Source organism: Eubalaena glacialis, chromosome 7 (genome assembly GCF_028564815.1).
Source record: "Eubalaena glacialis isolate mEubGla1 chromosome 7, mEubGla1.1.hap2.+ XY, whole genome shotgun sequence".
Classification (NCBI taxonomy): domain Eukaryota; kingdom Metazoa; phylum Chordata; class Mammalia; order Artiodactyla; family Balaenidae; genus Eubalaena; species Eubalaena glacialis.
Window position 1 is genome coordinate 39,298,632 of NC_083722.1, and position 72,089 is coordinate 39,370,720.

Sequence of the window (72,089 nt, forward strand, 5' to 3'; positions counted from 1 at the left end):
TTTCCATCAACTGGCTACTTACGTGTTTGAATAGCAATGACTGACAAAAGTGGACATAAAAGGAACCCTCAGTGCTTCCTTTCAGATTTTTCTCTCCTACTTGTCTGACATTTCTTTGGGAGATAAGGGAACTATACAGACAAGGCACAATAATTTTGACCCTGCTATTTATATAATTCATCTCAACATAATCTACATGTGTGACCTTAATGATACATTGCAAGAAAGGGGACATCACTGAATGTAACTCCCAAGAAGACCTTTGACAGCACCTGTTGGAGCTAACTGCTACCTACAGATGGGATGACTGGAGCATAGTCCATAAAGCGGGGATTCCCTGAGGACCCTGGAGAATCAAGGATGAGGAGGACCCAGAAGGGTGAAGTGGCCAGCCCACGGTCATCCAGGTCACCTGATACCCTTCTATAATTTCAAAATAGTTCTTTTTCTAGTCTAAAGCATGATTCTTTTGGCAAATGGCATAAGATGTTGATAGCTCCTTAAAATCCCCAAGCATTTGGTGGAACTGAAATGGCGACAGAGCCATAGGCCTCATAGTCTACTTTGGAGTAAATGCAGGGAATTTACCAGTATGTAAAGGGTAGGGATGTTTTGCTTTTTAAAGCATGCTCTGGGTTGAGTTAAGGAATTTCATTGTTTAGAGGAAATAAAAAACAAACCAGGTATTAGATCCTCACCACCCACCACCTTGGAATCTGATTGGAGCAAGAAAAGGCGAAAGGTTTTCCTCTGCAGCCTGCTCATTTTCAGCAAACACTTCAGTACCCATGTTTGGAGGGACCAGACCTTTTTAACATAATCAATGGCAAGTAGTGAAATCTTCAGTAATCTGCCGGGCATTGACAGGGGTAGGGTAGGTACCAGTTGCTAAGAACAGTGCATAGAAAAAGCTGTCCTGCAGCCACAGGCTTAAACTGGTCATTACTATTTGAATTCTTACTATGTGCCAGACACTTAAACCCTCTTTACACTGAATTTCCAGATATAAAAAGAATGTGGCTGCTACACTGTTTCTACCTTTGGAATCTCACAAAAGATCATGTGGTCCTTACCAACCTAAAACTATGCAAGGAAGGAATTCTGGGAGATGTATTTCAAACCTGGCTTAGTTGACACATTATAAATACCCCAAGTGTCCAAGCCTCTCTTGAGGCATTAAATACATCCCTGGCCTGGGTCTACTTTGGATAATACGCTTTCATAAAATAACTTTAAAGCCAAATCATAATGCCTACAGCAAGAAATTATCTCCTTAAAAGCTTCTGACTGAGGAGATAAGGTGGGCAGACCAAGTAGCTAATGACTAGTATTGGGGGAGGCAATGGCTAATTCTAGTTACTCTAACGGATTTGATGTCTGCTTACAACCACATTTCCACACTGAGAACTTCTGATCTTTTCAGTGTAAAAACGTGAACCCACATATATACCCTTGCCCTTTACAGATACCAAAGTCTTCCTAAAGGTGACACCAGCCAAAACATAATAAACTCATATAACCCCCCCACTGAGGGATCAAGGAACTCATGCATTCCTTTACTCATCACCATCTCAGCATTTAGTACACTATGCCCAAACTAGTACTTAGTAGATGCTCAATAAATTGGCTTCCTCCCTTTCTCATAAGGCAGCCTCACATCTCTATTTCAGTGGCCCTTCATTCCTGTTACTTGCCTTGAGATGCGGAGGCCAGAACCACATGGTTTTCTAGCAGTGCTGGCAACCTGATTTTGGTCCTTGATGTACTGGGAACCAGCAACAACTTGACTTGGGGCAGGGGACATAACTGCAAAATGGATCTGTGGTCTTCAGGCCACAATGATCTTAAATCTATTTCCACTATTAACTCAGAGTTCATCAGCCCAACAGATCATATGTGAAGTGGAGGAGGATTCTGGGGAGATGGAAGGGTAGGAAGCACCAGGAATCTCTCTCCCACCTGGACAACAATTACACTGGCAGAATCTGTCTGATGTAACTATTTTGGAATTCTGGAGTCTGTTGAAACCTTGCAACTTCCAGGCATGGATGGTATATTGTAGGCAATTTTAGTCAATTTCAGCTAGTACAATAGCAGCTACCCATCCACCACCACCAGCCACATGGCAGGCAGCTCTGCAAGTTTTCTGGCACAGCTTGTGGGAGCTAGGGTGGGCAAAAAGGACTCTGTCCCCTGAATATTAAGCATCTGTCCTCTGAGTAGGATTGCTGCTTGATTACTGAAGTGCAAAGAGGCAGGAAGCCACTATTTCATCTCCCCCACTCCCCCATCATTGTAAGCCCCTCCATCTCTGGCTCAAGTGACTTCCAGGGGAATTTAAAGGACCAGTGGCCTTTTGCCCTCCCCCCGCCTTCACTTTTTGCATTTTCCTCTTTCAGGAGCCAGACATTAAAGACTAGGACATTCAAAAACAACTTCCTATATGGAGAAAATTAGAAAGTGACAATATATGTCCAGGGAAAGGCTCAGAAAAGACCTGAGAAGATGTTAACTTTACACCTCAGACCAATATTCAGCACAGAGACAGCCTACAACAATCAAAAAACAAAAAAAACAAACAAAAAAAAACCCCAGAAAACCCTGGGGATGAGGGAGAATCTGATTTCCAGAGTTAATACCACATTATTAGATTCACATGGCCAGTGTTCAACAAAAAAATCACAAGACATACAAAGAAACAGGAAAGTGTGGCCCATTCATAGGAAAAAATAATTCAACAGAGTCTTTCCCTGAAAAAGACCTCATGACAGATATACTACCAAAAATTTTAAACAACTGTCTTAAAGATACTCAAAGAACTAAAGGTAGATATGAAGAAAGTCAAGTAAACAATGTGTAAACAAAATGGAATGATCAGAGATTTAAAAAACCTAAAGAGAAACCAAAAAGATTCTGGAGCTGAAAAGCACAATAACTGCAATGAAAAATTCACTAGGCATATTCAAAGGCAGATATGAGCAGGCAAAAGAAAAAACTAATGAACATTAGGATATGACAGTGAAATTATTGAGACTGAAGAACAAAAAGAAAAAAAATTGAAAAAAGTGAACAGAGCCTAACGGACCTGTGGGACACCATCAAGTGGACATCATGAGACTCCAGAAGAAGAAGAGAGAGAAAGGGGCAGAGAAAATATTAGAAGACATAATGGCTGAAAAGTTCCTAAGTTTAGTGAAACACACAAATGTAAACATCCAAGAAGCTCAACAAATTCCAAGTAAGATTAATTCAAAGAGACCCAAACCAAGACACATTATAATCATACTTTCAAAAAGACAAAGATGGGGTTTCCCTGGTGGTTCAGTGGTTAAGAATCCGCCTGCCAATGCAGGGGACACGAGTTCAAGCCCTGGTCCAGGAAGATCCCACATGCCGCGGAGCAACTAAGCCTGTGTGCCACAACTACTGAGCCTGTGCTCTAGAGTCCACGTGCCACAACTACTGAAGCCCGCGCACCTAGAGCCTGTGCTCTGCAACAAGAGAAGCCACCACAATTGGAAGCCTGTGCACAGCAACAAAGAGTAGCCCCCGCTCGCCGCAACTAGAGAAAGCCCGCGTGCAGCAACAAAGACCCAACGCAGCCAAAAATAAATAAATTAAAAAGAAACAAAGATTGAATCTTGAAAGCAGCAAGAGAGAAGCAAGTCGTCACATACAAGGGAGTGTCAACAAGATCATCATCAGATAATTTGGAGGCCCACCAGTGCACAGGCTCCAGCCCTGGGGCCCACAGCCAGCCAGGCCAGGACCTGGCCACACCCCGCAGCAGCCTTTGCACAAGGCAGGGCCTGACAGCCAACCGGGCCAGGGACCAGCCCCATCTACCAGCCCACCCACAGTAGTCAGCCCCACCACAACAGAAGGGCCAATGGAGCACATATAAAGGACACCCCTAGATCATACAGGTTTGCATCCAGAGCATAGTGTACTACCAGACCCCCGTAAGGACGTCTCCTACAAATGGCCACTTCTCCAAGATTGGGAAGTGTAACCAACCTACCTAATACATACAAATGACCACAGAGAATTAGGCAAAATGAGACAACAAAGGAATATATTTCAAATGAAGAAACAAGACAAAACCCCAGAAGTACAACTAAGTAAAGTGGAGATAAGCAATCTACCCAATAAAGAGTTCAAAATAATGATCATAAAGATGCTCGGTGAACCTGGGAGAAGAAAGGATGAACAGAGTGAGAAGTTCAACAAAGAGAAAATATAAAGAAGAACCAAAGAGTTGAAGAATACAATAACAAATAAAAAATACACTAGAAGGAATCAAGAGTAGATTGCCTGATGCAGAGGAATGGATCAGTGAACAGGAAAACAGTAGTGGAAATCTAAGCTGAAAAGAAAAAAGTTTTAAAACATGAGTACAAAAAAAAAAAACAAAAAAAACACGTGAGTACAGTTTAGGGACTTCCCTGGTGGTCCTCCTTACAATGCAGGCGATGCAGGTTCTTTCCCTGGTCGGGGAACTAAGATCCCACATGCTGCGGGGCAACTAAGCCCTCACGCCACAACTATTGAGCTTGCGTGCCTCAACAAGAGAGCCTGCATGCCACAACTATAGAGCCCATGTGCTCTGGAGCCCACGCACCACAACTAGAGAGAGAAAACCCACACACCACAACTAGAGAGAAGCCCACGAGCTGCAACTAGAGAGAAGCCCAAGCACCACAACGAAGAGACCACATGCCTTAACGAAAGACCCCACATGCCTCAACGAAGATCCTGTGTGCCGCAACTAAGACCCGATGCAGCCAAAAAATAAGGAAAATAAATAAAATAAATATTTAAAAAATGAGTACAGTTTAAGAGACCTCTGGGACAATATCAAGCATACTAACATTTGCATTACAAGGGTCCCAGAAGGAGAAAAGAGGGTCAGAAAACTTATTTGAAGCAATAATAGCTGAAAAAAATTCCCTAACCTGGGGACAGAAACAGACATTCAGGTTCAGGAAGCAGAGAGAGTCCCAAATGATATCAACCCAAGAAGTTCATACCAACACATATTGTAATTAAAATGGCAAAAATTAAAGATAAAGAGAGAATGTTAAAAGAAGCAAGGGAAAAGCAAATAGTTAAATACAATGGAACTCCCATAAAACTGTCAGCTGACTTTTCAGCAGAAACTTTGCAGGCCAGAAGGAGTGGCATAATACGTTCAAAGTGATGAAAGAAAAAAAACCTACAGCCAAGAATACTCTACCCAGCAAGGCTATCATTCAGATTTGAAGGAGAGATAAAGAGTTTTACAGACAAATGAAAGCTAAAAGAGTTCAGCACCACAAATCTGGCTTTACAAGAAATGTTAAAGGGACTTCTCTAAACGGAAAAGAAAAGACCACAACTAGAAAAATGAAAATTATAAGAGGAAAAAAAAATCTCATTGGTAAAAGCAAATGTAAAGGTAGTAGATCAAACACTTACAAAGCTAGTAGGAAACTTAAAAGACAAAAGTAGTAAAATCATTTATATCCACAATAAGTAGTTAAGGGATACACAAAATTAAAAGATGTAAAATATGATGTCAAAAACATTAAGGTGAGGGGAACAGTAAAAATGCAGGGTTGTTAGAATGTGTTTGACCTATAATAGATACACAAACCCCCCAAAAAAGAGGAATCTAAGCAGAACACTAAAGACAGTCATCAAATCATAAGGGAAGAGAGCAAAAAAAGAAGAAAGGAACCAAAAGGAACTACAAAAACAACCCAAATACAATTAATAAAATGGCAATAAGTACATGCCTATCAATAATTACTTTATGTAAATGGACTAAATGCTCCAATCAAAAGATATAGAATGGGTGAATGGATTTAAAAAAAAAAAAACAAGACCCATATACATGATGCCTACAAGAGACTTACTTCAGGTCTAAAGACACACACAGACTGAAAGTGAGAGGATGGAAAAAGGTATTCCATGCAAATGGAAATGAAAAGAGAGCTGGAGTAACAATACTTATAACAGACAAGATAGACTTTAAAACAAAGACTGTAACAGGAGACAGAGAAGGACATTACATAACAATAAAAAGATTAATCCAACAAGAAGATATAACAATTGTAAATATATATGCACCCAGCATAGGAGCACCTAAATACATAAATATCAACAAACGTACAGAAAGAAATTGACAGTAACACAGTAATAGTAGGGGACTCTAACACTCCACTTACATCAAAGGACAGATCATCCAGACAGAAAATCAATAGAAAACACTGGCCTTCATATATACAATGGAATACTACTCAGCCATAAAAAGAAATGAAATTGAGTTATTTGCAATGAGGTGGATGGACCTAGAGTCTGTCATACAGAGTGAAGTAAGTCAGAAAGAGAAAAACAAATACCATATGCTAACACATATATATGGAATCTAAGAAAAAAAAAATGGTCATGAAGAACCTAGGGGCAAGACGGGAATAAAGACACAGACCTACTAGAGAATGGACTTGAGGATATGGGGAGGGGGAAGGGTAAGCTGTGACAAAGTGAGAGAGTGGCATGGACATATATACACTACCAAACGTAAAATAGATAGCTAGTGGGAAGCAGCCGCATAGCACAGGGAGATCAGCTCGGTGCTTTGTGACCACCTAGAGGGGTGGGATAGGGAGGGAGGGTGGGTGGGAGGAAGGGAGACGCAAGAGGGAAGAGATATGGGAACATATGTATATGTATAACTGATTCACTTTGTTATAAAGCAGAAACTAACACACCAGTGTAAAGCAATCATACACCAATAAAGATGTTAAAAAAAAAGAAAACACTGGCCTTAACACATTAGATCAGATGAAATTTACACATATATGTAAAGTATATATATATATGTGTGTGTGTGTGTGTGTGTGTATATATATATATATATATATATAAAACATTCCATCCAAAAGCAGCAGAATACACATTCTTTTCAAGTGCACATGGAACACTGTCTAGGATAATCACATGCTAGGCCAATAAAACAAGTCTCAATACATTTACAAAGACTAGAATCATATCAAGCATCTTTTCTGACCACAATGCTGAGACTATAAGTCAACTACAAGAAAAAACTGCAAAAGAACACAAACATGTGGAGGCTAAACAATATGCCACTAAACAACCAATTGGTCATTGGGATAATCAAAGAGAAAATCAAAATATATCTGAAGACAAACATAAGATGGAAACACAATGATCCAAAATCTATGGGATACAGCAAAAGCAGTGCTAAAAGGGAAGTTTATAACGATACAAGCCCAGCTCAGGAAACAAGAAAAATCTCAAATAAACAACCTAACTTTTTTACACCTAAAGGAACTAGAAAAAGAAAACGAAAAAAATCCCAATGTTAGTAGAAGGAAAGTAACCATAAAGATCAGAGCAGAAATGAATGAAATAGAGACAAAAAGAAAGAAAGAAAGGGAAAGAAAGAGAGAAAGAAAGAAGAGATCAATGAAACTTAGAGCTGGTTGTTTGAAAAGATAAACAAAATTGATAAACTTTTAGCCAGACTCATGAAGAAAAAAAGAAAGAAGGTCCAAAGAAATAAAATCAGCAATGAAAAAGAAGTTAAAACTGACACCACAGAAATATAAAGGATCATAAGCAATTACTACTAACTATACACCAGTGAGATGGAAAACGTAGAAGAAGTGGATAAATTCCTAGAAACGTACAATCTCCCAAGACTGAATGACAAAGAAATACAAAGTATGAACAGATCAATTACCAGTAAAAACCTGCATCAGTAAAAAAAATTCCCAACGAACAAAAGTCCAGGACCAGACAACTTCAGAGGTCAAGTCTACCAAACATCTGAAGAAGAATTAATACCTATCTTTCTTTCTTTGATTTATTTATTTGTTTTATTTATATATATATTTTAACATCTTTATTGGAGTATAATTGCTTTACAATGTTGTGTTAGTTTCTGCTGTATAACAAAGTGAATCAGCTATACATATACATACATCACCATATCTCCTCCCTCTTGCATCTCCCTCCCACCCTCCCTATCCCACCCCTCTAGGTGGACACAAAGCACCGAGCTGATCTCCCGGTGCTATGCGGCTGCTTCCCACTAGCTATCTATTTTACATGTGGTAGTGTATATGTCCATTCCACTCTCTCACTTCGTCCCAGCTTACCCTTCCCCCTCCCTGTGTCCTCAAGTCCATTCTCTATGCCTGCGTCTTTATTCCTGTCCTGCCCCTAAGTTCTGAAGAAACTTTTTTTTTTTTTTAGATTCCGTATATATGTGTTAGCATACAAATACCTATCTTTCTTAAGCTATTCCAAAAGTGGCAGAGAAAGGAATGTTTCTGAACTCATTCTATGAGGCCAACATTACCCTGATGCCCAAACCAAATAAAACACCACAAGGAAAGAAAATTACAGGCCAATATCCCTGATGAACATAGATGCAATAATCCTCAATAAAATATTAGCAAACCAGGGCTTCCCTGGTGGCACAGTGGTTAAGAATCCGCCTGCCAATGCGGGGGACGTGGGTTCGAGCCCTGATCCAGGAAGATCCCACATGCCGTGGAGCAACTAAGCCCATGTGCCGCAACTACTAAGCCTGTGCTCTAGGGCCCGTGTGCCACATCTACTGAGCCCACGTGCCACAGCTACTGAAGCCCGTGTGCCTAGAGCCCATGCTCCGCAACAAGAGAAGCCACTGCAATGAGAAGCTCGCACACTGCAACGAACAGTAGCTCCCGCTCACCACAACTAGAGAAAGCCCACGTGCAGCAATGAAGACTCAACGCAGCCTAAATAAATAAATAAATAAATAAAATAAATTTATAAAAAATATATATATTAGCAAACCAAATTCAACAATTCATTTAAAGGATCATACACCATGATCAAGTGGGATTTATCCCAGGGATGCAAGGATTTTCCAATATCCGCAAATCAGTGTGATACACCACATCAACAAATTGAAGAATAAAAACCATATGATCATCTCAATAGATGCAGAAAAAGCTTTTGACAAAATTCAACACTCGTTTATGATAAAAACTCTCCAGAAAGTGGGCATAAAGGGAACCTACCTCAACATAATAAAGGCCATATATGACAAACCGATAGCTAACATCATACTCAATGGTGAAAAGCTGAAAGCATTTCTCCTAAGATCAGGAACAAGACAAGGATGTCCACTCTCGCCACTTTTATTCAACATAGTTTTGGAAGTCCTAGCCACGGCAATCAGAGAAGAAAAAGAAATAAAAGGAATTCAAACTGGAAAAGAAGAAGTTAAACTTTTTGCAGATGACATGATACTACACATAGGAAATCCTGAAGACACTACCAGAAAACTACTAGAGCTCATCAATGAATTTGGTAAAGTTGCAGGTTACAAAATTAATACGCAGAAATCTGTTGCATTTCTATACACTAACAATGAAAGATCAGAAAGAGAAATTCAAGAAACAATCCCATTTACCATCGCATTAAAAATAATAAAATACCAAGGAATAAACCTACCTAAGGAGACAAAAGACCTATACGCTGAAAAGTATAAGACGCTGATGAAAGAAATTGAAGACAACACAAACAGATGGAAAGATATACCATGTTCTTGGATTGAAAGAATCAATATTGTGAAAATGACTATACTACCCCATGGCAATCTACAGATTCAATGCAATCCCTATCAAATTACCAATGGCATTTTTCACAGAATTAGAACAAAAACATCTTAAAATTTGTATGGAGACACAAAAGACCCTGAATAGCCAAAGCAATCTTGAGAACGAAAAACAAAGCTGGAGGAATCAGGCTCCCTAGCTTCAGACTATACTACAGAACTATAGTCATCAAAACAGTATGGTACTGACACAAAAACAAAAATGTAGATCAACAGAACAGGATAGAAAGCCCAGAAATAAACCCATGCACCTATGATCAATTAATCTACAACAAAGGAGGCAAGACTATACAATGGTGGAAAGACAGTCTCTTCAATAAATGGTGCTGGGAAAACTGGACAGCTACATGTTAAAAAAATGAAATTAGAATATTCTTTAACACCATACACAAAAATAAGCTCAAAGTGGATTAAAAACCTAAATGTGAGACTGGATACTATAAAACTCTTAGAGAAAAACATAGGCAGAACACTCTCTGACATAAATTGCAGCAATATCTTTTTCGATCCATCTCCCAGAGTAATGGAAATAAAAACAAAAATAAACAAATAGGACCTAGTTAAATTTAAAAGCTTTTGCACAGCAAAGGAAACCATAAACAAAATGAAAAGACAACCCTCAGAATGGGAGAAAATATTTGCAAATGATGTGACCAACAAGGGATTAGTCTCCAAAATTTACAAACAGCTCATGCGGCTTAATATCATCAAAACAAACAACCCAATCAAAAAATGGGCAGAAGACCTATATAGACATTTCTTCAAAGAAGACATACAGATGGCCAAGAGACACATGAAAAGATGTTCAACATCACTAATTATTAGAGAAATGCAAATCAAAACTACAATGAGATATCCCCTCACACCAGTCAAAATGGCTATCATCAGGACTTCCCTGGTGGCACAGTGGTTAAGAATCCACCTGCCAATGCAGGGGACACAGGTATGAGCCCTGGTCTGGGAAGATCCCACATGCCATGGAGCAACTAGGCCCATGCACCACAACTACTGAGCCTGCACTCTAGAGCCCATGATCCACAACTACTGAGCCTGCATGCTTCAACTACTGAAGCCCGCGCACCTAGAGCCCATGCTCTGCAACAAGAGAAGCCACCGCAACGAAGAGTAGCCCCCACTCGCCGCAACTAGAGAAAAGCCCACGTGCGGCAACAAAGACCCAACACAGACAAAAATAAATAAATAAATACATAAATAAATAAATTTTTTTAAATGGCTATCAGCAAAAAATACATAAACCATAAATGCTGGAGAGGGTGTGGAGAGAAGGGAGCCCTCCTACACTGTTGGTGGGAATGTAAATTGGTACAGCCACTATGGAGAACAGTATGGAGGTTCCTTAAAAAACTAAAAACAGAGCTACCATATGATCCTGCAATCCCACTCCTAGGCATATATCTGGAGAAAAACATGGTACAAAAGGATACATGCACCCCAATGTTCACTGCAGCACTGTTTACAATAGCCAAGACACGGAAGCAACCTAAATGTCCACTGACAGAGGAACAGATAAAGAAGATGTGGTACATATATACAATGGAATGTTACTCAACCATTAAAAGAATGAAATAATGCCATTTGCAGCAACATGGATGGACCTAGAGACTGTCATACTGAGTGAAGTAAGTCAGACAGAGAAAGACAAATACCACATGATATTACTTATATACAGAATCTAAAAAGAAATGATACAAAACAGAAACAGACTCACAAACTTAGAGAAGGAACTTATGGTTACTGGAGCGAAGAGTGGGGGGAAGGGATAGTTAGGGAGTTTGGGATTAACAAGTACACACTGCTTTATTTTAAATGGATAACCAACAAGTACCTACTGTATTGCACAGGGAACTCTGCTCAATATTATGTAACAACCTAAATGGGAAAAGAATTTGAAAAGGAATAGATACATGTATAACTGAAACACTTTGCTGTACACCTGAAACTACCACAACACTGTTAATCAACTATACTCCAATATAAAATTAAAAGTTAAAAAAAAATTTTTTAAATGAAAAGATATATTGTGCTCATGGATTGGAAGGATTAATATTGTTAAAGTGACGATACTCCTTAAGGCAATCTACAAATTCATTGCAATCCCTATCAAAATATCAATGGCATTTTCATAGAACTATAATAAATAATTCTAAAATTTGTATGGAAACACAAAAGATCCTGAGTGGCCAAAACAATCTTGAGAAAGAATAACAGAGCTGGAGGTATTATGCTCCCTGATTTTAAACTATACTACAAAGAGCTACTACAGTAATCAAAACAGTATTGTAAGGGCACAAAAAACATAGATCAATGGAACAGAATAGAGAGCCCAGATGAACCCACACTTACAAGGGCAATTAATCTATGACAAAGGAATCAAGAATATACAATGGGGAAGGGGCTTCCCTGGTGGTGCAGTGGTTGAGAATCTGCCTGCTAATGCAGGGGACACAGGTTCGAGCCCTGGTCTGGGAAGATCCCACATGCCGCAGAGCAACTAGGCCCGTGAGCCACAACTGCTGAGCCTGTGCATCTGGAGCCTGTGCTCCGCAACAAGAGAGGCCACAATAGTGAGAGGCCCGTGCACCGTGATGAAGAGTGGCCCCCGCTTGCCACAACTAGAGAAAGCCCTCACAAAGAAACGGAGACCCAACACAGCCAAAAATAAATAAATAAATAAATAAATAAATAAATAGAATACCATGGCCAAAAATTAGTAAAAATATTAAAAAAAAAAAAAAAGAACATACAATGGGGAAAAGAGAGCTTCTTCAATAAATGGTGTTGGGAAACTGGACAGCTACATGCAAAATAATCAGAATCAAACTGGAGGATGTGGAGATAAGGGAACCCTTGTGCACTGTTGGCGGGAATGTAAATTAGTGCAGCCACTGTGGAAAACAGTATGGAGGTTCCTCAAAAAATTAAAAATAGAACTAACATACAATCCAGCAATTACACTTCTGGGTATTTTTCCAAAGAAAATAAAAACAATAATTCAAAAAGATACATGTGCACCCCTATGTTCATTGCAGCATTATTTACAACTGCCAAGATATGGAGCAACCTAAGTGTCTATCAATGGATGACTGGATAAAGAAGATGTGGGGTCTGTGTGTGTGTATGGAATATCTTATCAGCCATAAAAAAGAATGAAATCTTGCCATCTACAACAATATGGATGGGCCTAGAGACATTATGCCAAGTGAAATAAGTCAGACAGAGAAAGGCAAATATTGTACGGTTTCATTTACATGTGGAATCTAGAAAACAAAACAGATGAACAAATATAATACAACAGAAACAGAATCATAGATACAGAAACAAAAAGGTGCTTGCCAGAGGGGAGAGGGTGGGGGATGAGTGAAATAGGCGAGAGAAATTAAGAGGTACAAACTTCCAGTTTCAAAATAAATGAGTCATGGGGATGAAATGTACAGTGTGGGGAATATAGTCAATAATAATATAGTGTCTTTGTATGGTGATAGATGGTAACTAGACTTATCATTTTGTAATTCACAGAAATATCAAATCACTGTGTTGTAGTGTTGTAGGTCAAGTATACTTCAAAAAACAAACTCATAGGGAAAAAAAAAAAAACTGGAGGCAAGAAGTCAGTAGGTCAGTATATTCAAAGTGCTCAAATTAAAAAGTCAACCAAAAGTCCTCTACCCAGCAAAACTGTCTTTCAAAAGTGAGGGAGAAATTAAGATATTCCTAGATATACAAAAGCTGAGGAAATTTGTGACCACTAAGTGCTGCTCAAGGGAGACCTCCAAGGTGAAATGAAAGGACCCTAGACAGTACCTCAAAGCCATATGGAGAAATGAATATTTCAATAATGGTAAATACATGGGTAATAATAAAAGCTAGTATTATTATAAAAATGATTTGTAACTGTACTTTTTGTTTTCTATGTGATTTAGGAGACTAATACATCTAAAGAAAAAAATTATTAATGTAAAAGTATATTACTGTAACTTTGGTTTGTAACTCCAAATCTTGGTTTTCTACATAATTTAGGAAACATACATTTAAAAGAATGATTACTTATGCATTGGGTACACAATGTATGAAGATGCAATTTTATGACATCAACAAGTGAAATGGTTGGGGATGGAGCTGTAAAGGACCAGTTTTTGTATGTTATGAACCTGCTATAAATTCAAATTAGAATACTATAACTTTATGTTCAATGTAATCTCTATGGTAACTGGAAAAAATAGCTATAGAATATACAAAGAAGAAATTTAAACATTTCACTAAAAAAAAAAAATCAACTAAACATGAAAGAAGACAGGAACGCAGCAAATGAAGGACAAAAAAGCTATACGACATATAGGAAACAAAAAACAAATATCACAATAACAGAAGTCTCTCCCTATTGGTAATTACTTTAAATGTAAGTGGATTCAACTCTCCATTCAAAAGACAGAGATGGGCAGAATGGATGAATACACATGATCCAAGTATATGCTGCCTACAAGAAACTCACTTGAGATCCAAAAACACAAACATGTTGAAAGTGAAAGAATAAAAAAAATATTCCATGCAAATTGTAACAAAAATAGGGCAGGAATGGATATACTAACATCAGACATAATAGACTTTAAATCAAAAAAGGTTACAAAACAAAAAAGGACATTATATATTAATAAAAGTTTCAATACAGCAAGAAACTTTAACAATTACAATGTTTAAGCACCTAATGACCAACCATTAAAATATAGGAAGCAAAAATGGACAGAATTGAAGGGAGAAAGAGACATTTCTACAATAACAGTTGGAGACATCAATACCCCACTTGCAAGAATGGATAGAACAACCAGACAGAAGATAATTAAGGAAATAGAGGACTAGACCTAACAGACATATACAGAACACCACCCAACAAAAACATCATATACATTCTTCTCAAGTACACCTGAGGCATTTTCCAAGATAGAGCGTATGTTAGGCAACAAATTAAGTCTCAATAGATTTTAAAAAGATAAATGTCTTACAAAGTATCTTCTCTGACCACAATAAGATGAAGTTAGAAATCAAGTACAAAGAAAACTGGAAAGTACACAAAATTGTGGAAATTAATACACTTTAAAAAACAGGAGTCAAAAAATAAATCACAAGGGATATTAGAAATACCTAAAGATAAATGAAAATAAAACACAGCATACCAAAACTTATGAGACACAGCAAAATTGGTACTAAGGGGAATTTTTTTTTTTTTTTGGTCATGCCACACAGCTTGTGGGATCTTAGTTCCCCAACCAGGGATTGAACCAGGCCCTCAGCAGTGAAAGCGCTGAGTCCTAACCACTGGACCACAAGGGAATTCCCTAAGGGGAAATTTTTTAGCTATAAACACTTACACTAAAAACCAAGAAAGATCTCAAATCAACAACCTAACTTTATAATTTAAGTAACTAGAAAAAAAACAAACTAAACCCAAAACTAGCAGAAGAAAGGAAATAATAAAGAGTAGATATAGATGCAATGGAGAATAGAAAAATAATACAGAAAATCAATGGAATGATAAGTTAGTTCTTTGAAAATATCAAGAAATTTGCAAAACTTTAGCTAGATAGACTAAAAAAGAGAGAAGACTCAAGTTAGTAAAATCAGAAATTAAAGTGGGGAGATTACTACCAATTCTATAGAAATAAGAGACCACAATGAACAATTATATGCCAGCAGGTTGGACAACCTAGAATAAATGGATAAATTTCTGGAAACATACAAGCTACCAAGACTGAATCAGGAAGAAATTGGAGCAGATCAATTACTAGCAAGGAGGATGAATCAGTAAGCAAAAATCTCCCAATGAAGAAAGGCCCAGGACCAGATGGCTTCACTGGTGAATTCTACCAAACATTTAAAGAAAAATTAACATCAATTTTTCTCATACTCTTCTAAAAAATCGAAGAGGTGGGAACATTCCCAAACTCATTGTCAAACAAGACAATGGTGCCCACCCTCAGCACTCCTACTCAACACAGTATTGAAAGTCCCATCCAGAGCAATTAGGCAAGAAAAATAAGTAAAAGACATCAGAATCAAAAAGGGGGACTTCCCTGGTGGTCCAGTGGCTAAGACTCCACACTTCCAATGCCGGGGGCCTGGGTTCGATCCCTGGTCAGGGAACTAGATCCCACATGCCGCAACTAAGAGTTTGCATTTCATAACTAAAAGATCCCACATGCCACAACTAAAAGATCCTGCATGTGCAACTAAAGATCCTGTGTGTGGCAATGAAGATCCCGCATGCTGCAACTAAGGCCCAGCACAGCAGAATGAACGAATAGAAAGGAAGGAAGGAAGGAAGGAAGGAAGGAAAGAAGGAAAGAAGGAAGGGAGGGGTTGGAAACTATTAAAAAAAAAGAGTCTCGGCTCCCGCTCTGCCCAACTGATGGATGATGGGGCCTCTGGGTGCCTGGCGTGGCCTGGAGTGGCTGCTGGGTCTCTACTTCCTCTCCTACATCCCCTTCACCCTGCTCGTGGACCTGCAGGCGGTGCTGCCGCGTGATCTCTGAGATCCCCGTGGAGCTGAGAAACCTGCGGCAGTGGTAGACTGAGGAGTTCAAAGACCCCCTGCTACAGAACCCCCCGGTGTGGTTTAAGTCCGTCCTGTTTTGGGAGCTCGTGTTTCAGCTGCCCTTCTTTCCCATTGCAACATATGCCTTCTTCAAAGAAGGCTGCAGGTGGATCCACACCCCTGCAATCATCTACTTGGTTCACACCATGACAACTCTGATTCTAATCCTCTCCACATTTCTACTCGAGGATTTCTCCAAAGCCAGTTGTTTCAGAGGACAAGGACCTAAGACTTTCCATGAATGACTATTCCTTATATCTGTCTACACCTCCTACTTTCTCATCCCTCTCATACTTCTGCTTTTCATGTTGTGGAACCCCTACTACAAGTCTGAGGAGAAAAGAAAGAAAAAATGAGGAAGAATAACCCCGGGTCCAGTGGAGAGGTGACCACGGGGCAGTTTCCTGTTGGACCCAGTACCAGGAAAATGCTCAGAACCCATATTTTCAGTAGTATTTGAAACACACCAGCAGCAACACACACGACCAAGACACTTGCAGGAGGCCCATCAAACCCTCACCTTCCAAGGGTACTGGCACAAACAGACCAATCACCTGAGGATGAGCAGAGGGGTGTGGGCTAGGTTATAGGGAAATGGTGCCAAAGGCCTCACTGTGTGCCCAAGTGCCATTGCAGGATTACTAAAGGCAGGACCAGACCAGAAACTAGATAAACTTCCAAGCAACACGGCCTACTTGGCATGTTCATGAGTCATGTGACCCACAGTATACATGTGACTAACCCTTTGACTCATGATTCGCTACAGCATATCACTGGGATGTCTCAGGCCATTTTTAAGTTTGAAGTTATGCCTCTGTAATATTCATTAAAAACTGTTGTCTTGTCCCCACCCCTAGGTGGGGGTGAGCTATTCTGTAAGAGGTTTAAACTTAGTTTTCCTTAAGGTTCAACCTTGGCATGACTTTCAGTCAGAAATGGGTCAAATTGGAAGGTGTATTGTTTCTGTCTTAAACAGGTCATCCAGGAGAAGAGATTTTTTAAAGCCTCCTTGTTTATCCTCTTTCCAAGCCTTAGTCTTCTATTACTTTTTACAGACCACCTAACATAAGTTCCTTTACTCTGAGATCTGGTGTCTCAAACCTGAGCTGGAGGTGTGCCTCCTGCTGGATAACTTCATCCTACCTAATAGTTTAATAATTCCTTCCTGTCTTGTTCAGTCAAAGGTAGCAGGTGAGGGGAGCTGGGCATGACAGGTCCAGTGTGTGCATATAGGGTCTCTTCACGTTACTATTTGATATTCTGCTAGCATTCTCTAAATTCATACTCAAGGCCAACTCAAAAAAAAAAAAGACTTGTGAACACATGGAAAATGGTAGACGCTGGTCCTGGTTAGTTCCCCATTTTTGCCTGTTTTGCTTACAAGCCCTAATGGTCTGATTGTTGGGAGTATCGTCTGACTCGTGTGTCTGGTCAAAATAAAGATAGGTGCTGACCAAAAAAAAGGGGGGGTGCTTCCCTGGTGGCGCAGTGGTTAAGGATCTGCCTGCCAATGCAGGGGACATGGGTTCGAGCCCTGCTCCGGGAAGATCCCACATGCCGCAGAGCAACTAAGCCTGTGTGCCACAACTACTGAGCCTGTGCTCTAGAGCCCGCAAGCTGCAACTACTAAAGCCCGCACGCCTAGAGCCTGTGCTCCGCAACAAGAGAAGCCACCACAATGAGAAGCCTGCGCATCACAATGAAGAGTAGCCCCCACTCACCGCAACTAGAGAAAGCCCACGCACAGCAGCAAAGACCCAACACAGCCAAAAATAAATAAAATTAAAAAAAATTTTTTTTAAAGCTTTAAAAAATACGCCCAATTTATTTAAAAAAGAAAAGGAAGAAATAAAATTGTCTCTATTTGTAGATGACATGATTTTATATACAGAAAACCCTGAAGACTCCACCAGAAAACTGTTAGAACTAAGAAATAATGCCAGTAAAGTTGCAGGACACAAGATTAACATTAAGAAGTCAGCGGTGGGGACTTCCCTGGTGACGCAGGGGTTAAGAATCCACCTGCCAGTGCGGGGGACAGGGGTTCGATCTGATCCGGGAAGATCCCACATGCCTCAACTAAGCCCGTGCGCTACAACTACTGAGACTGCGCCCTAGAGCCTGCGAGCCACAACTACTGAGCCCACGTGCCACAACTACTGAAGCCCACACTCCTAGAGTCCATGTTCCGCAATAAGAGAAGCCACCGCAGTGAGAAACCTGCACACCACAGCAAAGAGTAGCCCCTGCTCGCTGCAACTAGAGAAAGCCCACTCACAGCAACAAAGACCCAATGCAGCCAAAAAATAAATAAATAAAAATCAGTGGTGTTTCAGTACACTAACAACGAATTATCTGAAAAAGAAATCAAGAAAATAATCCCATTTACAATAGCATCAAAAACAATAAATACTCGGGAATAAATTTATGCAAGGAAATGAAAAATCTCTATGCTGAAAACTATAAGACGTTGATAAAAGAAACTAAAGAAGACACAAATAAATGGAAAGGCATGCCATGCCTCTGGATTGGAAGAATTAATACTGTTAAAACATCCATACTACCCAAGCCAACTATTCAGTGCAATCTCTATCAAGATTCCAATGGCATTTTTTAACAGAAGTAGAAATAATAATTCTAAATTTTATATGGAACCACAAAAGACCCCAAAGAGCCAAAACAATCCTGACCAAGAAGAACAAAGCAGGAGGCATCATTCCTGATTTCAAGCTATATTATAAAGCTATAGTCATCAAAACAGTTTGGTGCTGGCATAAAAACAGACACATATACCAATGGAATAGAATTGAGAGCCTATTTATTAGAAAATAAACCCATTCATACACAGTCAACTAGTATTTATTAAGGGAGCCAAGAATACTCAGCTGAGAAGACAGTCTCTTCAATACAACGATGGTGGGAAAATTGAACATTCACACGTAAAAGAATAAAACTAGACCCCTATCTCATACCACTCACAAAAATTAACTCAAAATGGATTAAAGACTTAAAATTTTAAGACCAAATGACAAATGCTGGAAAGGTTGTGGAGAAAAGGGAACCCTCCTACACCGTTGGTGGGAATGTAAGTTGGTGCAGCCATTATGGAGAACAGTATGGAGGTTCCTCAAAAAAAACTAAAAATGGAGTTGCCATATGATCCAGCAATCCCACTCCTGGGCATATATCTGGACAAAACTATCATTCAAAAAGATACATACACCCCTATGTTCACAGCAGCACTATTCACGATAGCCAGGACATGGAAATAACCTAAATGTCCACTGACAGAGGGATGGATAAAGAAGATGAGGTACCTATGAACAATGGAATACTACTCAGCCATAAAAAAAGAATGAAATAATGCCATTTGCAGCAACATGAATGTAACTAGAGATTATCATACTAAGTGAAGTAAGTCAGAAAGAGAAAGGCAAATACCATATAATATCACTTATATGCGGAATCTAAAATATGACACAAATGAACCTATCTAGGAAACAGAAACAGACTCACAGACATAGAGAACAGACCTGTACTTGCCAAGGGGAAAGGGGGTAAGGGAGGGATGGAGTGGGAGTTTGGGGTTAGCAGATGCAAACTATTATATATAGAATGGATAAACAACAAGGTCCTACTGTATAGCACAGGGGACTATATTTAATATCCCATGATAAATCATAATGGAAAAGAATATTAAAAAGAATATAGGGACTTCCCCTGTGGTCCAGTGGTAAAGAATTCACCTTCCAATGCAGGGGACGTGTGTTCGATCCCTGGCTGGGAAACTAAGATCCCACATGCTATGGGGCAACTAAGCCCACGCATCACAACTAGAGAGAAAACCCACATGCTACAACTAGAAAGAAGCCCGAGCAGTGCAATGAAGAGCCCACGCACCACAATGAAAAAGATCCCACATGCCTCAACAAAGATCCCACGTGCCGCAACTAAGACCTGACGCAGCCAAAAAAGTTAATTAAATAAATAAATTAAATAAATATTTTTTTAAATTAATTTTTAAAAAAAATAAAAAGAATGTATATATATGTGTAACTGAATCACTTCGCTGTACAGCAGAAATTAACAGCATATTGTAAATCAACTATACTTCAATTAAAAAAAGAAAAGGAATTTAAAACTTAAAAAAAAGACTTATTAAATTGTAAGACTGAAAACCATAAAACTCTTAGAAGAAAATGGGAAAAAAGCTCCTTGACATGGGTCTTGGCAATGATTGTTTGGATGTGACACCTAAAGCAAGTGAAATACATCAAAACAAACAAGTGAAACTACAAACTGAAAAGCTTCTGCACAACAAAAGAAATGATCAACAAAATAAAATGACGCTACGGAGTCGGAAAAAAATATCTGCAATTCATATATCTCATAAGGGACTAAATCTGAAATATACAAATAACTCACACAACTCAATAGCAAAACCGAAATAAAACAAATACAGTTGACCCTTGAGCAACATGGGCATTAGGGGCATCAACTCTCCGAGCAGTCAAAAATCCGAGTTTAACTTTATAGTTGGCCCTCCTTCTCAGTTCCACATCCAAGGATTCAACCAACCACAGATTATACAGCACTGTATTTACCATTGACAAAAACCCACGCATAAGTGGACCTTTACAGTTCAAACCCGTGTTGTTCAAGGGTCATTATAATCCAATTAAAAAATGGGCAAAGAACATGAATTAACATTTTTCCAAAGAAGATATAAAAATGGCCAACAAGTATGGGAAAAGGTACTCAACATCACTAAACATCAGGGAAATGCAAATCAAAACAACAAGATGTCACTTTATACCTGGTAGAATGGCTATCATCAAAAAGACAAAGATAACAAATGCTGGCAAGGATGTGGAGAAAAGGGAACCCTTGTGCACTGCCGGTGGCATGGTAAATTGGTACAGCCATTATGGAAAAAAATAAGGAGGTTGCCCAAAAAAGTAAAAATAGAAATACTATATGATTCAGCTATACAATTTCTGGGAATATATCCAAAGGAAGTGAAATACTATGTCACAGAGATATCTGCACCCCCATGTTCACTGCAGCATTATTTACAATAGCCAAGACATGTATACAACCTAAGTGTCCATCAACAGATGAATGGATAAAGAAGTAGTGGTATAAACACAGTGGAATATTATTCAGCCATAAAAAGGAAGGAAATCTCGAGATTTGCAACAACATGGATGGACCTTGAGGGCATTATGCTAAGTGAAATAAGTCAGTCAGAGAAAGACAAATACTGTATAATCTCACTTATATGTGGAATCTTTAAAAAAAAAAACTCATAGAGAAAAAGATCAGATTTGTGGTTACCAGAGGTTGGGTGTGGGGGAATTGGATGAAAGTGGTCAAAAGGTACAAACTCCCAGTTATAAGATAAATCAGTACTGGGGATGTAATGTACAACTTGATGACTACAGTTAACACTGCTTTATAGTATGTGTGGAAATTTTTAAAAGAGTAGATCATCATAAGGAAAAACCATTTTTTCCTTTTCTTTAAATCTGTATGGATGATGGACATTAAACTTATTATGCTAATCATTTCACAAGATGTGAGAGTCAGTGCTGTACACTTTAAACTTACATAGTGCTGTATGTCGATTATATTTCAATAAAACTGTATGTCGATTACATTTCAATAAAACTGTCAATTATATTTTCAATAAAAAGTATTCACTTCAATAAAAGAAATAAATAACTTTATTTATTTCTTGAAATAAAATTTCAAGAAAAATTGAGAAAAAGACACTATCCACAGAGTAAAAAGGCAACCCACAGAATGGGAGAAAGTATTTGTAAATCATATATCTGATAAGGAATTAATATCCAGAATATATGGAGAACTCCTAAACTCAACAACAAGAAAAAAATTGATTCAAAAATGGACAAAGGACTTGAATAAACATTTCTACATAGATGATACACAAATGGCCAAGAAACACATGAAAAGATGCTCAACATTGCTAATCAGAATTAAATGTAAATCAAAACTACAATGAGATATCACCTTACATCCACTGTGATGGCTACTATCAAATAAACAGAAAACAAGTGTCAGAAAGTACATGGAGAAATTGGAAACCTTGTGCACTATTGGTGGGAATGCAAAAGCTACAGCCACTGTGGAAAACAGTGTGGCAGTTCCTCAAAAAATTAAAAGTAGGATTACCATATGATCTAGCAATCCCACTACTGCGTATATACCCAAAAGAACTAAAAGCAGGTTTTTAAGAGATATTTTTACACCCATGTTCACAGCAGCATTACTCACAATAGCTAAAACATGGAAGTAACCCAAGTGTCCATCACTAAATGAATGGATAGGCAAAACGCAGTATATGCATATAAAGGAATTTTTTTTTTTTTTTTGGCTGTGTTGCGTGGCTGGCGGGATCTTAGTTCCCTAACCAGGGATTGAACCGGGGCCCCCAGCAGTGCAAGTGCAGAGTCCTAACCACTGGACCACCAGAGAATTCCCCATATAATAGAATATTATTCAGCCTTAAAAAGGAAAGAAATTCTGACACATATGACTACGTGGTTGAACCTTGAGGACATTTATGCTAAATGAACTAAGCCAGTCACAAAAAGACAAATACTGTTTGATTCCACTTATGTGACATATCTAGAGTAGTCAAAATCATAAAGACACAAATTGTATGGTGGTTACCAGGGGTTGGGACGAGCAGAGAATGGGCAGATGTTGGTTAATGGGCATAAAGTTTCAGATTCACAAGATGAAAAGATTTATGGGGATGGATGGTAGTGATGGCTGCACAACAACGTGAATGTATTTAAGACCATTAAACTTTACATGTTAAAATGGGTAAGATGCCTATAGGCTACCATTTTCAATTATTTTTAGTAATTTTCTCTCTGTTTGCCTCCATGCCTGATTAATGTGTTCATAATCCTATTTCTTGATCTGACAATTTTCTGCTTCATCTGTTGACTAGCTGTTATGGTAAATAAGGATTTATTTAGTTCTTTGTACCTTTTCTCCTGCCCTCATCCTTCCAGTAGAGTTATATCTCAGTTTTTTGCTAAATCAAGCAGTCTGTGTTTACATTATTAATACCACAAAAATATCGTTTCCTGCAAAGCTAAGTTTATACCTTTCTTACATACTTACTGTTTTTTCTAAAATCAATAATTGCCTGGTTTGTTTATTGGTTTGTTCTCAATGTATCTATTCTTAATTTTTTACACACTCCACTATATCTTTTACGTACCTACTAATATAATTTTCAAATATCGAACTCTGAGATATTCCAAATGTTCAACCCATCTGGAAACCGATGCCCTTCACGTCTCCATCCTCCTGCTGTGATCTGGACTGGTTATTCTCTGAGGTCTGCTATACAGCTGATATTCTAGAACATGGCATCATCCTTGACTACTTTCTTTCACACTACATCCAGTCCGCAGACAAATCTACTGCCTCTACCTTCAAAATGTATCCAGAATCTGATCCCCTCTCTCAACCTCCTCTGCTACCATCCTGCCCAAGCCACCATCAGCTCTCACCCAAACGACAGAAAGTATCTCCTTAATCCTCCCACCCAACCCCCCTTTGGCCTGCACTCCACACTGTAGCCTTTAACAACATAGCTCAAATCATGTCTCATGTATTTATAGTGAAGTGTAAATAAAGAAAGGAGCTATGTGCTGTTTGGAAAAAAAAAATGGGTAAGATGGTAAATTTTACGAGTATTCTAACACAATAAAAGAAATGTGGGACTTCCCTGGTGGCACAGTGGTTAAGAATCCTCCTGCCAATTCAGGGGACACGGGTTCGATCCCTGGTCCACGAAGATCCCGCGTGCCGTGGAGCAACTAAGCCCATGCGCCACAACTACTGAGCCCGTGCGCCACAACTACTGAAGCCCGCATACCCTAGAGCCTGCATGCCGCAACTACTGAACCCAAGTGCCACAACTATTGAAGCCCGTGCACTCTAGGGCCTGCATGCCACAGCTACTGAGCCCATGTGCTGCTACTACTGAAGCCCGCACGCCTGGAGCCCATGCTCCAAAACAAGAGAAGCCACTACAATGAGAAGCCCATGCACCACAACGAAGAGTAGACCGTGCTCGCCGCAACTAGAGAAAGCCGGCGTGCAGCAACAAAGACCCAACACAGCCAAAAAAAAAAAAAAAAATTAAAAAAACGAAATGTGAAGTGGAGTGTTTTCCTTAGAAGTACTTCTAGGACCACCCTCCTAGTCAGCAACCAGCAAGCCCCCAAACATTTATGGCTCATCTGGGTACCACTGTTCTATATGCAGGGGATCCTGAGAGAAGGACAGGGCCCTTGTGCTCGAGCAGCTCACAGACAAGCAGGAAAGGAGGCACGGAGATGGTTGGACCACTGCAGAGCATCTGTCGTCTGCTATTCAGACGTACAAAACCTGGAGAACAGAGCAGGAAACTTAATTCTGCCTCCTCAGTGTCCTGCTCGTACAGTGTCCCAGCCAGGGCCTACCCCACAGCCAACGTCCAGACCCACTACATACAAATGGCCCTTCTGCAACAGCATCTGACGTAGGTACCTGCCCTGATGTAGACCCTGCCCCGGGCCCAGTCTGGGTAAGTTTCTCCTGGTGGCAGAATCTTAATTTCCTCCTTGGAGCAGTACCTCCCTCTTTAAAGGAGCTCCAGGCAGAAGTCTGGGGAGTCGGGGGGCTGCTTTTCAGTGATTCACCCACTAGGCTGCAGCTACAAAATCCCCAGAAGTTTCCTTTAGTTAACAAAGCAACTGGACGGATACACCATGCCTAACCTTGTTTACTGCATATCTACTAGAAAGTATTGAGTTTCAAAGAAACAAGTCTGATGCTTAATTAGAACTACCCTCTGCCCTTATGAATGTGCATTGGTACAGCCACTATGGAGAACAGTATGGAGGTTCCTTAAGAAACTAAAAATAGAGCTACCATATGATCCAGCAATCCCACGCCTGAGCATATATCCAGAGAAAAACATGGTTCGAAAGGATACATGCACCCCAATGTTCATTGCAACGCTGTTTACAATAGTCAAGACATGGAAGCAACCTAAATGTCCATTTACAGAGGAATGGATAAAGATGATGTGGTACACATATACAATGGAATACTACTCAGCCATTAAAAAGAATGAAATAGGGCTTCCCTGGTGGCGCAGTGATTGAGAATCTGCCTGCCAATGCAGGGGACACGGGTTCGAGCCCTGGTCTGGGAAGATCCCACATGCCGCGGAGCAACTAGGCCCGTGAGCCAAAATTACTGAGCCTGCGCGTCTGGAGCCTGTGCTCCGCAACGAGAGAGGCTGCGATAATGAGAGGCCCGCGCACCGCGATGAGGAGTGGTCCCCACTTGCCACAACTGGAGAGGGCCCTCGCACAGAAACGAAGACCCAACACAGCCATAAATAAAATAAATAAATTAAAAAAAAAAAAGAATGAAATAATGCCATTTGCAGCAACATGGGTGGACTTGGAGATTATCATACTAAGTGAAGTAAGTCAGAGAAAGACAAATATCATATGATATCACTTATATGCAGAATCTTAAAAAGTGATATAAATGAACTTATTTACAAAGCAGAAACAGAGTCACAGACTTAGAGAATGAACTTACAGTTACAAGGGGGGAAGGGTGGGGGAGAGGGATAGATTGGGAGTTTGGGATTGAGATGTACACACTGCTATATTTAAAATACATAACTAATAAGGACCTACTGTATAGCACAAGGAACTCTGCTCAATATTCTGTAAAAACCTAAATGGGGAAAGAATTTGGAAAAGAATAGACACATGTACGTGTATAACTGAATCACTTTGCTGTACACCTGAAACTAACACAACACTGTTAATCAACTACATTCCAATATAAAATAAAAATTTTTTAAAAAGAACATAAAAGGGGGGAAAAAAGAACTGCCCCTCTTAGAGGGGCGTCAGCTCCCAATATTGAGGGGAGACCCACCCCCTTGCTGCAGACCTGGCCTCCCTGCAGACAGCGCTGCTCTGTTGGGGGGGGCTGTTGAATCCCTCTCTCTTCTCTCCTCCGCACAGTTTCTGGAAGGGTCTCTAAGCTTCCTCTGAGCCCAGCTGTGGCTTATTAACAGGGGCAGATGGTAATAAGACTTTACAGTGAAGCATGCACTCTTCAGTTGTTATCAAACATGACAGCAAATAAACCAAGTGCCACCTTCAGGCTGTGAATCTGGGCCTCAAGAACCAAGTTTTGTGGGACGACCCAAGTTGGCTGTATGATGGCCGGGACCAGATTTCCTGTGGACAGTGCTACACACCTCTGTGCTGCGATTTCACCAGCCCGACTCCAAAATGACGCTGCCCCGGAAGGTCCTCGTCAGGGCTTCGAAATCTGAGGAACCCCGAGGCCGAGTGGCAAGAGCATGGGATCAGGTCCAGCTCCGTGTTGAAAGGAAGTGATTTTGCTCAAGTCACCTCTTCCCTCTTGAGACTTCAGTTTCCTCACTTGTAAAACAGCTAATATTTATTTAACTTTTCACATTTTAATTGTGGTTTAAAAAAAACCATAAAATTTATCATCTTAATCATTTTTAAATGTATAGTTCAACAGTGTTAAGCATTTTTCCACTGTTGTGCAACCAATCTCCAGAACTTTTTCATTGTGCAAAACTGTAACTCTATACCCACTAACCCAATTCCCCATTCTCCCCTCCTCCCCAGCCCCTGGCAACCACCATTCTACTTTCTATTTCTATAAATTTGACTACTGTAGATTCCCTCATATAAGTAGGATCATACAGTATTTGTCTCTTTGTGATTGGTTTATTTCACTTAGAAAAATGTCCTCAAGGTTCAGCCATGTTGTAGCATATGTCAGAATTTCCTTCCTTTTTAAGGCTGAATAATATTCCTTTGTATGTATATACCATATTTTGTTTATCCATTCAACCACTGATGGACACTTGGATTGCTTCCACCTTTTGGCTATTGTGAGTAATGCTGCTGTGAACGCAAGGGTACAAATATCTCTTTGAGATCCTTCTTTCAGTTCCTTTGGACATAGACCCAGAAGTGAGGTTGCTGGATCATAGGATGATTCTAAGTTTTGAAGAACCACCACAGTGTTTTCCATGGAGGCTGCACGATTTTACCTCCCCACCAACAGTGAACAAGGGTTCCAATTTCTCTACATCAGGGGTCCCCAACCCTCAGGCCACAGACCGGTACTGGTCCATGGCCTGTTAGGAGCCAGACCGCAGAGTAGGAGGTGAGTGGCGGGCAAGCGAGCGAAGCTTCATCTGTATTGACAGCCACTCCCCATCATTCACATTACTACCTGAGCTCCGCCTCCTGTCAGATCAGCAGTGGCATTAGATTCTCATAAGACCGTGAACCCTACCGTGAACTGCGCATGAGAGGGATCTAGGTTGCGCGCTCCTTATGAGAATCTAATGCCTGATGATCTGAGGTGGAGCTGAGGCCGTGATGCTAGTGCTGGGGAGTGGCTGCAAATACAGACTATCATTAGCAGAGAGGTTTGACTGCACAGAGACCATAATAAATCAGTTGCTTGCAGACTCATATCAAAACCCTATCAGTGAGTGGCAAGTGACAATTAAGATGCATCTGGTGGCAGGCTTTATAGTAGAAAGTGAGTTGATGTACTTCAGTTGTACAGCTGCATCTGGTGGCAGGCTTTAAGTCAGAATCCGACACTTATTTTAGTCTGCGTGTGGCCCACCCATTATTTTATTTACCACTTCTGTCCGCGCCTTTTTCCCGCACTGCACACTTGTCTCAGTCACTGTTTTGGTAAGCCCACAAGCTAACCCTAGCCAAAATGAGTAAAAAAAAAATGTCGCTGGAGAGCATCTTTGAAACGGGGGAAAGACCCAGTGATGAGACAGCAGAAGACTCTAAGACTGCCAACAAAAAGAAAGCTTCATTTAAAAGAAAATACCAAGAGTCCTACTTAAATTACGGGTTCACTGCAACAGGTGATTCACATTCTCCAAGCCTGCTTTGTACAATATGTGGTGACCGGCTATCCAACGAAGCCATGAAACCTTCAAAACTGCTTTGCCACATGGAGACTAAGCACCCTGAATTAAAAGACAAGCCTTTGGAGTTTTTCAAAAGAAAAAAAAAACGTGAACACAAAGAACAGAAGCAATTATTGAAGGCCACCACTTCATCAAATGTGTCTGCACTGAGAGCATCATTCTTAGTGGCTAACTGCATCGCTAAAGCTAAGAAGCCCTTTACTATTGGTGAAGAGTTGATCCCGCCTGCAGCTATGGACATTTGTTGTGAACTTTTAGGAGAGGCTACAGTTCGAAAGGTGGCATGTGTTCCTCTTTCGGCTAGCACCATAACTAGACAAATTGATGAAATAGCAGAGGATATTGAGGCACAATTGTTAGAGAGGATTAATGGGTCACTGTGGTACGTGATTCAGGTTGACGAGTCTACCGATGTTGACAACAAGGCAACAATGCTTGTTTCTGTGCGATGTATTTTTCAGGAGGACGTGCATGAGGATATGTTATGTGTACTTTTGTTGCCAACCAACACCACAGCTGCAGAATTATTCAAGTATTTGAATGATTACATATCAGGAAAACTGAATTGGTCATTTTGTGTCGGTATATGCACAGACGGAGCGACTGCCATGACTGGATGGCTTTCTGGTTTCACCACTCCAGTCAAAGAGGTCGCTTCTGAATGTGAGTCTATGCACTGCGTCATCCATAGAGAAATGCTGGCTAGCCAAAAAATGTCACCTGAACTTAACAACGTTTTACAGGATGTGATTAAAATTATCAACCACATTAAAGTACATGCCCTTAACTCACATCTGTTCACACAGCTCTGTGAGGAGATGGATGCAGAGCACACACGTCTTCTCTTATACACAGAAGTGAGATGGCTTTCTAAAGGTAGATCACTGGCCAGAGTTTTTGAGTTACGAGAGCCACTCCAGAGATTTCTTTTATTTTTTTTAAAGATCTTATATATTTAGACTGCGCTGGGTCTTAGTTGTGGCATGCGGGCTTCTTAGTTGTGGCATGCATGCGGGATCTAGTTCCCCACCCAGGGATCAAACTCAGACCCCCTGTACTGGGAGAGTGGAGTCTCACCCACTGGACCACCAGGGAATTCCCATCCAGAGATTTCTTTTAGAAAAATAGTCACCACTGGCAGCACATTTCAGTGACACAGAATGGGTTGCAAAACTTGCTTACTTGTGTGACATATTCAACCTGCTCAATGAACTCAATCTGTCACTTCAGGGGAGAATGACAACTGTGTTCAAGTCGGCAGATAATGTGGTGCCTTCAAAACCAAACTGGAATTATGGGGGCGATGAGTGAACACTGGGATTTTTGACATGTTTCAAACATTAGCAGAGATTTTGAAAGAGACTGAGCCAGGGCCTTCTTTCTCCCAGCTGGTGTACAATCACCTATCTCAGCTTTCAAAAGAGCTTGAGCATTACTTCCCAACCACGAAAGACTCCCAAATTGGGAAGGAATGGATCCGCGACCCATTTGTGAATAAGCCAGGTGAATCGACTTTTTCCGTGCTAGAAGACGATCAACTGCTTGAGATCTCAAATGACGGTGGCCTTAAAGGTATGTTTGAGACAACTTCAAATCTCCATATGTTCTGGATTAAAGTCAAGGCGGACTATCCTGAGATTGCCACAAAAGCACTGAAAAGCCTGCTTCCATTTCCAACATCCTATCTTTGTGAAGCAGGGTTTTCTGCAGTGACAGTGACCAAAACGAGATTACGGAGTAGACTGGACATAAGCAACACACTTCGGGTGTCACTGTCCCCCATCACCCCCAGATGGGACCATCCAGTTGCAGGAAAACAAGCTCAGGGCTCCTACTGATTCTGCATTATGGTGAGTTGTATAATTATTTCATTATATATTACAATGTAATAATAATAGAAATAAAGTGCACAGTAAACGCAATGAGCTTGAATCATCCCGAAACCACCCCCCTCCCCCATCCATGGAAAAATTGTCTTCCACAAAACCGGTCCCTGGTGCCAAAAAGGTTGGGGACCACTGCTCTACAGCCTCACCAACACTTGCTATTCTCTGGGTTTTTTGATTAGCAGCCATCCTTATGGTTATGAGGTGATATTTCATTGTGGTTTTGACTTGCATTTCCCTAATGTTTAGTGATGTTGAGCATCTTTTCATATGCTCATTGGCCTTTTGCACATCATCACTGGAGAAATGTCTATTCAAGTCCTTTCCCTGTTTTTTATTCTGGTTATTTGGTTTTTTTGCTGTTGAGTAATAATAGCTTACATTTATTTAGTTCACATTATAGTGTAGAAACTATGCTCAGGACCAAACTAAGACAGGCAGTACCCTGGCAGGCTAACACTCTGGTGTCATTTCAAACTCATAGTCTTTTTTTTTTTTTTTTGAAGTATAGTTGATTTACAACATTGTGTTACTTTCAAGTATACAGCAAAGTGATTCAAGTTATATTTTCTTTTTATCTTCCATTACAGGTTATTATAAGATATTGAATATTATTCCTTATGTTATACAGTAAATCCTTGTTGCTTATCTATTTAATATATAGTGGTTTGTTAATCCCATACTCCTAATTTATCCCTCCCCCTCTTTTCCCCTTTGGTAACCATAAGTTTGTTTTCTATGTCTGTGAGTCTGTTTCTGTTTTGTAAATAGATTCATTTATATTATTTTTTAGATTCCACATATAAGTGATATCATATTTGTCTTTCTCTGATTTACTTCACTTAGTATATTTTCTAGGTCCATCCATATTGCTGCAAATGGCAATATTTCATGCTTTCTTATGGCTGAGTAATATTCCATTGTGTGTATATACCACATCTTCTTTATCCATCCATTTATGGACACTTAGGTTGCTTCCATGTCTTGTCTATAGTAAACAGTGCTGCTATGAACACTGGGGTGCATATACCTTTTCCAATTAGAGTTCAAATCCATAGTCTTTAAATATTTGCTAAACATTTACTTGGAGGGAAGAGGAACAAGGAGAAACTGATTTCCTGTTATTAAAACTTATATATATGGATGCAGCATTATTCACAATAGTCAAGACATGGAAACAACCTAAGTGTCCATTGATGAATGCATAAAGAAGATGTGGTGTATATATACAATGGAATATTATTCAGCCATGAGAAAGAAAGATATCCTGCCATTTATGACATGGATGGACCTTGAGGGCATTATACTAAGTGAGATAAATCAGACAGAGGAAAACAAATATTCTATGATACAACTCATACATGGAATCTAAAAAAGGCAAACACATAGAAACATAGTGGCAATTACCAGGGGCTGTGAGGTGGGGGAAATGGGGAGATGTTGTTAAAGGATACAGACTTGCAACTAGAAGAGAAGTAAGTTTTGGAAATCTAATGCACAGCATAGTGATTACAGTCAACAACACTGTATTATAAACTTCAAGGTTGCTAAGAGGCTAGATCTTAAATGTGCTCACTACAAAAAATAATTATGTGCCAATAGAGGTGTTAGCCAGTGCTAACTGTGGTAATTCTATTGCAATATGTAAATGTTTCAAATCAACATGTTGTACACCTTAAACTTACACAATGTTATAAATCAACTATATCTCAATTTTTTTTTTTAAATATGTAGAAACAGATCCACTAATTCACCCCTACTGGCCACAGTCTGAACAAAAAGATTTTGGTTTGGTTCTTTTTGTTTGTTTTATAAAATCGTTCCAACTTTTCTGAAATTCTTGTTCTCCCTTCAGTTTTTGTCTCTGATCTTCCAAACCAGATAAATTCTTGGGAGGCATATTAAAGGGCTTAGGATTTTGATAATGAAATGAATCACTCCTTCCCAATAAACAGCATCAAGCCAAGCATTACTCAGTCTTGCAGTTTCAGCTGAGTGCCCTGCCAACTTTCAGCTGATGGAGACAGAGACTCCGTACAAGTGCTGGAAAACTCTCACAAGATAGGTGGGTGCTAGCAAGCAAAGCTTTCCATCTCCTCTTGTGGGTGCTGGATCAATTTGCATTTCAAGTTATATAAGGAGACATCTGCAGAGACCTGAGTGGCCTGACAGATACTGCTGATTTACCGAAGTGATTTTTTAATCAGGAAATATTTGTAAGATACACATAAGTGTAGAAAGTAATGATACCCATGTACCCATCACTAAGCATAAACAGGTGGTGACATTTTTCATTTTGAAGAAATAAAATGTTTCAGGGGAATTCCCTGGCTGTCCAGTAGTTAGGACTCCTTGCTTCCACAGCAAGGGGCACAGGTTCCATCCCTGGTCAGGGAACTAAGATCCCGCAAGCTGAACAGTGAAGGAAGGAAGGGAGGGAAATGTTTCAGATACAACTGAAGTTCCACATCTTTTCCCTGACCGTCCCTCCTCAGAGATGCCTATTATCTTGGAGTTAGTGCATGTCATTCCGGTGAATGATTTTGTTTTCACTGTGTACTTATCTACAAACAATCTAGGCTATTGCTTTGGGTGTTTGTAAGTTTCACATAAATGATAGCTATGTGGCTATCTGTCACTATTTTGGCTGCTCAGTGTCTGAGGCCCCTTCCCAGGAGGAGGAAGAGTCCCTTCACCATGAGAGCTAAAAGCCCAGCGGGCTGCCCTCCCAGGTTGGGACAGGCCTGTGACCACACGAGGGTCTGCAATCAGACCACAGCCCCTGACAGCAATGGCAGTGCTGACCAAAGGGCCTGGGGCTCGGCTGTAGCCACACAATTTGGTCCTGGATCTCAGTCCTTCAGCTCTCCTGCTGATTCTGTGAATTACCATTATCCTCCCAATGAATCCTTTTTCTGCTTAAGTTAGAAGCATTTTCTTTACTTACCGTTAAGAACCTGATTGAAAATGATACTTTTACAACTCACTTTTTTCATTCAACTTTTTTTTCAGACTCAAATTAATATAATTGAAGGGCAGCAGAATATGCCACTCCAGAACATGCCACTTTGGCATATTGATATTTTGAATTAAAGGTACTTGAGAAACAGGAGGACAGGCTGACCCTCCTTTGTCTCCCTGAACTGTACTATAGATCTCTGAGGCTTTGTTCATTTTGCTTCATTCTTTCCTCTTTCTGTTCCTTATACTGATAATCTCAGTTGAGCTCTCTCCAAATTTTCTGGTTCTTTTGCCTGCTCAAATATTTTGTTGAGCCCCTCTAGTGAATTTTTTATCTCAATTATTGCACTTTTTAACTTCAGAGTTTCTATTTGGTTCTTTATTATAATTTGTATCTTTGTTGATATTCCCTATTTAGTGAGATATTGCTCTCATATTTTCACTTAGTTCTTTATTTCCAATTTTTTTAAGTTTATGTCTTTTTTTAAATTGAGGCAAAATCAACATATAATATTATATTAGTTTCAGGTATACAACATGATTCAATATTTGTATATATTGCAAAACGATCACCACAATAAGTCTAGTTAACATCTGGCACCATACACAGTTACAATTAGTGCCATTGGTGTAGTGGTAGGTATCATGCAAGATTCCCATAGTTACAATTTTTCTTGTGATTAGAACTTTTAAGATCTACTCTTAGCAATTTTCAAATATGCAATACAGTATCAATTATAGTGACCATGCTGTACATTATATCCCCATGACTTGTTTATTTTATAACTGGATGTTTGTATCTTTTGATTCCCTTCACTCATTTCACCCACCCTTCACTTAATTTTTTAGAAATTATTTTCTTTAGTTCTTTAAACATACTTAAAATAGGTGATTTAAAGTATTTCCCCGGCGGTCCAGTGGTTAGGACTCCATGCTCTCACTGCCAAGGGCCTGGGTTCAATCCCTGGTTGGGCAACTAAAATCCCACAAGCCATGTGGGGCGGCCAAAAAAATAATAATAATAAAGTATTCTTCTAGCTGGTTCCACATCTAGACTTCGTTAGAAATGGTTTTTATTGATTACATTTTTCTGTGTATGGGCCACATTTTTGTGTTCCTTTTCATGTCTCAATTTTTGGTTGAAAAATGAACATTTTAAATAATATAATATGGTAACTCTGCAAATCAGATTCTCTTCCTCCCCAGCAGCTTGTTATAATTGCTATTTTTTGTAGTTTGTCTGTTTAGTGACGTTTCCAAAGTAATTATGTAAAGTCTGTATTCTTTGTTGTATGTGGCCACTGAAGTCTCTTCTTAGTTAGCTTAGTTGTCAGCTAATGATTGCACAGAGATTTCCTTAACCGCCTGGAATCAATAAGACTCCAAGTCTTTGCCAAAGGGCTCTGTGCGCATGTTGGGGTATGCATTCAACAATCAGCCTGGAAGTTGACAGCTCTGCCTTAGCCTTAACTCCCTCCTTGCAAGGAGCCTCAAGGTCAAAGAGAGGTGAGAGCTTAGCATCTTCTCAGGCCTTTTCCTTAGCATGCATACAGCTCTGGGCATACTCACAACCCGACACATGCATGTGGCCTTCTAGATTCCCAGAAATATGTCAGTGCTTTTTTTTTTTTTTTTTTAAAGAATTTCACTTTTTTTTTTTTTTTTTTAATTTATTTTTGGCTGTGTTGGGTCTTCATTTCTGTGCGAGGGCTTCCTCTAGTTGCGGCGAGCGGGGGCCACTCTTCATCGCGGTGCGCGGGCCTCTCACTATCGCGGCCTCTCTTGTTGCGGAGCACAGGTTCCAGATGCGCAGGCTCAGTAGTTGTGGCACACGGGCTTAGTTGCTCCGTGGCATGTGGGATCTTCCTGGACCAGGGCTCGAACCCGTGTCCCCTGCATTGGCAGACAGACTCTCAACCACTGCGCCACCAGGGAAGCCCCTGTCAGCGCTTTTTAAGACCCCTATGGACATCTCATTTCCCACTTTTCCTTTTAAGATTTCTAGATTGTCTATCATGTGTTCCAAATGCTATCCACTGTCTCAACACAGCCACAAAGGCAAGCAATTGCCTATCACTGTTTTTAACAAACACCTCCACCCCAACCCATACCAGAAAAAGGCTTTATGCATTGAGTGAAAGAAGCCAGGTCAAACACAGTCAGCTTTACAGGTGGTGTCTTCCAGGGCACCACTTGACAGGTCAAATAATGATAATCCTCTGAGAATGAGGCTTTGAAGTTCTAGACCTCTTCTCCTTCAGTGGCTACTACGCTGCTAGTTTCCACTGCGAGTGAAGTCTATTAGTTTTCAAAGCTAACACAGAGTAGAAGAGAAGGGGATGGCACTAGGGGAAAGTTAAAACCCTAAAAAGCTCAGAGGACTCTGGGAATATGGAAAGTAGGAAACACCAGGAACAGGTCTCCCCACCTACACAACAACTGCACTCAGAGAATCTGATGTAACTATTTCCGAACTCTGGAGTCTGCTGAAGGCCAGCAACTTACAGGAGAAGACATTAATGGTGAATTGAGGTTAATTTTGGTCACTTTCAGCTCTTATCACAGTAGCAGATAGCCATCCGCCCCCCCCCCCACCCCAGCCATGTGGCAGGAAGCCGTGCAAGTTTTCCTGGAGCAGCTGTACACAGCCTGTGGGAGCTAGGGTGGGCAAAAAGGACTCCTACCTCCAAATATTGGGTATCTGTGCTCTGACTGCCAACTGCTGCTTCTGATCACAGAGATGCAGACAGATATGAGGGCAGTCATTGTCGTTTCACCTCCCCCTATTGTGGCAGCCCCTCCATCTCTGGCTCAAGTGACTTCCAGGGGGATTTAAAGGGCCAGTGCACTTCCCACCCCCCTTTGCTGTTCACTCCTTGTTCTCCTTTGGAGAGCCAGATATTAAATACTAGGATATTCAAAAACAACTGCATATACAGGAAAAATTAGAAAGCGACCACATATGCCCAGGGAAAAGCTCAGAAAAGACCCAAGAAGACATTAAGTTTACACCTCAGACCAACCCTCAGCACAGAGACAGTCTATAGCAATCAAAAAACTAAATAAATAAATAACAAAATACAGCAAAACCTGGGGAACGGGGAGAACCTGATTTCCAGAGTTAATATCACATTATTAGATTCAAATGGCTTGAGTGCAACAAAAACATCACAAGGCATACAAAGAAACAGGAAAGTATGGCCCATTCAAAGGAAAAAATAATTCAACAGAATCTTTCCCTGAAAAAGACCTCGTGGCAGATATACTACCAAAATTTTAAAACAGCTGTCTTAAAGATGCTCAGAGAACTAAAGGAAGATATGGAGAAAGTCAGGAATACGATGTGTGAACAAAATGGAACTATCAACAGAGATTTTAAAAACCTAAAGAGAAACCAAGAAGAATCGAGCTGAAAAGTATAATAACTGAAATGAAAAATTCACTAGACAGATTGAAAGGCAGATTTGAGCAGACAGAAGAAAGAATCAGAGAACCTTAACATAGGACAATGGAAATTATTGAGACTGAACAACAGAAAGAAAAAAAGATTCAAGAAAAGTGAACAGAGCCTAAGGGACCTGTGGGACACCATCAAGTGGACCAATATACACATCATGAGAGTCCAGAAGAAGGAGAGAAAGGGGCAGAGAGAATATTTGCACAGTGGCTAAAAATTTCCCAAATTTGATGTAAGACATGAATGTGAACATCCAAAAAGCTCAATGAACTCCAAGCTAGACTGACTGACTCAGAGACCCATCTCAAGACAGATTATAATTACACTTTCAAAAGCCTAAGACAGAGAGCAAATCTTGAAAGTAGCAAGAAAGAAGTGAACCACCACAAACAAGGGATTCTCAGTAGGATGATGAGCAGATTTCTCATCAGAATGTTAGAGGTCAGAAGACAGTAGGTTGGTATATTTAGTGCTAAATGGAAAAAACTCAACCACGAATCCTATATCTAGCCAAACTGTCCTTCAAAAGTGAGGGAGAAATCAAGACATTCCCAGGTGAACAAAAGTTGATAGACTGTGACCACTAGACCTGCCCTGCAAGAAATGGTCAAGGAGTCCTCCCAGGTAAAATAAAAGGATACTAGAGAGTACCTTGAAGCAATATAGAAGTATAAAGATCTCAATAAAGGTAAATACATGGACAATTGTAAAAGCTAGTATTAATATAACAATGATTTTTAACTGTACTTGGTTTTCTACATTCCACAAGACAATAATACATTTAAAAAAAATTAGTGTAAAAGTATTATTGTAACTTTGGCTTGTCACTCCAAATCTTGTTTTCTACATAATTCAAGAGACTAATGTAGTTAAAAGAATGATTAGTTTATATTTTTGGTCCTTACAATATAAAAAGATATAATTCTGTGATATCAACTACCAAGGGTGGTGGGGAAAGAGCTATAAAGGAACAGAGTTTTTGTATGTTATTGAAGTTAAGCTACTATAAATTTATACTAGAATATTGTAACTTTAGTATAGTAAATGTAATCCCCATGGTAACCATAAAGAAAATATCTATAGAATACACATAAAAGGAAACAAGAAGGAATTTAAACATTTCACTAAAAAAAACAATAAAAAAAAATCAACCTAACACAAAAGACAGGAATGAAAGAAATGAGGGACAAAACACTCTAGGGCATATAGAAAACAACACAATGACAGAAGTCCTCTGTATCAGTAATACTTTAAATGCAAATGGATTAAACCCTCCAATGAAAAGAGAGATTGGCAGAATAGATGAAAACACAGATCCAACTGTATGCTACCTACAAGAGACTCACTTGAGATCCAAAGACATAAAAGGTTAAAAGAGAAAGGATGGAAAAATATATTCCGTGTAAATACTAACCAAAAGACAGCAGGGGGACTTCCCTGGTGGCACAGCGGTTAAGAATGTGCCTGCCAATGCAGGGGACACGGGTTCGAACCCTGGTCCGGGAAGATCCTACATGCCACAGAGCAACTAAGCCTGCGTGCCACAACTACTGAGCCTGCGCTCTAGAGCCCGTGAGCCACAACTACTGAGCCCATGTGCTGCAACTACTGAAGCCCACGGGCCTAGAGCCCATGCTCCACAAGAGAAGCCACCACAGTGAGAAGCCCGTGCACCTCAACGAAGAGTAGCCCCCTCTCGCTGCAACTAGAGAAAGCCCACGCACAGCAACGAAGACCCAATGCAGCCAAAAATAAATAAATAAGTAAATAAATTTATTTTTTAAAAAAAGACAGCAGGAATGGCTATATTAGTATCAGACAAAATAGACCTTAAATCAAAAAAGTTTACAAGGGACAAAGAAGGACTGTATATATTAATGAAAGGCTCAAAACATCAAGAAGATAAAACAATATAAACATTTACACACCTAATGACAGACTATCAAAACATATGAAGCAAAACCTGACGGAACTGAAGAGAGAGTTAGACAGGTCTCAAATAGTAGTTGGAGACTTCATGACTCAACTCATAAGAATGGAGAGAACAACCAGACAGAAGATAATTAAGGAAAGAGAGGACTCAAGCAATGTAATAAACCAACTAGATCTGAGAGACATATGCCAAACACTCTACCCAATAAGAACAGCATACACATTCTTCTCAAGTACACATGGGACATTTTCCAAGATAGACCATATGTTATGCCACAAGTATGTCTCAACAGATTCTAAAAGATAGACATCATCCAAAGTATTTTCTCTGACCATAATGGGATGAAGTTAGAAATCAATAATATACAGAAAACTGGAAATTTTACAAAACTGTGGAAATTAAACAACATATTTTTAAATGACCCATGGACCAAAGAAAAAAATCACAAGGGAAATTAGAAAATACTTAGAGATGAATGAAAATGAAAACACAACATTCCAAAACTTATGGTACATGGCAAAAACGGTGCTAAGGGGGAAATTTTTAGCTATAAATGTTTATGGGTTTTTTTCTGTTTAATTTATTTATTTTATTTATTATTTTATTTTTTGGCTGCGTTGGGTCTTCACTGCTGCACGTGGGCTTTCTCTAGTTGTGGTGAGTGGGGGCTACTCTTCGTTGCAGTGCACGGGCTTCTCATTGCAGCGGCTTCTCTTGTTGCAGAGCACGGGCTCTAGGCACACAGGCTTCAGTAGTTGTGACACATGGGCTCAGTAGTTGTGGCGCACGGGATTAGTTGTTCCGCAGCATGTGGGATCACCCCGGACCAGGGCTCGAACCTGTGTCCCCTGCATTGGCAGGCAGATTCTTAACCAATGCGCCACCAGGGAAGTCCCTATAAATGTTTATGTTAAAAAAAAAAAGGGCTTCCCTGGTGGCGCAGTGGTTGAGAATCTGCCTGCTAATGCAGGGGACATGGGTTCGAGCCCTGGTCCGGGAAGATCCCACATGCCACGGAGCAACTAGGCCCGTGAGCCACAATTACTGAGCCTGCGCGTCTGGAGCCTGTGCTCCGCAACAAGAGAGGCTGCGATAGTAAGAGGCCCGCGCACCACGATGAAGAGTGCCCCCGCTTGCCACAACTAGAGAAAGCCCTCGCACAGAAACGAAGACCTAACACAGCCATAAATAAATTAATTAATTAATTAAAAAAAAAAAAAAAACACAGGAAAGTCTCCAATCAAGAATCTAATTTTGCAACTTAAGGAACTAGAAAAAGAACAAACTAAACCCAAAGGTAGCAGAAGGAAGGAAATAATGAAAACTAGAACACAGAATAAACACAATAGAGAACAGAAAACAGTGAGGACTTCCGGGGTGGTCCAATGGCTAAGACTCCATGCTTCCAATGCAGGGGGCCCGGGTTCGATCCCTGGTCAGAAACTAGGTCCCACATGCCGCAACTAAAAGATCCCACATGCCCCAACTAAGACCCGAGGCAGCCAAATAAATAAATTTTTTTTAAAAAAAAAAGAAAAAGAAAATAGTGAAACCAAAGTAGTTCTTCAAAAAGAGTAACGAAATTGACAAACCTTTAGCTAGATGGACTAAGAAAAAAAGAGGGAAGACTCAAATTACTAAAACCAGAAACGGAAGTAGGGACATTTCTAACAATGCTAAAGAAATAAAAAGGACTGTAAGAGAGTGCTATGAACAACTGTACAACAAAAAAAATGGAAACCTAAGTGCAAGAGACAAATTCCTAGAACACAAAACCTAAGACTAAATCATTTAGAAAAAGCCTGAGGGAGCCGGTGCATCAGTTGCTGGTGGGCGCACAGCCCGGGAATGGGGGCAGGGAGGCAGCTCTCTACCCATACTCTTCTAGGTCAGTGATGCACTGCAGCAGCTGCAGGGCCTCCTGACGGCAGATGAGCACGTGACCAGCTCGGCCTTCCACACCAACTTCAACCACGTGCAGCTGGGCCTGCTGGGGCACATGCGCTGCCCGGCCGCACATGGTCCTGACCAAGGTGCTGTGTGACCAGGCACTCCACGTGCCCCTGGTTGTCTCAGCCTTCTACACCTGTGTGAATACTCTCCAGAGAAAGAATGACATAATTTTGGACCTGAAAAGCAATTCTAGAATTCATCTGAGCGGTCCATGATGTGCTAGCCTTTTGTACAGCTGACCAACTTCAGCTTGTTCCTGTTCACTGGAGAAAAGCTTTCACTGGACTCTGGTTTTCCACAAGCCACCTTCTTTTGCTTTTCACAACAGAGTGGTCATGGCACACTGAAGTCAGCTTTCACCTTCCTTAATATAAAGGAGGCAAATGCAGTTGAAAGGGCCCCAGAGAAATGAGAAGTCAAGAACTCCCTATAAGTGACTTTTTTTTTTCCCTTAAATACCGTGGATTGCCTGCAGATAAAATACTCTGCTTACCAGTTATGTGCTCCATTTTGAATAATTACTATTCCACAGACCCAACTGTTTTTTAATTAGCAATGATAACTTTAAATTTTATTCAGTCTTTTCTGCCATTCTAATCTGAAATTATTACTTCTCTAATTTATTTATTTATTTATTTATTTTATTTATTTTTTGGCTGTGTTGGGTCTTTGTTTCTGTGCAAGGGCTTTCTCTAGTTGTGGCAAGCAGGGGCCACTCTTCATCGCGGTGCGCGGGCCTCTCACTATCGCGGCCTCTCTTGTTGCGGAGCACAGGCTCCAGACGCGCAGGCTCAGTAGTTGTGGCTCACGGGCCTAGTTTCTCCGCGGCATGTGGGATCTTCCCAGACCAGGGTTCGAACCCGTGTCCCCTGCATTAGCAGGCAGATTCTCAACCACTGCGCCACCAGGGAAGCCCCTCTCTAATATTTTAACTTCTCTAATATTTTTGTTTCTCTAATACTTTGGTTAATATTAACAGTGGCAAAATGATATTTTATAATCATTACTATTTCTATTCTAATATTTTAATGCCAGTTGATTTAACAAACCGCCTTTTGACTGTATACATCTCCCTTCTAAAATCTCAGGTTTCTCCTAAATACTTTTGGATCAGATTACCTTCTATACCAAAAATAGTGAAAAAATAGTGCTTATAGCAAATATCTATTTGTACAAAATTCAGTCAAGAAGAGACTGAATAACCAGATTTTCCCCAAAATACTGTATAATAATTTATTGTTATGCTTATACTAAAGTTCTGCAAGTACATTTTGTATCAAAAAAAAAAGAAAAAGAAAAATCTGAATAGTAAGGAGATTGAATCAGATATCAAAAACCTCCCAAAAAACAAAAGTCTAGGACCAGATGGTTTCACTGGTGAATTCTACCAAACATTTGAATACCAATTCTTCCCAAAAACTGAAGAGGAGGGAACACTACCAAACTCACTTTATGAGGCCAGTATTACCTTGATTAGGACACTACAAGAAAAGAAAATTACAGGTCAATATCCCTGATGAAAACAGATGCAAAAAACCTCAACAAAATATTAGCAAACCAAATTCAACAATATATTTAAAGGATCATATACCATGATCAAGGGGGATTTATCCCTGGGATGCAAGGATAGTTCCACAACCCCAAATCAATGTGATACACCACATTCACAAATGAAGGATAAAAACCAAATAATCATCTCAATAAAAGCAGAAAAAGCATTTGACAAAATTCAACACCCTTTCGTGTAATAACTCACAACAAAATGAGTACAGAGGAAACATAACTCAACATAATAAAGGCCATATATGACAAGCCCACAGCTAACAACATACTCAATGGTGAAAAGCTGAAAGTTCTTCCTCTAAGATCAAAAGCAAGAGAAGGATGTCCACTCTCACCGCTTTTATTCAACATAGCATTGGAAGTCCGAACCACAGCAATTAGGCAAGAGAAAGAAATAAAAGGCCTGCAAATCAGAAAGGAAGAATTAAAACTGTCACTGTTTGTAGCTGACATAATATTATACATAGAAAACCCTAAGAGTCCAGTTCAAGACGGCAACATAGGAAGATCCTAAACACACCTCCTCCCACAGACACACTAAGTCTACAGCTACATATGGAACAATTTCCTCTTAAAAAAACAAACAAAAAACAAACCTAAGAACCGGCTGAGTAACTCACACATGAGGAAAACAAGAAAGAGATCACATCCAGGTGTGTAAGAGAGGCTGAGAAACAATCTTGCCATAAACCTCACCCCTGGTGTGGCGACCCACAGTCAGGTGGGAACTCAAAACCTGGAGCTTCTCCCTGAGAGGCAAAGGGTTTGAACCCCACATCAAGCATCCCTACTTTTAAAACCTGAGAAATGAGGGAATTCCCTGGCGGTCCAGTGGTCAGGACTCCTCGCTTTCACTGTTGAGGTCCTGGGTTCAATCCCTGGTCGGGGAACAAAGATTCTGCAAGCTGCATGGTTGAATGCCAAAAATAAAAAAATAAAATAAAACCTGAGAAACGAGCCTGCAAAACATTGAGCTTTGAAAACCAACAGGTCTTGCATCCACAAGAACCACAAGGCTATAGGGAACTGAGAAATGGCTCTTTAACACCTCATGCACTTGGACTCACCCACCCCAGGGACCAGCACAGAAGCATCCAATTTAGAGTTGCCCAGACTTTATGTGAAAGAGGCTCATTTGCTGGTCTTGGAGCACCAGCCCGAGGGGCAAGCATGTAGTACCCCCACAGGTGGAGGCTGACAGGTGCCATGTTTGCGTTTTCTGTCTTGCTCCAGTTGGTGGGCATCATTTTTTAAAACTCTACTAAGCCTTTTTTTCTGGCAAGAGCTTTTACACATGCTTGGTGCCCCAGTTTTTAAAGCTGCTGCCCAGAAGATGCTCCTTGATCACCTGGCTCTGGAGGCCAGGAGTCTTGCATTCCTGAGTCTCATGGGATTGTAACACACAGAGAGACAGTTTTTGTCAGACTACCACCACCTCGCACTGTGCAGACAGCAGACTGAAACACACCCCAAGTCTTTTCTGAGAAAGAGGCCTATTTGCTTGTCCGGAAGCTTCAGTCTGAGGGGCAAGCTTCTGGTTTGGCACACATCTAGGGGCCTATGGAGGTGTTCTCAGGGAATGGACATCAGTGGACACAATCCCTGTACTCTTCCTCTGCCTTGATCCAGCTCACCGGTGTCTCCCATAAAGGAGCTTACACCCATGCTTGGTGCCCTGATTTTTGCAGCTGCCACCAAGGGACACTTCTATATCACCTGGCTCTGTGACCTGTGGGGCTCACACTTTCAGTCCCACAGAACAATATATTTTTTCATACTTTAAAAGCTGCTGCCTAAGGGTCTGGCATCTAATCAGCATGAATCCGGGTGCTGACTGACTCCTCTCCTTGCAGAAACTGACAGGTCTTGGAACACCCTCAAAGACTGGAAGCTATTTTTTATAAATTTATTTATTTATTTATTTATTTATTTATTTTTGGCTGTGTTGGGTCTTTGTTGCTGCGCATGGGCTTTCTCTAGTTGTGGCGAGCAGGGGCTACCCTTTGCTGTGGTGCGTGGGCTTCTCATTGCAGTGGCTTCTCTTGTTGCGGAGCACGGGTTCTAGGCACACCGGTTTCAGTAGTTGTGGCGCGTGGGCTCAGTAGTTGTGGCATGCGGGCTCAGTAGTTGTGGCTCGCGGGCTCTAGAGCGCAGGCTCAGTACCTGTGGTGCACAGGTTAGGCTGCTCCGCAGCATGTGGGACCCTCCTGGACCAGGGCTCGAACTCATGTCCCCTGCATTGGCAGGTGGACTCTCAACCACTGCGCCACCAGGGAAGTCCCCAAAGACTGGAAGCTATTAAAAACAAAACAGGCTGCTTGGATAATCACAAAGGTTTGAGAGACAATGAACAGCTAGGGCAGGATTGAATGATAAGATTCATCTCCTACATGAGGTGACTCCTTCAAGACTGGGAGAGGTGGTTATTTCATTTACTGTATAAAAACTAACACAGGGAGTAAAGCAAAATGAGGAAAGAGAGGAATATGTTCCAACTGAAACAACAAGAAAAAAAACTCAGGGAAAAAACCTCAATGAAACAGAGATAATTAATTTACCCTAAAAGAGTTTAAAGTAATGATTATAAAGATGCTCACCAGGGAGCTCCCTGGTGGTCCAGTGGTTAGGACTTGGTGCTTTCACTGCTGTGGGCCCAGGTTCAATCCCTGGCTGGGGAACTAGGATCCCACAAGCCATGCAGCAGGGCAAAAAAACAAAAACAAAACAAAACTCACCAGACTCAGGAGAAGAATTGATGAACTCAGTGAGAAATTCAACAAAGGATACAAAATATAAGAAAGTACCAAACAGAAGTTGGGGAGCTGAAAAGCACAATAACTGAACTGAAAGATATACTAGAGGGGTTCTACAGCAGACAAGATGATGCAAAAGACAGGATCGATCAACTCAAAGACAGGGCAGTGGAACTCACATAATCAGAACAGCAAAAAGAAAAAAGGAAAAAAAAGTGAACTTAAGGGACTTATGGGACAACATCAAGCAGACTGACATTTGCATTACAGGAATCCTAAAAGGAGAAAAGACAGAGCAAGAGGTGGAAATTATATTTGAAGAAATAATTACTGAAAATTTCCGTAACCTGGGGAAGGAAAACAGACTTTCAGATCCAGGAAGCTCACAGAGTGCCAAACAAGATGATCCCAAGAGACCCACACCAAGATACATTATAATTAAATATCAAAAGTTAAAAACAAGGAGGGAATCTTAAAAGTAATAAGAGAAAAACAACTTTTTATGTATAGGGAAACCTGCATAAGACTATCAGTAGATTTTTCAGCAGAAACTTTGCAGGCCAGAAAGGAGTGGCACAATATTCAAAGTGCTAAGGGGGAAAACTCCCAACCAAGAATATTCTACCCAGAATATTTATCATTCAGAAGTGAAACAGAGATAGTCTTCCAGACAAGCAAAAGCCAAAGCAGTTCATGACCACTAAACCAGCCTTACAAGAAATGTTAGAGACTTCTTTAAGCTGAAAAGGGTGCTAATTAGTAAGAAGAAAACATGTGAAGGTATAAATTTTACTGGTAAAGGTAAATATATAGTAAAGGAGGTGGATTAATCACTTATAAAACTAATATGAAGGTTAAAAGACAAAAAGTAGTAAAACTAACTATAACTACAGTAATTAGTTAAGGGATACACAAGATAAAAAGATGTAAAATGTAACAATAAAAACAAAACTTGGAGGGAAGAGTTAAAATGTAGCATTTTACAATTCATTCAAATAAGTTGTTATCAACTTTAAAATAGGCTGTTATAAATGTAAGTTGCTATATGCAGCCCACATGGTAACCACAAAGCAAAAACCTATGGTAGATAAAGACAGAGGAATATAAGCATACCACTAAGAAAAAATCATCACACAACAGAGAGAGAAAGCAAGAAAAGAAAGTAACAGAGATAAAGTACAAAACAGCCAGAAAATAATGAACAAAATGACAATAAGTACATACCTATCAATAATTATTTTAAATGTAAAAGACTAAATTCTCCAATCAAAAGACACAGTGATTAAATCAACAGAGATCCTAAATGATAGAATAGAACAGTTAGACTTAACTGATATTTTCAGGACATTACATCCCCACAAAAGCAGAATACACATTCTTTTCAAGTGCACATGGAACATTCTCTAGGATTGACCACATACTAGGGCACAAAACAAGCCTTAACAAATTTAAGAGTATAAAAATTATTTCAAGCATCTTTTCTGACCACAACAGCATGAAACTAGAAATCAACCACAGAAAAAGAAATGAGAAAAAAACAATTACATGGAGACTAAACAGCATGCTACTAAAAATCCAATGGGTCAGTGATGAAATCAAAGAAGAAATTTAAAAATACCTTGGCAAATGACAATGAAAACACAACTATACAAAACCTGTGGATGCAGCAAAAGCAGTTCTTAGAGGGAAATTCATAGCAATACAGGCCTTCTTTAAGAAACAGAAAATATCTCAAATAAACAACCTAACCCACCACTTAAAAGAACAAGAAAAAGAACAAACAAACCCTAAAGTCAGCAGAAGGAAGGAGATAATAAAGATCAGAGAAGAAATAAATAAAATAGATTAAAAATAAAATAGAAAACTCTCAGCCATGTGAGAATACAGTGAGAAGGTGGCCACCTACAAATTAGGAAGGGGGCTTTCACCTGACACAGGATTTGCTGGTACTCTGATCTTGTACTTCCCAGCCTCTAATAGAACTGTGAGAAATAAATGTTGTTTAAGTGGAAAAAAATAGAAAAATCAATAAAACCAAGAGCTGGCTCTTTGAAAGGGTAAAAACTATTGACAAACCTCTGGCCAGGCTCACCAAGGTGAAAAGAGAGAATACCCAAATAAACAAAATAAGAAACAAAAGAGGAAAAATCAATTGATACCACAGAAATACAAAAAACCATAAGAGACTACTATGAACAATTATATGCCAACAAATTTGAAAACGTAGATGAAATGGACAACTTTCTAGAAACACACAGCCCACCAAAACTGAATCAAGAAGAAATAGGTAATTTGAACAGACTGACTACTAGAAATGAAATAGAATCTGTAATTTAAAAACTCCCTACAAACAAAAGTCCAGGACCAGATGGTTTCACAGGTGAATTCTACCAAACATACAAAGATCCCTCTCAAAGTCTTCCAAAAGACTGAAGAAGTGGGGACTTCCCTGGTGGCACAGTGGTTAAGAATCTGCCTGCCAATGTGTGGACATGGGTTCGATCCCTGGTCCGGGAAGATCCCACATGCCGCCACAACTACTGGGCCTGTGCTCTAGAGTCAGCGAGCCACAACTACTGAGCCCACGTGCTGCAACTACTGAGACCCACACACCGCAACTACCGAAGCCCGCACGCCTAGAGCCCATGCTCCGCAACAAGAGAAACCCCCGCTTGCTGCAACTAGAGAAAGCCCATGCACAGCAACGAAGACCCAATGCAGCCAAAAAATTAATTAATTAATAAATTTTAAAAAATTCGACATCCGGACTTCCCTGGTGGCACAGTGGTTAAGAATCCCCCTGCCAATGCAGGGGACAAGGGTTTGAGCCCTGCTCCGGGAAGATCCCACATGCCGCAGAACAACTAAGCCTATGCACCACAACTACTGAGCCTGAGCTCTAGAGCTCACGAGCCACAACTACTGAGCCTGTGTGCCACAACTACTGAAGCCCACGCACCTAGAGCCCGTGCTCCACAACAAGAGAAGCCACCACAATTAGAAGCCTATGCACCACAACAAAGAGTAGCCCCCACTCGCCACAACTAGAGAAAGCCTGCGTGCAGCAACAAAGACCCAAAACAGCCAAAAATAAAAAAATGTTTTTAAATTGGTAGGTAAGAGGTAAAACTGTCATTATACACAGATGACATAACACTATATATAGAAAACCCTAAAGACTCCACACAAAAAACTACTAGAACTGATAAATGAATTAAACAAGGTAGCAGGATACAAGACTAACATACAGAAATCTGTTGCATTTCTTTACACTAACAATGAAATATCAGAAAGGGAATGTAAACAAACAATTGCATTTTACAATTGCATCAAAAATAAAATACTTAAGGAATTCCCTGGTAATCCAGTGGTTAGAACTCAGTGCTTTCACTGCCAGGGCCCGGGTTCAATCCCTGGTGGGGAACTAAGATCCTGCAAGCCATGCAGTGTGGTCAAAAATAAATAAATAAATAAATAAAGATTGAACAAATGACAGCAGCCTCGCTTTGAAAAATATTTTTAAATAAATAAAATAAAAGAGGAATAAATCTCACCAAAGAGTTGAAAGACTTATATGCTGAGAACTACAAAATTAATAAAGGAAACTGAAGATAATTCAGAGAAATGGAAAGACAGCCCATGCTTTTGGATTGAAAGAATTAATATTGTTAAAATGGCCATACTACCCAAAGCAATCTACAGATTTAATGCAATCACTATCAAAATACCCATGACATTTTTCACAGAACTAGAACAAATAGTCCTAAAATTTATATGGAACCATAAAAGACCCAGAATTGCCAAAGCAGTCCTGAGGAAGAAGAACAAAGCAGGAGGCATAGCCCTCCCAGACTTCAGACAGTACTGCAAAGCTAATCAAAACAGCCTGGTATTGGCACAAAAACAGATATACAGATGAATGGAAGAGAATAGAGAGCCCAGAAATAAATCCATACACCTTTGGACAATTAATCTTTGACAAAGGAGGCAAGAATATACAATGGGGAAAAGACAGTATCTTCAGCACGTGGTGTTGGGAAAGTTGGACACTGCATATAAATCAATGAAGCTAGAGCATACCCTTACACCATACACACACACACACAAAAACTCAAAATGGCTTAAATTTTTAAATATAAGACAAGACACCATAAAACTCCTATAAGAGAACATAGGCAAAACATTCTCTGACATAAATCATCCTAATGTTTTCTTAGGTTAGTCTCCCAAGGCAATAGAAATAAAAGCAAAAATAAACAAATGGGACCTAATCAAAATTGTAAGCTTTTGCACAGCAAAGGAAACCATAAACAAAACGAAAAGACAACCTACAGACTGGGAGAAAATATTTGCAAATGATGTGACCAACAAGGGCTTAATTTTCAAAATATACAAACAGCTCCTGCAATTCAATAACACAAAACAAACAACCCGATAGAAAAATAGGCACAAGACCTTAATAGACATTTCTCCAAAGAAGACATGCAGATGGCCAATAGGCATATGAAAAGATGCTCAACATCACTAATTATTAGAGAAATGCAAATCAAAACTATAATGAGATATCACCTCACACCAGTCAGAATGGCCATAATTTAAAAGTCTACAAATAACAAATGCTGGAGAGGGTGTGGAGAAAAGGGAACCCTCCTACACTGCTGGTGAGAATGTAAGTTGGTACAGCCATTATGGAAAACAGTATGGAGGTTCCTCAGAAAACTAAAAATAGAATTACCATATGAACCAGCAATCCCACCCCTGGGAATATATCCAGACAAAACTATAATTCAAAAAGATACATGCACCCTTATGTTCATAGCAGCACTGTTCACGATAGCCAAGACACGGAAGCAACCTAAATGTCATCAACAGAGGAATGGATAAAGAAGATGTGGTACATATATACAATGGAATACTACTCAGTCATAAAAAAACAAAACAAAATAATGCCATTTGCAGCAACATGGATGCAACTAGAGATTATCGTACTAAATGAAGTAAGTCAGAAAGAGAAAGACAAATACCATATGATATCACTTATATGTGGAATCTGAAATACGGCATAAGTGAACTTATCTACAAAACAGACACAGACTCACAGACATAGAGAACAGACTTGTGGTTGCCAAGAGGTGGGGGGAGGGAGAGGGACAGACTGGGAGTTTGTGGTTGGTAGATGCAAACTACTACATTTAGAATGGATAAACAACAAGGTCCTAATGTATAGCACAGGGAACTACATTCAATATCCTGTGATAAACCATAATGGAAAAGAATATATTGTTCAAAATAAAATAAAACTCCTAGAAGAGAACATAGGCAAAACATTCTCTGACATAAATTGTACTAATGTTTTCTTAGGTCAGTCTCCCAAGGCAATAGAAATTAAAGCAAAAATAAACAAGTGGGACCTAATCAAACTTACAAGCTTTTACATACTAAAGGAAACCATAAACAAAACAAAAAGAAAACCTACAGACTGAGAGAAAATATTTGCAAATAATGCAACTGACAAGGGCTTAATTTCCAAAATATACAAACCGCTCCTACAATTCAATAACAAAAACAAACAATCCAACTGAAAAATGGGCACAAGACCTAAATAGACATTTCTCCAAAGAAGACATACAGATGGCCAATAGGCACATGAAAAGATGCTCATCATCACTAATTATTAGAGAAATGCATATCAAAACAACGAGGTGCCACCTCACACCAGTCAGAATGGCCATCATTAAAAAGTCTACAAATAGGGACTTCCCTGGTGGTCCAGTCGGTAAGACTCCACTTTCCCAATGCAGGGGTCCCAGGTTCGATCCCTGGTCGGGGAACCAGATCCCGCATGCATGCCGCAACTAAGAAGTCCACATGCCGCAACTAAGACCCCGTACAGCCAAAATAAATAAAAAATTTTTAAAAGTCTACAAATAATAAATGCTGGAGAGGATATGGAAAAAAGGGAACTCTCTTACATTGTTGGTGGAAACGTAAATTATGTAGCCACTTTTGAAAAAAGTATGGAGCTTCCTCAAAAAAATAAAACCAGCAGTGCCATATGATCCAGCAATCCCACTCCTGGGCATCATATATCCGGACAAAACTATTATAATGCAAAAAGATACATGCACACCTATGTTCATAGCAGCACTATTTATGATAGCCAAGACATGGAAACAACCTAAATGTCCATCGACAGATGAATGGATAAAGAAGATGTGGTATATCTATATCTACATAGATATAGATATATAGATATACAATGGAATATTACTCAGCCATCAAAAAGGATGAAAGAATGCCATTTGCAGCAACATGGATGGACCTAGAGATTATCATACTAAGCACAGTAAGTCAGAAAGAGAAAGTCAAATACCATATGATACCACTTATATGTGGAATCTAAAATACGACACAAATGAACACATCTACGAAACAAAAACAGACTCACAGATATAGAAAACAGACTTGTGGTTGCCAAGGGGGAAGGTGAGTGGGGGAGGAAAGAACTGGGAGTTTGGGATTAGCAGATGCAAACTATTATATATAGGATGGATAAACAACAACTTCCTACTGTATAGAACAGGGAACTATATTCAATATCCTGTGATAAACCATAATGGAAAAGAATCTGGAAAGAAATATATATGTATAACTGAGTCACTTTGCTTTACAGCAGAAATTAAACACAACGTTGTAAATCAACTATATTTCAATATAGTTTTTTAAAAGACATAGTGGCTAACAACAACAACAAACACAGAAAATAACAAGCATTGAAGGTATGGAGAAATTTGGAACCCCTGCATGTTGCTGGTGGGAATACAAAATTGTTTAGCTGCTGTGGAAAACATATGGCAATTCCTCAAAAAATTAACCATAGAATTATCACATGATCCAGCAATTCTACATCTGGTATATATCCCAAAGAAATGAAAGAAGGGACTCACAAAGATATTTGTACACCCATGTTCACTGCAGCATTATTCACAATTGTCAAAAGGTGGAAGCAAATCAACTATACTTCAATCAAAAAAATATTTTTTTAAAGGAGGAAGCAACCTAAGTGTCTGCCATCAGATGATGGATAAATAAAATGTGGTATATCCATGCAATGGATTATTTAGCCTTAAAATGGAAGGAAATCCTGTCACATGCTACAACATGAATGAATCTTAAAGATATTATGCTAAGTTAAGTAAAATAAGCCAATCACAAAACAACAAATACAGTTGACCCTTGAACAAAGAGGGGGTTAATCCACATATAACTTATAGTCAGCCCTTTGTATCCATGGGTCCTCCAAATCTATTGGATTCAACCAATCACAGACCATGTAGTAGTGTAGTACTTAGTACTGAAAAATATCTGGGTGTAAGTGGACCCATGCAGTTCAAACTTGCATTGTTCAAGGGTCAACTGTACTGTATGACACCACTTATAAGGTACACAGAATAGTCAAATTCATAGAGACAGAAAATCGAATGGTGGTTACCAGAGGCTAGGGGGAAAGGAAATGGGGAATTATTATTTAATAGGTACAGAGTTTCAGTTGGAGAAGATGATAAAGTTCTGGAGCTGGGTAGTGGTGATGGTTGTACAACAACATGAATGTACTTAATGTCATTTTACACTTAAAAATGGTAAATTCTATGTTATATATTTTGCCACAAAAAAGAGTGACAGAAAAATAAAGACATTTTCAGGGAAAAAAAAAAGACAGAGTGATTGAATGGATAAAAAAGCAAGACCCCTCTATATACAACCTACAAGAGACTCACTTCAGATGTAAGGACACACACAAACTGAAAGCGAAGGCATGGAAAAGATACTCTATACAAATGGAAACCAAAAGATAGGGTAGCTATACTCATATCAGACAAAATTGATTTTAAGACAAAGACTAATAAGAGACAAAAAAGGGCATTAAATTATGATAGAGGGGTCAATCCAACAAGAAGATACAACATTTATAAATATTTATGCACCCAACATAGGAGTACCTAAATATATAAAGCAAATATTAACAGACCTAAAGCAAGAAATAGACAGCAATACAATAATAGTGGGGGTTTTTAATGCCCCACTTTCATCAATGGATAGATCATCAAGACAGACAATCAATAAGGAAACAGCAACCTTAACACTTTAGACCAGATAAATTTAACAGATATATACAGAACACTTCATTCAAAAATATATAAAATATATTCTTCTCAAATACACATGGAACATTCTCCAGGACAGATCATATGTTAGGCCACAAAACAAGTCTCAGTAAACTTAAGAAGACTGAAATCATATCAAGAATCTTTTCTGACCACAAAGGTATGAAACTAGAAATAACTTACAAGAAGAAAACTGGAAAATTCACAAATATGTGGAGATTAAACAATATGCTACTGAACAACCAATGGGTCAAAGAAGAAATCAAAAGAGAAATCAAAAATTCCTTGAGACAGGGACTTCCCTCGTGGCACAGTGGTTAAGAATCCACCTGCCAATGCAGGGGACATGGGTTCTAGCCCTGGTCCAGGAAGATCCCACATGTTGCGGAGCAACTAAGCCCTAGTGCTACAACTACTGAGCCCATGTGCCACAACTACTGAAGCCCGCATGCCTAGAGCCCATGCTCCACAACAAGAGAATCCCACGCACCGCAACGAAGAGTAGCCCCTGCTTGCCACAACTAGAGAAAGACCTCACGCAGCAATGAAGACCTTGTGCAGCCAAAAATAAATAAATAAATTTATTTTAAAAAAAATACTTGAGACAAATGAAAACAGAAATACAACATACCCAAACTTATGAGATGCAGCAAAAGCAATTCTAAGAGGGAAGTTCATAAATGATAAATACCTACATCAAGAAACAAGAAAAATCTCAAACAACCAAACTTTACACCTCATGGAAATAAAAAAGAACAAATGAAACCCAAAGATGGTAGAGGAAGGAAATAAAGATCAGAGTGGAAATAGCGACTAAAAAGACATTAGATATATCAATGAAATTAAGAGTGGGTTCTTTGAAAAGAAACAAAATTGACAAACCTTTAGCTGGACCCACCAAGAAAAAAAGAGGTCTCAAATAAAACCAAAATAACAGAGGAGACATTACAACTGATACCACAGAAACACAAAGAATCATAAGAGACTACTATGAACAATTATATGACAACAAATTTGACGACCTAGAAGAAATGGATAAATTCCTAGAAACATACAACCTACAAGATTGAATCATGAAGAAATAGAAAATCTGAGCAGACTGACTACTAGCAGTGAGTTTGAATCAGTAATCAAAAATCTCCCAACAGTTAATGCATTGGTTGTTTCGCTAGGAAGCATAGTAGTAAGCGCTAATATCATTCTTCCTAATGAACATACAACCTGGTACATATTTCATCACGAAATGGATTGTGAAGTGGCACTATTATCACTTACACTACCACTTTCTGGGTGCAGCATCAGAATGCATCAAGTTTGGGATCAAGTCAGACATAGACCCACTTAGACAAATATCTTGACATAGTAGTTCGGATGAGTTGATTTACAAGAGTGGATTTTAGCCTGTAAAGAACATACAGCAACTTGCTTTGGACTAGTCTTACATAAAGGGGTTTGTGGTTGAATGAAAAGAGTTACTAAACCGCTCCTCCGAAAAGCGAACCTCACAGATGTTTCTGCTGGTTTCGGTTGAGAGAAACTACGTGGTTTACGAACAAACTCATAGACGTGTTGTTTCACAAGCTTTTGATTTTTTCTGGTAAAAGCACCTCTTCAGGGTACCATGTTACCTTTTATCTTCCAGTTCCAAATGGCTTGTCGAGTTTATATCCCTTGTATTGTAGCCGACCCCATGTGTATCAAGAGCACACACCTCATCCCGTGTGTATCACGAGCAGTGAAGGCACTTGACCCTGAAGCCAGATTCCCACGCAGGCCCCAACATTGTCCTGTTGGTTCCCAATTCCTGCACTTGTGGCTTTATTCAATGTTTTTTTGTTTGTTTTTTCATTTGTTTTGTTTTTTGGCTGCACTGCGCAGCTTACGGGATCTCATTTCCCAACCGGGGATCGAGTCTGGGCCCCAGCAGTGAAAGCGCCATGTCCTAACACTGGACCACCAGGGAATTCCCTATTCGATGTCTGTTAAATGGCCTGGTCTTTAATTATAAACAACCACTCAAAAATACAAATGCTTCTGGAGGGGCTGAGAGGCTAGTCAGTTGTATGTAACTGAATGTCTTTAATGCTTTCTTTCTCTGTTCGTGGTGAAACAGCTCCACTAAAGGGTCAGGAGGGTGGGGTATGGGAGTGATGAAGTAATAAATAATTGAACTACTAAAAAAAAAAAAAACTCCCAACAAAAACAAGTTCAGAAGTAGACAGCTTCACTGGTGAATTCTACCAAACATTCAAAGATGAATTAATACCAATCCTTCTCAAACTCTTCCAAAAAATAGAAGAGGAGGAAGACTTCTAAACTCATCTTACAAGGTCAGCATTACACTTATACCAAAACAAGAAGGACACCACAGAAAATTACAGGCCAATATCACTGATGAACATAGATGTAAAAATCCTCAACAAAATATTAGTAAACCAAATTCAACAATACATTAAAAGGATCATACACCACGATGAAGCAGGGTTTATTCCATGGATGCAAGGATGGTTCAACATCCCCGAATCAATGTGATACACCAAATTAGCAAGATGAAGGATAAAAATCACATGATCATCTAATTAGATGCAGAAAAGCATTTGACAAAATTCAACATCCATTTATGATGGATGGACTCTCAACAAAGTGGGTGTAGAGGGAACAAACTTCAACATAATAAAGGCCATATATGATAAGCCCACAGCTAACATCATACTCAATGATGAAAAGCTGAAAGCTTTTCCTCTAAGATCAGGAGCAAGACAAGGATACCCATTCTCACCACTTTTATTAAACATAGACAGAGCAATTAGGCAAGAAAAAAATAAAATAAAAGTCATCCAAATCAGAAAGGAAGTAAAACTGTCACTATTTGCCAATGACAAGATTTTATATATAGAAAACCCTAAAGACTCAACCAAAAAAAAACACAAACCCGTTAGAGCTAAGAAATGAATTCAGTAAAGTTGCAGGATACAAAATCAACAAACAAAAATATGTTGCATTTTTAAAATAAATGTATTTATTTATTTTTGGCTGCGTTGGGTCTTCATTGTTGCGTTCAGGCTTTCTCTAGTTGCAGCGAGCAGGGGCTACTCTTCATTGCCGTGCATGGGCTTCTCATTGCGGTGGCTTCTCTTGTTGCAGAGCACAGGCTCTAGGTGCGTGGGCTTCAGTAGTTGTGGCCTGTGGGCTCTAGAGCGCAGGCTCAGTAGTTGTGGTGCATGGGCTTAGTTGCTCTGCAGCATGTGGGATCTTCCCAGACCAGGGCTTGAACCCCTGTCCCCTGCTTTGGCAGGTGGATTCTTAACCATTGCACCACGAGGGAAGTCTGATATGTTGCATTTTTATATACTAACAATGAACTATCAGAAAGAGAAATTTAAGCAATACCACTTACAGTTGCATCAAAAAGAGTAAAATACCCTTGAATAAGTTTAACCAAGGAATTGAAAGACCTGTACACTGAGAACTATGGACACTGATAAAATAAACTGAAGACACAAATAAATGGAAAGCTATTCCATGCTCATGGAATGGAAGAATATTTGTAAATGTCCATACTACCCAAAGAAACCGACAGATTCAACGTAATCTCTATTGAAATTCCAATGGCATCTTTCACATAAACAGAACAAACAATTTTAAAATTTGTATGAAACTACATAAGTCCTTGAATAGCCAAGGCAATCTTTTTTTTTTTTTCCTGGTTTTTTTGCATTGGGTCTTCATTGCTGCACACAGGCTTTAGTTGCAGCGAGCGGGAGTTACTCTTCATCGTGGTGCATGGGCTTCTCATTGCGGCGGCTTCTCTTGTTGCAGAGCACGGACTCTTGGTGTGCAGGCTCAGTAGTTGTAGCTCGCAGGCTCTAGAGCGCAGGCTCAGTAGTTGTGGCACACGGGCTTAGTTGCTCCACAGCATGTGGGATCTTCCCAGACCAGGGCTTGAATCCATGTCCCCTGCATGGGCAGGCAGATTCTTAACCACTGTGCCACCAGGGAAGTCCAGCCAAGGCAATCTTGATCAAGAAGAACAAGCTGGAGGCATCATGCTTCCTGATTTCAAACTATATTACAAAGCTACAGTGTCAAAACAGTAATGGTATTGGCATAAAAACAGACACATAGATCAATGGAACAGAATAGAGAGCGCAGATATAAACCCACACAAATATGGTCAATTAATTTATGACAATATGCCAGAATATACAATGGGGAAAGGACAGTCTCTTCAACAAATGGTGGGAAATGGACTGCCATATTGGGAAAACTGGAGAGTGACATTCAAAAGGATGAAACTGGACCACTATCTTACACCATACATAAAAATCAACTCAAAATGGTAAAGAATTGAATGTAAGACCTAAAAGCATTAAACTCCTACAAGAAAAAATAGAGGAAAACCTCCTTGACATTGGTCTTGGCAATGATTTCTTGGATTTTACACCAAAAGCAAAGGCAATAGAAGAAAAAAACAAATAAGTGGGACTCCATTAAACTAAAAAGCTTCTATACAGCAAAGAAAACCATCAACAAAGTGAAAAGGCAACCTACCAAATGGGGGAAAATATTTGCAAAGTACATATTTGATAAAGGGTTAATATTGAAAATATATAAAGAACTCATGCACTTCAAAAGAAAAAATAATCCAATTAAAAAATGGGCAGAAGAAATGAATAGATATTTTTCCAAAGAAGACATACAAATGGCCAACAGATACTGAAAATGTGCTCAACATCACTAATCATCAGAAAAATGCAAATTAAAACCACAATGAGATATCACTTCATATCTGTTAGAATGGCTAGTATCAAAAAGACAAGAGATAACAAGTCTTGGGAGGATGTGGAGAAAAAAGAACCCTTGTGCACTGTTAGTGGGACTGTGAATTGCAACAGCCACTATGGAAAACCATACTCTTCCTCAAAAACTGAAAAATAGAACTACCATGTGATCCAGCAGTTCCATTCTGAGTATTTATCCAAAGGAGACAAAATCACTGTCTCATAAAGATATCTGCATCCCCATGTTCACTGCAGCATTATTTACAATAGCCAAGACATGGAAACAATCTAAATGTCCATTGATGGATGAATAGATAAAGAAGTAGTGGTATATATATAATGGAATATTATTCAGCCACAAGAAAGAAGGAAAGCCTGCCATTTGTGACAATGTGGACGGACCTTGAAGGCATTATGCTAAGTAAAATAAAATTCAGACAGAGAAAGACAAATACTGTATGATCACACTTATAGCTGGAATCTTTTTGTTTGTTTTTTTGGCTGCATTGGGTCTTCATTGCTGCGCCTGGGCTTTCTCTAGTTGAGGCAAGCTGGGGCTACTCTTTGTTGCAGTGCATGGGCTTCTCACTGTCATGGCTTCTCTTGTTGCAGAGCATGGGCTCTAGAGCACAGGCTCAGTAGTTGTGGCGCACGGGCTTAGTTGCTCCATGGCATGTGGGATCTTCCTGGGCCAGGGATCAAACCCATGTCCCCTGCATTGGCATGTGGATTCTTAACAACTGTGCCACCATGGAAGCCCTATCTCAATCTTTTAAAAATCTCCCAACAAAGAAAAGTCCTAGGGAATTCCCTGGCTGTTCAGTGGTTAGGACTCCACGCTTCCACTGCAGGGGGCCCAGGGTTTGATCCCTGGTCAGGGAACTAAGATCCCGCAAGCAGCACAGCGTGGCCAAAAAAAAAAAAAAAAAAAAAATCCTTGATCTGACAGCTTCACTGGTAAATTCTACCAAACATTTAAATAAGAACTAATACCAATCCTTCTCAAATTATTCCCAAAAACTGAAGAGGAGGGAACACTTCCTAACTCATTTTCTGAGGCCAGCATAACCCTAATACCAAAGCCAAACAAAAACACTACAAGGAAACTGTAGATCAATATCCCTTATGAACACCAATACAAAATCCTCAACAAAATACTAGCAAACAGAAATCAACAGCATATTAAAAGGATTATACTCCATGACCAATGGAATGTATTCATGTAACGCAAGGATGGTTCAACATACAAAAATTATTCAATATACAGTAATATGCCAAATCAACAAAATAAAGGGGAAAAAAAACACATGATCATCTCAATTGATGCAGAAAGGCATTTGACAAATTCAGCATCCTTTCATGATAAAAACACTCAACCAAATAGGAATAGAAGGAAACTATCTCAACATAATAAAAGATATGTATGAAAACTCAAAGCAAACATCATACTCAATGGTGAAAGACTAAAAGCATTTCTTCTAAGATCAGGAACAAGGCAAGGATACCCAATTTCACCACTTCCACTCAAATAATACTGGAAGTTCTAGCCAGAGCAATTAGGCAAGAGAAAGAAATAAAAGGCATCCAAATTGGAAAGGAAGAAGTAAAATTATTTCTGTTTGCAGATGATATGATCTCATGTGTAGAAAATCCAAAAGCCTCCACAAAAAAGCTACTGGAGCTAATAAATGAATTCAGCAAAGTAGAAGGATACAAAGTCAACACACAAAAATCAGTTGCATTTCTATACACAATGAACTATCTGAAAATGAATTACAAAAACAATTCCATTAACAATAGCATCAAAAAGAATAAAATACTCACCAATTAACTTAAACAAGGTGGTAAAGACTTGTACAATGAAAAGTATAAAACATTGCTGAAAGAAATAAAAGACAACAGAAATAAATGGTAACATATTGCATATTCATGGATTGGAAGACTTAATATTATTAAAATGTCAATACTACCCAAAACAACCTACAGATTCAATGCAATCTCTATCAAAATCCCAATGATGTTTTTTGCAGAAATAGAAAAACCCATTCTAAAATTCATATGGAAACTCAAGGGGCCCTGAATAGCCAAAACAATCTGGAAAGGACAAACTGGATAGCTCACACTTCCTGATTTCAAAACTTACTACAAAGCTACTGTAATCAAAACAGTGTAGTTTTAACATAAAGACAGACATATAGACAAATGGAATAGAATATAAATAGCCCAGAAATAAACCCTTACTTACATGGTCAAATGATTTTTGGCAAAGGTGCCAAGACCATTCAATGAGAAAAGGACGGTCCTGTCAACAAATGGTGCTGGAGAAACTGGGTGTCCACATGCAAAGAATGAAGTTGGGCCCTTACCTCATACCACAGACAAAAATTAACTCAAAATGGATCAAAGACCTAAATATAAGACCTGAAACAATAAAACTCTTAGAAAAAAATTGGACAAAACTTCACAACATTGGATTTGGCAATGATTTCTTGGATATGACACCAAAGGCACGGGTAACAAAAGAAAGACAAATTAGACTTCATAAAAATTTTTTTAATTTTGTGCATCAAGAGACACTATCCACAGAGTTAAAAGGCAACACACAGAATGGGAGAAAATATTTGCAAATTATGTATCTAAGGGATTAATATGCAGAATATGCATAGAACATCTAAAACTCAACCAAAAAACAACCTAATTCAAGAACGGGCAAAGGACTTGGATAGTCCTCCAAAGAAGATAAACAAATGGCCAATAAGCACAGGAAAAATGCTCAACGTCACTCAGTCCTTAAGGAAATGCAAATCAAAACCACAATGAGATACTACCTTATACCCATTAGGATGGCTACGATCAAAAAAACTAAAAACGGGCTTCCCTGGTGGCGCAGTGGTTGAGAATCTGCCTGCCAATGCAGGGGACACGGGTTCGAGCCCTGGTCTGGGAAGATCCCACATGCCGCGGAGCGACTAGGCCCGTGAGCCACAATTGCTGAGCCTGCGCGTCTGGAGCCTGTGCTCCGCAACAAGAGAGGCCGCGATAGTGAGAGGCCCACGCACCGCGATGAAGAGTGGCCCCCACTTGCCGCAACTAGAGAAAGCCCTCGCACAGAAACGAGGACCCAACACAGCCATAAATAAATTATTTAATTAATTAAAAAAAAACAAACTAAAAACAACAAATGTTGGTGATGAGGTGGATAAACTGGAAAACTTGTGCCTTTTTGGTGGGAATGTAAAATGGTTCAGCCACTGTGGAAAACAGTACAGCAGTTCCTCAAAAAATTAGAAATAGAATTACTATATGATCCAACAATCCCACTCCCAGGTATATACCCCAAAGAATTTAAGGCAGGGGCTCAAAGAGATATTCATACACCTATTTCACAGCAGTATTATTCACAATAGCTAAAACATGGAAGCAACTAAGTGTCCACAGCTGATGAATGGATAAGCAAAATGTCGTATACACATACAATGGAATATTATTCAGCCTTAAAAAGAAAGTAAATTCTCCAAAATGCTACAACATGGATGAACATTGAGGACATTTTGCTAAGTGAAATAAGCCAGTCACGAAATACAAATACTGTACGATTCCACTTGTATGAGGTACTCAGAGTAGTCAAATTCATAAAGACAGAAATTGCAATGGTGGTCCTAGGGTGGGAAGAGTGAAGAATGGGGAGTTATTGTTTAAAAAGTATAGAGCTTCAGTTTTACAAGATGAAAAGAAATACGGTGATGAATTGTGACAATGGTTGCACAACAATGTGTATGTATTTAACACCACTGAAACGTACAGTTAAAAATGGTTATGGCAATAAATTTGATGTTACGTGTATTTCACCACAATAAAAACAAAAAACAAAAAAAAAAACACAACACTAAAAAGCTCACTATTCTTACTGGGATTCAGCCTTTTTTTTTTTTTTTTTTTTTTTTGTGAGGGCTTTCTCTAGTTGTGGCAAGTGGGGGCCACTCTTCATCGCGGTGCGTGGGCCTCTCACTATCGCGGCCTCTCTTGTTGCGGAGCACAGGCTCCAGACGCGCAGGCTCAGTAGTTGTGGCTCACGGGCCTAGTTGCTCCGCAGCATGTGGGATCTTCCCGGACCAGGGCTCGAACCCGTGTCCCCTGCACTGGCAGGCAGATTCTCAACCACTGCGCCACCAGGGAAGCCCCCAGCCATTCTTCTTGCATAAATGCTTTCTGAATTGCTGCAAGCCTTTGGTTAATTTCCAGAGTTTGGAAAAGTTAACTCTGACCATTTTGGCCAGTTTTCTCATTGCTTCTATAGAGGAGAGAATTTTTGGAGATCCTTACTTTGTTGTTTTTGCCAATACCCATGGCTTTGCATTGTGCATATCCCCATGGCCGCCTGCTTCTACCACTTGGGGAAAAGTAAAGGCTATAATAACCCCAGGCCAGGATTTCCCTGGTGGCGCAGTGGTTAAGAATCCACCTGCCAATGCAGGGGACATGGGTTTGAGCCCTGGTCCGGGAAGATCCCACATGCCGCGGAGCAACTAAGCCCATGCGCCACAACTACTGAGCCTGCGCTCTAGAGCCTATGAGCCACAACTACTGAGCCTGTGTGCCACAACTACTGAAGCCCGCACGCCTAGAGCCCGTGCTCCACAACAAGAGAAGCCACTGCAATGAGAAGACTGCACACTGCAACGAAGAGTAGCCCCCACTCGCCACAACCAGAGAAAAGCCCGCGCTCAGCAACAAAGACCCAACGCAGCCAAAAATAAAAAATTTTTTAAAAAATGATAATAACCCCAGGCCATTAGGAAAATTCCTGCTGGCTGGAAAGGGCCCCAGCTCGACCTGAAAAGCTCACCTCTGCCAAAGATGAACAATCAAAAAGGAACCTGTGCAAAGATACTAGATGAAAAAGGGAGGAAAAAAGCAGGACAAACATGAACACTGAAAAACACTTAGAAAATTGTTACCAGAAAGCAGGTGAAAAAATCCCATCACATATTTCATCTTCAATTTTTAAAAAACCAACTCTTCCATGAAACCAGAGCCCCAGGATGAGAGTAAAAAGATGTATGAGCACTGCATAAAAAAAGAGCAAAATGTGAACTGGCAAAACCCAGGAAATAAGTGAAAGTAAGAAAATTAAAGCAACACAGAAGAGAAGATGAAATTGGAAAATATCACAGGGAAAAGAGAGGCTGAGACACACAGAAGGGGGTTTAAAGGACCGGTCTTTGAAGAGTGAGCAAGATGAAATGAAAATACTTAAACAGGCTTAAAAGGAAATAATATACATGGCAAATGGGCAAGAGAGAATATACATATATATAAATATATATATATATATATACACATACATACACACATATATATGTTATTGGCATCCCTAAGGAAGCAAATCCAAAGACGGAATTAAAAACAGAATCCTGGGACTTCCCTAGTGGCGCAGTGGTTAAGACTCCGCACTCCCAATGCAGGGGGCCCGGGTTCAATCCCTGGTCAGGGAACTAGATCCCACACGCATGCTGAAACTAAGAGTTCGAATGCCACAACTAAGGAGCCGGCAAGCTGCAACTGAGGAGCCCTCGAGCCGCAACTAAGACCCAGCGCAACCAAATAAATAAATAAAATAAATATTAAAAAAAAAAAAACAGAATCCTGACATGGCTTCTGGCAATGAGAAAACACATGAGACAAGTAGAAAGGCCAGGTCCCATTAAAAGGGGATATAAATGGTGAACACTTCCAATGCTGGCAAATTTGCCGGACTTCAAAGATAAGAATCCTTTGAACCAAAAAAAAAAAATCCTTTGAACCAACGGGCAAACAGATCACATCACGTCAGAAATATGGCAGGGCTCACACGACCCTACACCTATAGTCAGTGTTGGATGACAGTGGAGCCAGCGAGGCCTCAAAATGCAGGAAAAAGCAAACATTACCCAAGACATTTATACTCAGCGCAAACAGTTTTGTACATGCTCAAGGACTATTGTTCTCAGAAGCCTTCCTGAGGAAAAGACTCAAAGGTGAAATTCAGCCACCCAAGAGGGAAAGTCAGAACAGAAGATCTGGTGTAGCAGGTCTCCTGTGATGACCCGGCGGAGGACTCCTGCCTCTGTGTTCACTGCCCCATTTCATACCCCAGGTGAATCATTTTAACACCCCCTTCTCCATAAACAAAATTATTTTCAGTAATAATCATGTTCTAATCAGTAATCATTTTCTTGACTCATTCTTCAGTTTTAAAATAGCTATCAAAAAGAATAACTTCAAAATTTAAAAATATTCAATCAAGCAAAGTATTTCATGTACGAAAATTTGTGTTGACCAAAGAATATATACACTTACGCATGCGCACACACACACACGCACACACCTTGCAGTTTACACTCAATTGTGCCATTTAAAATTTTAAACACAAAATAAGAACTTTAATTGATCACATAAAGACTGACAGAATTAAAATTATACCAGTTCTGTTTTATAATTTTTACAACCACTATGCCATCATTGTTTATTTCATATTCACTAATTAAATGCAGGAATACACAGTACAGCTGGGGCTGGAGACGCACAATACACCTGAAGTGAGCTTGAAGGATTTCAAACCTCTAGGTTCCTACTTTCCTAATGAATCCATGTAACTGAGTTTATATGGGTGTGTGTTGGGTCAGGGGGAGGTTTCCTACTATATCAATTGAGAGTTCTCCAAATTAGCTTCCATGTAGACTATAAAGCATAAATAATAAAAATGTGCTACTTTGAAGCACATGGTTTTTTACTGAAATTCAACAATGACCAAAGCAATTGTAACGAAAGATTTGGGGAGGGGTACATTTTACCACTAATATTGTTTAGGATTGCCAGTGCAAGGTTTTACAATAAAAAGCAGACAAGCTATTAGGTTTTATCATTGTTTTTAAAATTCTCTACATCTGTCTCATCAATTTTACATTTTGCAACCTTGCTATGATCTAAGAAAGAAGTCACAGGTAGAAAAGTAAAAGTGGGCAGTCATTTAAACAGGGAAAACAGTCCCTATTATATATTCAAGCTAGACCACCTAAATCAACACAAGGTAGAATTACAACAACAAATCTCCACAGACCATGCACTCCCTTAGTGCCAGCACCTGGGGCTGACATGCCCACTGCCCGCCCCAGTCCAGCACTGGAATCTCCCCAGTCCTCCTCCTGCCCTTGTTACTTGACCCTGGAAACTCACTGCTCCAGATCCCCAGCCAGGAGGGTACTCACGCTTGGAGGCGCTGCCCTCTGGGTCAGGTACAGACAGACACTGACACACGTGCGGTCGAGAAAGGTGTCCCGCTGGCTGCTCCAAAGATCCATGCAGGGGCAAGCAACAAAGCCCAGAAGACACTGGAACTGAAGACAACGGTGAATAAGGACATGAGCGTCATGGCCCAGCAGAGAAGTGGCAAGATGCTGCCGGAGAAAGCAGAATGAGACCTGAAATGAAAGAGCCAGAAGAGGTTCCACCTATCAGAAGAGGCCAGCAGTCTGATTGCCTACAAGCTGAAGGATATTGGTGCTTCAGAATTTGCAAATTGTCCCGGCCTGACAGCCAAGGAGAGGGCAACTGTTTTTGATCTAGAACCCGTGGTTTTCACCAGACACCTGGGAGCCTATAATTATTACGCTTTATTGGGAATTGGTGCATTTGCCATTTTCTTCCAGGGAACTTTCTTTTCCATCAGGAGTAGAAGATATTAGAGGACTGAACAACGGGCTCCACAGAAATCTTTTTCTTAGTAATAAAATAAGTTATTTCAAAACGTCAATTTATGACCAAAAGAGCAAAACAGCTATGATCTCTTTTGAAGAAAATAATGTCAAAAGGAGAATTCACCTGAAGAGGTGCCTGGGCTTTACAATGCACTCTTCTAGAAGGCTTGAGGATCTGGACCAAATGCAGGGGGTAAAATCTGCTTGTCTGTGGGCTGGGGTGTGGGTTGGAGGGGGTGGGGTGGAGGGGCGGGGGAGGGGGAGCTGAGGGAAAAGAGAATGTAAAGGAGATATGGGAAGCTTGTAACAAGGAATTTGGTATAACTTTAGGAAGGAAAAGAAAAGCCCTTAAAGAAACAAAACCGATTAGAAAGAAGATGAAGTCTGAATGCCTTCAAATTCTAGAGAAGAAAAATACCGGATTTAAGAAGAGCACAGAGCAGTTATCATGGGAAGCTTCAGATGAGAACAACATTCCAAGCCTTCCGCCAGAAGACTTCGTGCAAGAGCGCCCCCTACTGGCCACACGGTGAAATCACAGGGGGGCTTTAAAACCTCGGACTCTAGGCCCCACCCACTTCCAGAGAGCCTCACTTAATGGGTCTCAGGTGTGGCCTGATTGTTGTGATTTACAACTCCCCAGGTGATTCTAGTGAGCAGCCAGGATTGACAACCAGAAGCTCTGACTTCTGAAAAAGAAAGAAATTCAAATTTTGGATAATTGCATTATACAGCTAACAATGACAGGATGACAATGCCTTAAAGCTGGAAAAGGCCATGAACAAAATTCTGGTTAAAAAATATTGTACTTGAGCTGGAAAAAACTCAAATGTTCGTCAACAGGAGAATGGATAACCAATCTGTTCTATCCACACACTAGGATACCACTCAGTGATAAAAAAGGAACTATCTTATACGGGCACCAAGGATACATCTCAAAAACATTATGCTATGCTGAGTGAAAAAAAAATCAGACACAAAAGAGCACTTCCTATATGGTTTTGATTATGTGAAGTCCAAGAACAGGCATGATTAATCTGTGGTGACAGAAATCAGAACAGTGGTTGCCCCTGGGGAGCAGAGGTGGGAATTGACTGGGAAAAGCCACAAGACAGAATGTTCTCTACGTTGTTTTGAGTGGTGGCTACACAGGTGCATACATTGTCAAAATTCATCAAACTGGACACTTAATATCAGAGTATTTTTTGCATGTAAATTACACTCAATTTTTTAAAAAGAGTCCTGTACTTGAACAAGAGACCATTTCTAATCAAACTGAATGATGAGGTGTAAGCCTGACAAGAGCTATATTCTGCCACAGAGATGGTGGAGCAGAAATGCAGAACCTTGCAGCATAGAGCAGACACCTTTAAGTACTGCATCAGCAGAGAAAGGAGCTTGGCAGGAGAAGCTGGCTTGAGAAAGAATGAATGGGGGAATTCCCTGGCAGTCCAGTGGTTAGGACTCGGCACTTTCACTGTCGTGAGCCGGGTTCAATCCCTGGTCAGGGAGCTAAGATCCCACAAGCTGCCAAAACAAACAAACAAAAAAGGGTGAATGAACAGGAGGAGAGCAGAAGCTCTTAGCTACAGAGGAAGCAAAAAACTTCTAAGCAAAAAATTCAAGAACGGGAAGGCAAATTACAGAAAGGAGAGAGGGAGAGAGAATGATCAGTCTAATAAAACCTAGACTACTCTTCATGATCAGAAAGTTCATGATGATCCAAGAGCTGCTGTTGCTGCCAAGAGAGCTCTTGCTGGAGAGAAGAAGCAAGCAGCCAGCCTGTGACAGAAATTAATATAAGTAAAACCAAAGACAGCAATGCTTCAAATAACAGTGACTATAAAACCAATTCTAGAAAGATGGGATCATAAAATACTACTATCGAGAGGTCCTCTAAGCCAGACATGGGCAAACTTTTCCCAGTAATGGGCCAGATAGTAAATATCTCAGGCTGTGCGGGACATAGGGTCTCTGTCACAAATACTCAACACTGTCATCATAGCATGAAAGTAGCCATAGACAATACATAAATGAATGAAGGTGCCTATGTTCCAGTAAAACTCTATCTACAAAAACACATCACAGATCTTTGCAAGACAGGCCGCAATGGCTGACTCCCTTCCAGTCAAAAGAGAGTACGAGGGACTTCCCTGGTGGCACAGTGGTTAAGAATCCGCCTGTCAATGCAGGGGACACGGGTTCGAGCCCTGGTCTGGGAAGATCCCACATGCTCCGGAGCAACTAAGCCCATGCACCACAACTACTGAGCCTGCACTCTAGAGCCCACGTGCCACAACTACTGAAGCCCGTGTGCCTAGAGCCTCTGTTCCACAAGAGAAGCCACTGCAATGAGAAGCCCACGCACCACAACAAAGAGTAGCCCCCGCTCGCCACAACTAGAGAAAGCCCACACGCAGCAACGAAAACCCAATGCAGCCAAAATAAATAAATTTATTTATTTATTTATTTCAAAAAGAGAGAGAGAGAGAGTAGGAAAGGAGAAAGGGCCAGCACAACTTGGAGTTGCACACATCACTTTCATTCATATGCAGTGACCAGAACTTAATCCTTGGGCCATAGCAAGCTCCCAGGAAGGCTGGAGGTGTGGTCTACACCATGAACAGCCATATGTCTATCAAGAATCAGGCATCTGCCACCCAAAAAACTAGTAGAGCTAATAAACTAGTTCAGCAAAGTTGCAGGATACAAGACCAATATACAAAAATCGATTGTATTTCTAAACACTTAGCAATGAACAATCCAAAAATGAAAATGAAATTAAGAAAACAACTCCATTCACAAAAGCAACAAAAAGGATAAAATACATAGGAGTAAATTTAACAAAAGCAGTATAAGACTTGTATGCTAAAAACTACAAAACATCGTTGAAAGAAATTAAAAACCTAAATAAATGGAAAGACATCCTGTGTCCATGGATTGGAAGACTTAATATTGTTAAGATGTCAATACTCCCCAAATTCGTCTACAATTCAATGCAATTCCTATCAAAATTTCAACTGCCTTTTTTATAGAAATGGATAAGTGGATCTTAAAATTCATATGGAATTGCAAGGGATTCTGAATAGCCAAAATAATTATGAAAAGGAACAAAGTTGGAGGATTCATAGTTCTGCTTTCAAAATTCACTACAGGGCTTCCCTGGTGGCGCAGTGGTTGAGAGTCTGCCTGCTAATGCAGGGGACATGGGTTCGAGCCCTGGTCTGGGAAGATCCCACATGCCGCGGAACAACTGGGCCCATGAGCCACAACTGCTGAGCCTGCGCATCTGGAGCCTGTGCTCCGCAACGGGAGAGGTCGCGATGGTGAAGAGGCCTGCGCACCGCGATGAAGAGTGGCCCCCCGCTTGCCGCAACTAGAGAAAGCCCTCGCACAGAGACAAAGACCCAACACAGCCAAAAATAAATATAAAAATAAATAAATAAATAAAAGATTACTATTAAAAAAAAAAAATTCACTACAAAGCTACAGTAATGAAGACTATGTGTTACTAACATAAGGATAGACATAGAGATAAAACAGAACTGACAGCCCAGAAATAAACCCATATATCTATGGTCAGTTGATTTTTGACAAGGGTACCAAGACCATTCACTGAGGAAAAAGTAGTCTTTTCAACAAATGGTGCTGGTTCAACTGGATATTCACATGCAAAAGAATAAAGTTGGACCCTTACCTCACACCATATATAAAAATCAACTCAAAGCGGATCAAAGACCTAAACATGGGAGCTAAAACTATAAAACTATTAGAAGACAACACAGGGATAAATCTTCATGACCTCGGATAAAGCAATACACACACTTATATGCACAGAATCTCAATACCTCTGGAAGATAACAAGAATCCACTGGTAATAGTAGCTGCATCTAAGGAGGGAAACTGGATAACTGGGGAATGGAAAGAGGGGGAATTACTTTCAAAGGCATATTCATTTTTACCTTTTAAATGTTCTACCATGTGTTTATAATATCTATTCAAAAAATACAATTTAATTTAAAAAAACAGATGGCAGGCTGGATTTGGCCTGAGGGGTTGCCTAGCCCTGCTCTACATCAAAATGGCTTAACGTAATGGGAAAATTCACTTCCTCCTGTGTTTCCTTTACTGCTCACACTACTCTACTACAAAACTACTGCACTTCTGACACCAGACGTGTGGGTATTTTCCACACATTCAAGCAATTCTGTGATGTCAGCTGGGTCTACTACAGTTTAACTCAATTTTACACTATCTACCTGGAGATTATGTCAGATCCCACAGGTTAAGGGCTCAGTCCACAAGACTGCCCACTACCCCAACTTCAGATGCCAATCAAAAGTCCAGGTTGTAAATGCTGGAGAGGGTGTGGAGAAAAGGGAACCCTCTTGCACTGTTGGTGGGAATGTAAATTGATACAGCCACTATGGAGAACAATATGGAGGTTCCTTAAAAAACTAAAAATAGAATTACCATATGACCCAGCAATCCCACTACTGGGCATATACCCAGAGAAAACTGTAATTCAAAAAGACACATGCACCCGAATGTTCATTGCAGCACTATTTACAATAGCCAGGTCATGGAAGCAACCTAAATGCCCATCAACAGACGAATGGATAAAGAAGTTGTGGTACATATATACAATGGAATATTACTCAGCCATAAAAAGGAACGAAATTGAGTCATTTGTTGAGACGTGGATGAATCTAGAGACTGTCATACAGAGTGAAGTAAGTCAGAAAGAGAAAAACAAATATTGTATATTAACGCATGTATGTGGAACCTAGAAAAATGGTACAGATGAGCCGGTTTGCAGGGCAGAAGTTGAGACACAGATGTAGAGAACAGACATATGGACACCAAGGGGGGAAAACTGCGGTGGGGTGGGGATAGTGGTGTGCTGAATTGGGCGATTGGGATTGACATGTATACACTGATGTGTATAAAATTGATGACTAATAAAAAAAAAAAAAAAAAAAAAAAAGTCCAGGTTGTCTCTTGCACTTCTGACCAATGAACTATAAATTCCCCTCCTCAGTTTCAATTAATTTGCTAGAGTGGCTCACAGAACTCAGGAAAACATTTACTTACTAGATTATCAGTTTATTACAAAAGGATATAATTCAGGAACAGCCAGATGGGAGAGATGCAGAGGGATACGTAGGCATGATTGATTGAATCACTGGCCATTGATGATTGAACTCAATCTCCAGCCCCTAGCCCCTTCCCAAAGAGGAGCTCAAAGTTCCAACCCTCTAATCAGTGATTGGTTCCCCTGGTAACCAGCCCCCATCCTTTGGGGCTTTCCAAAATCCACCTCATTAACACAAAGCAACTGTGATTGAAACAGGTTTGTTACGAAAAAATAACAAAACACTCTTTTTGCCCTTATGGCTCTGAAGCTGTTTCAGAAACCAAGGACAAAAGACCAAATATTATGACAAAAAATTCTCCCACTGCACTTATTTAGGAAATTCCAAGGGTTTTAGGAGCTCTGTGCCAGAAGCAGGAGGAAGACCAAATACATATTCTTATAAGTCACATTCCTTTGGCCCTCCACTGAAATCAGCAGTGCACTCTATCCTCAATAAATGATAAGTCTATTGCTGTAGAATGTTATGAATTGGGACAGGCCAGCTGCTACAACAAACAGACCCCAAAATATGTAAGGCTCATACACAATAGAAATTTCTTTGTGTGTTATGTAACAGTACTGAGCAGGTAAATAGCCTTTGTCCATGCAGTCATTTAGGTACCCAGGCTATTGGAAGGAACGGAGGCCCAGTAGCACAACACGTAGCGTAACCACAGAACCAGCCCAAACTGGCCCTATCCTGCTTCTAATAAGATAGTGAGTTGCTCTTCAGAGACAACAGAACAAAACCTCAAGTCATATAGCCAATGCATGAGCAGAGGAGAAAATTTTGACCTCAATTAACTGCCCCCAATGGAAACAGAGGACCAGGACATGACTGGAACCTGAACCCTGGAACCCTTTCAGAAGCGAAGTGTCATTGTCCAGGAAGATCTGGTGCTGAAGTCCCCTTTACCACACCTTACTGTAAATGGCCAAGTTCCAAAGACCTCCAATCAAAACCTGAGCCACCAGCACTTCCCCAGACGAACCCTCCTCCCCTACCTCATAAAAGTTTGACTGAACCTCAGATTGGAGAGACAGATCTGAGCTTTGTCTCCTGTCTGCTTGCTTGGCTACTGTGCCATAAAGACTTTTCTCTCTGCAAAAGATTATTGCCTCGGTATTTGGTCTTTCTCTGCTCAGCGGGCAACGAGCCTATTCGCTCGGTTACAGCAGCAGAGTAGGGGGCTAGAACACAGGCAGCCTGGTGCTTGGCCTAGAGTCCAGTTTCTTAGCCATGCTGAGCCCAAACACCAAGCTGCTTAGGTGCATTTTACTTTCAACATTTTTTTATTTCTTGACCCTGCATCATAAGGAGCATCTTTATTAAATCAAGAACAGTGCTGGGTATGTTAATTTGGTGTGTAGAATATTTTTTTAATTTTCTTTTTTTAATTTTTAATTTTTTTTG

The 72,089-nt window shown here is 40.0% G+C and overlaps 1 non-coding gene and 1 pseudogene across 1 annotated transcript; one reads left to right on the top strand and one right to left on the bottom strand.

Annotated features, from left to right (window-relative positions):
• Positions 1–16,101: 16,101 nt before the first annotated feature.
• LOC133094526 (sigma intracellular receptor 2-like) lies at positions 16,102–16,756 on the top strand (annotated as a pseudogene).
• A 5,952-nt stretch (positions 16,757–22,708) lies between these two features.
• Positions 22,709–22,781, bottom strand: TRNAA-UGC (transfer RNA alanine (anticodon UGC)). Its single transcript has one exon. It is a non-coding gene; the product is annotated as a tRNA-Ala (tRNA).
• Positions 22,782–72,089: the final 49,308 nt, after the last annotated feature.